Raw genomic sequence first — 60,948 nt, forward strand, 5'->3', positions numbered from 1 at the left:
CCATGTTGGGTGCAACGTTGGATGAAGGAATATTGGAGAAGGGAAATTTTGTCTCATCAAATATGACGTCGCGCGAGATGTAGATGCGACCCGAATCCATGTCAAGACATTTGTATCCCTTATGAAGACCACTATAGCCCAAAAACACACAAGCTTTGGATCAAAAGGACAGTTTGTGTTGATTATAGGGTCGTAGATGTGGCCAGCATGCGCAACCAAAAATTCGTAGCATAGAATAATTTGGTGGGGTTTTGAAGAGGCGTTCTAGTGGACACAGGTTGTCAAGGACTCGGGTGGGTAAACGATTGATGAGATATGTGGCAGTGAGAAAGGCTTCATCCCAAAATTTTATTGGAATCGATGCATGAGCAAGGAGAGCAAGCCCAGTTTCCACAATGTGACGATGCTTTCGTTCGGCCGACCCATTTTGTTGATGTGTATGCGGACAAGAAACATGATGGGCTATACCAAGATTTTTAAAAAATTGGTTATGAAGCTTTTGATATTCTCCCCCCCAGTCAGATTGAACACGTTTGATTTTAGTGTCAAGGAGACGCTCAACATGGGCTTGAAACTGTAGAAAAATGCGTTGAGCCTCAGTTCTATCATGCATCAAATATATCCAGGTAAACTTAGTAAAGTCATCAATGAAACTTATATAATATTTGTAGCCACCAACAGATACTGGAGCAGGGCCCCAGACATCAGAAAAAATGAGTTCTAAGGGAGCAGTAGAACGATGAACAGCATGTGTATAAGGAAGTTGATGACTTTTGCCTAATTGACACGCATTACAAACTGAGGAATTGGACTCCTTGACATGGGGAAGTTTATTCAAATGTAAAATGGATCGCACGACGGGGGTGGAAGGGTGGCCAAACCGAGCATGCCACTGTTCAGACGACACCTTGGCAGTAAGGAGGGCTTGCTTGAAGAACTCAACATCGGAGGGCTTGATGGGGTAGAGACCGGATTCAGATCTTCCTTCCAGAAGAACTTGCTTCGTTGCCTTGTCCTTTATAAGAAAATGATAAGGATGGAATTCAAAGAATATATTATTATCACGAGCAAGTTTATGAACAGAAAGAAGATGTTTGGATATATCAGGAACATGAAGCACATTATTTAGGGCAATAGGACGTGTAGCAGTATTAAACGAACAAGAACCAATATGCATAATATTCAAACCTGTCCCGTTGCCAATTTGCACCGATTCGCCACCGTGGTACTGTTCCCGAAGGGCTAGGCGGTCAAGATCACTTGTTATGTGATCTGTAGCCCCCGTATCAACGTACCAATTGGGGTCGATCTTGTAAGAAGAGGTAGTAGCCATCGCAGCGGACGGTTGATCTTCCTGGAACGATTCATCCATCCTGTACCAGCACTTGATGGCCGTGTGACCAGTGCGCCCACAGATCTGACAGGTGGGGCGAGAGGAGCCTGGCGAGGAGGCGGGTCTATGCCCGCGACCCTGAAAGGGCGCCCCACCGCGGCCTCGGGAACCGCCGCGCCCAGGAAAACCGCCACGCCCACGTCCGCGCTGCGGATGGCCGCGACCAGCAAAATTGGCCTGGGCGCCAATGTTGATCTTCGTCTCCGCCTGAGACTGCAATTGGCGAGCCTCGTACGCCAAGAGATAGGAATAGACGTCGTCAAGCGACAGCGCCTCCGTTTTGGTGGTCATCGAAGTGACGAATGAATCATAATCCGAGGGGAGGCCGGCGAGAAGATAGGCGATGATCTCGTCATCGCGGAGAGGCGCGTCGGCTGCAGCCAATTCAGACGCGAGCGACTTGATTTTGCGAAAGTAGTCGGCGGCGGAGAGATCATTTTTCTTGGCGACGGCAAGATTAATGCGGACTTGGACGGCACGGGCGCGGGTGGCAGAAGAGAACATCCTCTTGAGGATGTCCCATGCTTCTTTGGATGTGGTGGCGGTAACAACATCTTGGAGCATGTCTTCCGACATGGAGGAGAGGAGGCCACTAAGCAATTGCTGGTCTTGGTCATACCAGACGCCATAGGCGGGATTGGGGACGAGGTCGGCACCCTCGGCAGTGGAGGCGGGAACTTGCTGTGCCGGCGCGGTGATCGTCCCGTCAATGAAACCGATCAGTTTAGTGCTCCGAAGATACGACAGAAGCTGGGCGTGCCATAAAGTGTAATTGGTTTTGTTAAGCCGAATGGTAACGGCATGATGGATGGGGATAGGAGCGAAAGTTGTGGTGGAGGAGAGACTTGTAGAGGAGGAGGAAGAGGAGGAGGAGGAAGAAGAAGTTGTTGTCGACATGATTAGACGACTGGCTCTGTTACCATGTTGAAGGAAATGGCGCTGCTTGACCTCTCTGGGTCAGCGTGCCTCATTCATATAGATGTTTGGGAATCAACCAATCAAAGGAAAGATTACATGCGTGGCTCATGACTCACGGCAATAGGAGACGCAGCTCCAATCAAGGGATTAGCTCTTGCTAAATATACATGATGCGCATATAGCCCTTGCTAAATATAGATGATACACTTCTATGTTTAACATGGACGAGTCGGCAGGCACTGCATGGATAGAGATATCCGCAGAAGAATTTCACCTTCACATGCCTATTAGTGAACTGTCATGACACGCTTTCATTCAGAAAGGGAAGAGGAATACATAGTGATCACCCACTTACGCTTGCGACGGCGACGGCCGGCAGGAGGAGAGCCAGCATTTGATCATGCATGATGAGACCGGCGGCAGATACGTGATTTCATTATGGTGTTATTAAGATGCATGAACCAATCAGTTTAACCAAAAGTCTACTTTAATAGAAAATATTAAAAAGATAAGTAATTCACTTACACTTCAACATAATCCAATCATCCCCGCACATGGCCAAATACGGCTGGAGCCTAATCGGGTGGGTTATTGGTGCTAAATGCCGGCCATCAAACATTGAGCAGTATAATATTTGGGTCAGGCACCATCTTCCTGGTGGTGAAAAATTTCACATGATGGGATTAGCTGCAGTTATCTGGGCAATATGGAGATTGAGAAATAGGGTGATCTTTGATAAAAAGTTTGTGCGCTCTCCAACTGAGTTTATCTGCCTTGCTTGTTCCTTTATGCGCTATTGGGCAGGTCTCCAAACTGATCAGTGCCAGGATATGCTGCTGAAGGGCGTGCACATCCTTCAGGAGATGGCCCTCCAGCTCCATTCCAAGAAACACAAGGACGATGCTGAGATGATCGCAAAGATTCAAGATGAAACTAGTGAATCCGATGCTACCATCGCCAAACTCGCCTAGGAGAGGCATCAAGGCTGTGCTGCTTTTTGCAAACCGGCCTTCTGAACCGTTTCTGCGTTTATGTCGTGCTGTTGGCTTTTGCTTTCCTTTGCTCCTAGCGTCGTGATTGATGCTGGTCGTTCGCGTTGAATCCTCTTTGTACATATCTGAGCAGCTGTGTGGACATTTGTTTGGGGCGGCCCTCGGTGCTGCGTTGGTAGCTTTTGCAACTGTGTATTTCTTTTAGCTTACAGTCTTTGTTTTGTTTCATCGGTGAATGTTGGGAACGGGTAGGCTACGCTAGCACAAAATAAATTTTCTCTACCGCGTTCAACCAGGAAGCCATGCGAGTAGGGGATCATGAATCGTTACCACTTGACGAGCAGTGCAGCGGAAGAAGAGTTGGAGCAGACCAATCCAACGTCGTGCGCGTCAAGCAGTCGATCGTCAGCCTCGTCCCGAGCACGTCCCGAGCACCTTCCGAGTACTCGCGAGTACGTCCCGAGTACTCCCGAGCACAAACCGAGTACCTCCGAGCAGGACCCGAGTACCCCCGAGCACGTCCCGAGCACCCCCGAGGATGTCCCGAGCACCCCCGAGCACGTCCCGAGCACCCCCGAGCAGATCAGCACCGCAATAGTAGCAGCGCCTCTACGGTATCCACACGTACAAGGATGGAATCGCTATGCGTCGGTGTGCTAGCACCACGCGCCCGGCTAGGGTTTCGAAGGGAGTTCGGGAATAGGAGGCGGCCAGGGTTTTGGTGGCAAGATCTGTTTTTCGGAAAAACTCTCATACGCCTTGGCCCCTGCCTATTCTTATATAGAGCACGCCAATGGGCCTTTAATCAACATTAAAGCCCATTATGACTCTAAACCCTAATGGACCTTTAATCAGCATTAAAGCCCATTAACAGATCCAATCCGCAAACTCGATCGCCTCTAGGGCATATCACCAACAATCTCCCACTTGCACTAGAGTCAGTACAAGTTTTATATTTCATCCCCTTAAGTGTGTGACCCGTTAGGTTCATGTGTAAACGGCCGCTATCCGAAAACCCTTTCCGAATTGCAAGTCAATAGCGGTACCTAGCAGGACATATTGACTCCCGAATGCACACAAAGATCATATCGGCTGAACCTTGATATACTCATGCACCAATCCCTTTACCACATGATACCAGTCAAGCTCAAGGCGAGATTCGTGCCACCCTTGTGATAGCTCGACCATTCACTCGATCAAGTAGTGGATTCACCATGATTAACTCTTTAATCATATTGGCATGGCCATGCACTTTCCAATCCAACTACCTCGAGGGGCCCAGAGATATCTCTACCGTTATTTAGGAGGGGTAAATTCCATCTTGATCACTCACATCCCACGACATGTTTCATAACATACCCGAAAACAACCTTTATAACTACCCAGTTACGGAATAGCGTTTGGAAGCCCCTAAGTGTGTTACTACACATTCTGGAATCAATGATGATCTCAGGTCAAAGGATTCTGTAGGTACACCATTTGAGATAACAACTGATGGCACATTTAAAAATAACAATCCCAGCAGTATCTCAGGGTGGGTCTATCCAACATCATGTTCTCTAACATGTGTCTACATTACTGATTTGATATCTCCATATCTATGATCCGTGAAACATGATCATCATTCAGTCAAATGTGCTAATCTATAAATCATTATTATCCCACACAATGATATGAGATTATGGACTATTTATAATAACATCATAAAAATAAAGAGTTTCACAAACAAGTCACATACTTGCTGATCAATGTAAATGATAATTATTCATGGAACCAGATAACAATTATCTAAAAGTACATTAGCATAGACAGAACACATTCTCTCACATGCACTAGAGCCTATCCCGCAAGTATCTAATACCCATAGAGCTCAAGTGTGCCTCATGCTTGGGCTGTGGGAGAGGCTTCGTCAACGGATCAGCAATATTCGAATCCGTGTGCACCTTACATATCTTTACATCACCTCTATCAATAATCTCTCGAATGAGGTGATAGCGCCGAAGTATGTGCTTGGACTTCTGGTGTGACCTAGGCTCCTTGGCTTGTGCAATGACACCACTATTGTCACAATAAAGGTCCATTGGACTGGACGCACTAGGGACCACACCCAACTCAGAAACAAATTTTCTGATCCAAACAGCCTCTTTTGCAGCTTCCGAAGCTGCGATATACTCAGCCTCCGTCGTGGAATCGGCAACCGTTTCTTGCTTGGAACTCTTCCAACTCACCGCACCTCCATTGAGGCAAAACACAAAACCAGACTGCGATCTCGAATCGTCCTTGTCGGTTTGGAAGCTAGCATCAGTGTAACCATTTACAACGAGCTCCTCCTCACCTCCATAGACTAGAAATATATCCTTAGTTCTTCTCATGTACTTGAGGATACTCTTTACTATAGCCCAGTGACATTCACCTGGGTTCGATTGATATCTGCTCGTAACACTTAGAGCATAGGAGAAATCTGGGTGTATACAAAACATAGCATACATGATGGACCCGATAGCAGAAGCATACGGGATCGCACTCATCCTCTCGAGCTCATCAGATGTCAAAGGACATTGATTCTTGCTGAGAGTGATGCCATGTGACATTGGCAAGAAGCCTTTCTTGGAATCCTGCATATTGAACCGATTCAATACCTTGTCAATGTACGTGCTCTGGCTTAATCCGATTAGCCTTCTCGACCTATCTCTATAGATCTTTATGCCCAATATATATGCTGCATCTCCTAAATCTTTCATTGAAAAACTCTTTTGCAATGAAGATTTGACAGCATCGAGCATTGGAATATTATTTCCGATCAATAATATGTCATCCACATATAAGAACAGAAACACAAGTGCGCTCCCACTAGTCCTTTTGTAAACACAAGGCTTTTCTTCATTCTTGATGAAACCAAACCCTTTGATCACTTCATCAAAACGAAGATTCCAACTCCGAGAAGCTTGCTTTAGTCCATAGATGGACTTTTGCAGCTTGCAAATCTTCCCAGCATTTTTCTGATCGACAAAACCTTCAGGTTGTGTCATGTACACATTCTCACTTAGGTTTCCATTAAGGAAAGCCGTTTTGACATCCATTTGCCATATCTCATAGTCGAAATATGCAGCAATTGCTAGGAGAATCCGAATAGACTTCAGCATTGCGACGGGCGAAAACGTTTCATCATAATCAACACCTTGAATCTGCCTGAAACCTTTCGCCACCAATCGCGCTTTATAGATGTGAACATTTCCATCAACGTCTATCTTTTTCTTAAAAACCCATTTACACTCGATAGTTTTCACACCATCAGGTGGATCGACCAAGTTCCAAACTTGGTTTTCTCGCATGGATTCTAACTCGGATCTCATGGCTCCAAGCCATTTTTCAGAGTCTGGTCCCACCATTGCTTCCGAGTAAGTCTTAGGTTCATCATTGTCTAACAATGATAAGTCGCGCTGCTCCGTGGTTAGGAACATAAACCGCTCGGGTGCACGACTGAACCTTTCCGACCGACGTGGGGCTGGTGTCTCGACAACCGGTTCTGCAACGTCTTGCATACCGAGTTGTAGTTCAATAGGAGCTGAAACACTTTCACGTGGTTCCCGAATTTCTTCGAGTTGCACCGTGCTCCCACTAACTCTCTTCGCGAGAAATTCTTTCTCAAGAAAGACACCATTCTGGGCGACAAACACTTTGCCTTCTTCCCGGTTATAGAAATAATATCCTTTGGTTTCCATAGGATACCCCACAAAGAAGCATTTATCAGATTTGGGAGTGAGCTTATCGGACGACAAACGTTTTACATAAGCCTCACAACCCCATATCTTAAGGAAAGACAATCCGGGACGCTTCCCGGTCCATATCTCATATGGTGTCCTCTCTACAGCCTTAGATAGAACCCTGTTTAACGTGAAAACAACAGTTTCTAGAGCGTATCCCCAGAAGGACAACGGAAGATCAGATTGGCTCATCATCGACCGGACCATGTCTAACAAAGTTCGGTTCCTCCGCTCGGACACCCCATTCCATTGAGGCGTTCCCGGTGGAGTCAACTGTGGAACGATTCCACATTGCCTTAGATGATCACCAAATTCATGGCTCAAATATTCACCTCCACGATCTGATCGCAGAAATTTGATTGTCTTGCCTATATGATTTTGTACTTCATTCTGGAACTCCTTGAACTTTTCAAAGGATTCAGACTTGTGCCTCATTAGGTAGATGTAACCATATCTACTAAAGTCATCGGTGAAAGTAATGAAATACTGGAAACCACCTCTAGCTGTAGAACTCATCGGTCCACATACATCTGTATGTACTAGGGCCAATAATTCATTTGTCCTCTCACTTCGACCAGTGAAAGGCGTCTTAGTCATCTTGCCAAGTAAATAAGACTCGTATGTATCAAATGATTCGAAATCAAATGAATGTAGAAGACCATCTTTATGGAGCTTCTGCATACGCTTCTCATTTATATGACCTAATCGACAATGCCAAACAAAAGTGGGATTCAAATCATCAAGCCGAGGCTTCTTTGTATCAATGTTATAAATAGTTATATCCTCAAGATTCAATATATATAATCCATTTACTAATGGACAATTACCATAGAGCATACCATTCAAAAATATCGAACAACACTTGTTCTTTATTATGAATTCATAACCATCTTCTTCCAAACATGAAGAAGAGATAATGTTTTTGCCTAAGGCAGGAATATAATAACAATTATTTAATTCCAAAACTAATCCTGAGGGTAGCGATAAGGAGTAAACGCCAACGGCCAACACAGCAACTTTTGCACCATTGCCGACGCGAGCATCCAATTCGCCTCTTGCACACTTCCTAGTCCTTTTCAGTCCCTGCAACGATTTGCAAGTATGAATCATTGATCCGGTATCAAATACCCATGAATCATCAGGACGAGTAGCAAGATTAATTTCAATAACATTTATACCTGAAGAGGAAGTCTTACTTCCCTTCTTCCTTTTGAGTTCTTCCAAGTACAATTTGCAGTTCCTCCGCCAATGACCAGTCTTATAGCAGTGGTGGCAAGTGTCAGAAGCGGTAGGGTTAGCCTTGTGCTTTCCAACAGGTTTAGGCTTAGAACTCGAGATCTCATCCGAAGTTTTAGCCTTGCCCTTGCACTTTCTCTTCTTGCTATCCTTTTGAACCATCATCACATGACTAGAGCTCTTCTTAACGCTTTCTTCAGCAGTTTTTAGCATCCCATGCAATTCAGCCATGCTTTTCTCCATGCTGTTCATATGAAAGTTCAAAATGAACGGCTCGAAGCTCGCAGGGAGCGACTGGAGAATTACATCCGTAGCCAACTCAGGGCTAAGGGGAAAACCAAGTTTTTCCAGGCTCTCAATGTAACCAATCATTTTGATCACATGAGGACTGACTGGACTGCCTTCTGTTAACCTGCACGCAAACAAGGACTTTGAGGTGTTGTAACTCTCGGCCCGAGCTTGGTTCTCAAACATGCCTCGAAGTCCCACAATCATATCATGGGTATCCCTATTCTCATATTGCTTCTGAAGCTCAGAGGACATACAGGCAAGCATGAGGCAGCTAACATCCAGTGAATCGTTAGTGTGCTTCTCATAAGCCCTCCGATCCGCGGCAGGTGCATTATCAGCTGGTTCATCAGGATAGGGGACCTCTAGAACATATTCCTTTTTCTCTTGTTTGAGAACAATTCTCAGATTTCTATACCAATCAATAAAGTTTGTTCCAGAAAGCTTCTCTTTCTCAAAAATCGATCGCAAATTAAAACTGGAAGTGTTACTAGCGGCCGGTGCCATAATCTACAACAGAAAATGCAGGTTCAGCACTATGCCTATGTGAATCTTCTATTAAACAATTTAACAAAAGATAATCCACTATATGTGTTTTCCCTCTAACAACATATAGAGGATCAAGATCCATATTCAACTAAGTTCTAGTGAGCTTTGGCATCACTGCTAGAAACTTAGTGACATAGGTAAGCAACGCCTTGCTAATCACATCCCTATGTGACTCTTGTTTGTTGGGTGGCATCGAATGCCCCGGCGCCCAACACCATGCCCTAAAGCCCAAAACCGTTTTGATAGCTTTATCAAGTAAACCAATACTATGCGTGTGAATTTCCGACATCCACTCTAACTGGTTAAGATAAATGATGGCACCATGCTTTGGCAGACCTACCACACAATGATCAAAACCTTTGTAGGTGCAGCTATTGGAAGGGCATCAATTACTCTTGATTTTTGTTAGGGAAACTACTCTATCATGAAAATCATATTCACCACATATAAAACATGAAAGAATAGTATGACAGGAACACAAAAATATCACAGGCAATCATATTAACTGTGACATAGTATGGCCCCTTCACATGGTGATCTTCATCGCCACGGTTCCTGTCCTCCGGGTCATCATGCTTCAAATCTCCATGATCTTGTTCTAGTATATTACACCTAATAGCACTAGATAAATTACATGAGAAGAAGCATCACAAGTCGGCACACAGGCCGTTATACAATAACGTGACAGCCGTGGGCTGCAATTAACCATGACACGCAGGCCATGAAAATTACACACATGCATCACATATCACAAGGCCATACCAGTCACAACATTCTCTGCAAAAATGAGTTAAGCGTATAATCGAATTCTAATGTCATGATGGGATCATGTTATTACAACAATCTATGCGTGTATGCGACGGTGAAAATCTCATCGGATCGATCGTATCGAGCCAATTCCGAGTCATTCATAATGCCTCAATTTCCATTAGATCAATCCCATTGATCATCGCGTGAGGTTTTTCCAGAAACGATGACAGCACACACAACCTCGATCTGCTGTTCTCCCGACCATGTTGCGATGCACGCAGTTAGCCCCGATGGTGATTCCAGCCGGTAGGGGCAAGTCGCACGCAAGACTAGGTGGGAGATCGAGCTAATCTTTTTGGCTATGTGGTTCCATCGACTGGCATCTCATTCGATTTCTAATTCATCAAACCAACCGTGCATTGATCAATTCATCATATGAACTGATCAGAAAAACAATAGATCTAATCTATTTCTATCACATATCTTCTATATGTGACTGATCCAGATCGAAAACTACGCAGGATGGCTCTGATACCACTGTTTGGAACGGGTAGGCTACGCTAGCACAAAATAAATTTTCTCTACCGCGTTCAACCAGGAAGCCATGCGAGTAGGGGATCATGAATCGTTACCACTTGACAAGCAGTGCAGCGGAAGAAGAGTTGGAGCAGACCAATCCAACGTCGTGCGCGTCAAGCAGTCGATCGTCAGCCTCGTCCCGAGCACGCCCCGAGCACCTTCCGAGTACTCGCGAGTACGTCCCGAGTACTCCCGAGCACAAACCGAGTACCTCCGAGCAGGACCCGAGTACCCCCGAGCACGTCCCGAGCACCCCCGAGCACGTCCCGAGCAGATCAACACCGCAATAGTAGCAGCGCCTCTACGGTATCCACACGTACAAGGATGGAATCGCCGTGCGCCGGTGTGCTAGCACCACGCGCCCGGCTAGGGTTTTGAAGGGAGTTCGGGAATAGGAGGCGGCCAGGGTTTTGGTGGCAAGATCTGTTTTTCGGAAAAACTCTCATACGCCTTGGTCCCTGCCTATTCTTATATAGAGCACGCTAATAGGCCTTTAATCAACATTAAAGCCCATTATGACTCTAAACCCTAATGGACCTTTAATCAGCATTAAAGCCCATTAGCAGATCCAATCCGCAAACTCGATCGCCTCTAGGGCATATCACCAATAGTAAAAACTATGTGTAATTTCGTTATTACCTGGTAATGAAATTCGGGAAGACCCCGTTCTGGAAAATCCCCGCACATCCCCACGATCTTCCAGCAAAAGTTTCCACAATTTCGTATTGTCCGAGTTGGGCACAGCGTTTAATCTGAGTATCTGATACGGCAATTGTCTGTTCATCATGTGCTGGCTGCTTACCAATGGCAAATTTTTATGTTTCAGTTGCATGACGCCATAGGCCACTGAGGTGAGTGATCTATCAGGCTTCTTTTTGACTCTAGGAAGTAGGCCATTCTTAGTAAAACGATGGATCTCCTGGTGGCCATGCATGCATGTTTTGGATTTCATCCATGTAGTGCGCTATAACACTAACATCATGTTGCATATACGATTCAGAAATAATAACAATTCAATGAATCATGCTGCGTTGGTGCATTATAAATAGCTGACCCCGCTAGCTGCACTCGCCACAGCAAGTACTCACTCACTCGTCTTCTCTTCTTCCTCCTCTTGTCACTCGAGGTGAAGGAATAGTTAACATTGGTGAGGATGAGCGCGGCCAAGAACCTTGTCAGGCTCCTGATCATCGTGCAGGTGGCCGCCGTCCTGACGGGGCTCGGCGTGGCCGCGCTCAGCATGGACTACTACGGCATGAGCTGCCCGTTCGCGGAGATGATCGTCTTCAACGTCGTCGGCGAGGCGCTCATGAAGGATCCCACCCTCGCCGCCAGCCTCCTCAGGCTGCACTTCCATGACTGCTTCGTTCAGGTGAGTTAATACTCTTTCTATTTGACACGATCATGGTGGCTGGCGATGTACACGTGACGTTGTCACGATGAACTGTACGTGACGTGCGTGCGTGCACATGTGCAGGGTTGCGACGCGTCGGTTCTTCTGGACTCGACGTCGGAGAACACGGCGGAGAAGGACGCGCTAGCGAACAAGAGCTTGCGCGGCTACGAGGTGATCGACAGCATCAAGCAGATCCTGGAGGCGCAGTGCCCCGGCACGGTCTCCTGCGCCGACATCCTCGCGCTCGCCGCCCGGGACGCCGTGTTCATGGCGGGCGGCCCCTACTACGGCGTGCCCCAGGGGCGGCGGGACGGGACCCAGTCCAAGGCGGCCGACACCATCGCCCTCCCGGCGCCGACCCTGAACGCGTCGACGCTGATCCAGATGTTCGGCTCGCACGGCTTCAACGTCCAGGACATGGTGGCGCTGTCGGGGGGCCACACGCTGGGCGTGGCGCACTGCGCGTCGTTCAAGAACCGGCTGCAGGGCGAGGTGGCGACGCTGGACGCGTCGCTGGCGTCGTCGCTGGGCGCCACCTGCGCCAACGGTGACTCGGCGACGGCGACGTTCGACCGGACGAGCAACGCGTTCGACGGCGTGTACTTCCGGGAGCTGCAGTCGCGGCGGGGCCTTCTGAGCTCGGACCAGACGCTGTTCGAGTCGCCGGAGACGAGGGCGCTGGTGAACAGGTTCGCGATGAACCAGGCATACTTCTTCTACGCGTTCCAGCAGGGGATGCTCAAGATGGGTCAGCTCGACCTCAAGGAGGGCACGCAGGGCGAGATCAGGATGACATGCAGGGTCGTCAACTCATACTAGCTTCATAGCTAGCTTAGCTGCCAGTCCTGGGCTTGGCTTTAATAATGTGGCCTGTAAAAGTAAAACAAGCATGGCACTAATAAGTGCGCGCGTGTCCCGGCCGAGCCAACCTCCCTTCCGCATGTCGCCGAGTAAGTCGGCCTCCCCCCCCCCCCCCCCCCCGCCGCGGCGACCGCTTCAACGTGCGCCCAATCGAGTCCGTCTTGGTGACTTTTAATCTCGTTGTGCATATACTTGTAACTTACAACTAATCGCTTCTAAAAGATAAAAACTCGTTCTATGTATGTAGTTACAACATATAGTTGTAAATATTCTACGCTTATAGTGTAATTTCTCTATGCAAGAAGTTACAATTAATTGCAAATTGCTACATATAATTGCAACCAATATGTTTATAGTTGCAACTAAAAGTTGTAATCATTCTATACTAAGTATTGTAACTCATCTATGCACGTAGTTGTAACTAGTTGCTCAAAGATGGGAACGCGCTCTATGCATGTAGTTGCAATCAACCTATGCTCGTACTCGTAACTAATCTATGTAAGAAGGTGCAATTAGTTGCAAATCGCTGCTCGTTCTCCGGTGGAACCGCGGGGTTGGTGGGTGTGAGTGCGCTTGAGTCATGGGTGGCGCACGCTCGGTTCGTGGGGCTGATGCGCGTGTCGGTACCTGGTTGGATGCTCGGTCGGGTGCATACGCTAGACTCGTGTACAACGTACTTGCATAATATACATACATTAAGTATATATATATATATTATATATCTATTATGTGTCTAGGTGCACTGTAGTTCACTGTTGCGCCACCTCGTAGTTATGATAAAAAAAAACAGTATAGTTGCGACTCACAAGATAGATCAGTTACTACAAATATATATGGTTGTAATTGGGTACATTATCTAGTCTTAATTATGCACTTTTTATCATGTGATCGCAACTGAATCACCTATGCGCATGCACCCAGTTACGATCTAAAAAACAGTATAGCTGTTATCGTAACTGACTTTTTTATCATGTGATCGTAACTCAACTATCTGTGCTGCCGTAACTGGCTATTTTCTTAATCGTAACTGTGATCGCAACTGGACCTCTACGTATACCCTAGTTATGATCTAAAAAGCAGTATAGTTTCTATCGTAACTGACTTTTTGTTATGTGATCGTAACTTAACTATTTATGCTGTCGTAACTGACTATTTTCTTAGTCATAACTGGGGGTAGTGTAGCAGTAAACTACAATACTTCTCGTAATTATACATTTTTTATCATGTGATCGTAACCCACCTATATGTGCCGTCGTAACTAACTAGTTTCTTAGTCGTAACTGGGGTGGTGCGAAGCTAGCTGCAACAACTGAGGGTGACACAACGTAGTTCACTATTACGCCTAGACGCAGAATAAACTCACCGTGTATCTATCTATCTATATATACACACACAAACTATAGTGTATTTCGTAGCATTTCATGGGACGTCTTTGCATGGATGCATGCATGCAGGCAGGCAGGCACGTCGTCGTCCATGGTACTGCATGTAGTCGACAAAGCTAGCATGGTCTGTTGCTAGCTGCACCGAGAGCCGAAGCTAGCGCCAAAATGACCCATTTCATTATACATCATATAACACAAGTAATTTCAAAGTAACATATGACAAATATGAGTTTGTATCCGCTTATGCATGCACCAACAAAGCCCAACCTAGCGTTGTCACTGGCTGCACCTAACACAGGAGGGGAGGATAGATAGATAGATAGATAGAAGCAAGGGGTAAATTCAGGCCTGGTTAGTTGGTTGGTTAACGGCTAATCGATCCTAATCCTAATCCTGACGATTATCAGCCGATCGAGTCTTGTTTATAAACCAAGCAACCACCCAGGCCTCCCCCTCCACCGCCAGGGCAGAGCAGACCTCTTCTCCTTTGGCATCATCATCAATGGCGCCGAACCTGGTGGTGTCGTTCGGCGAGATGCTCATCGACTTCGTGCCGGACGTGGCCGGCCTCTCGCTGGCCGAGTCCGGCGGCTTCGTCAAGGCCCCTGGCGGCGCGCCCGCCAACGTCGGCAAGGTATAGTACTCACTGACTTCTCCATCAATCCCCGCGTACACTACTACCTTTGCACTAGAAATGCAAAGGTCGTTTTGCTCTCAGCTCGTGCTGGCCTTTGGGATCACGTGTGGGTGCGTGCGTGCGTACACGCACTCTGCCACTCGTGTCTGATCTGCTGTCTTAAGTCATTCAGTGCCCTGCTGACTCGGATCTGACAGCGGCTCGTCGGTGGCAGTTGGGGTCGTCATGGCCGGCCCAACAGCCGGATCCAAATCCTCCGCTGAAGTCGGAGCGAAAAGTATTTTGTGAGAAACGATAAGATACTCTGTATAGGAAGATTATACCGATTTTCCTGTTTGTAGGATAATGTATCGTTAAATCTTATCTATTTATTTACGATTGAACAGCGCACAACGGAGTGAAGTCACGGTGATTTTATTTCACATGAAGTCAGAAGATCATAATTCGGCCTAACATGCCAACATTCTCTCTCTAAAATATAAAATAAAACTTGAGAGGATGTAAAATACTTTTTTTTGCCTTTCATTAGTTCATTCTTTAAGCCATGCAACTTGATGCTCGTTGTTCAATTGTTGTATGCGATTGATTTTGATAACCTGAACTGGTTGTGATTCTCGTAAATTAAGAAGCTCTTTCTTAATAACTAAGAATCTTGTGCTCAATCGTACCGCTGTTGGTGCAGTTCGGCGACGACGAGACGAGTTCGGGCACATGCTCGTCGACATCCTGAAGCAGAACGGCGTCAGCTCGGAGGGCTGCCTGTACGACCAGCACGCGCGCACGGCGCTGGCCTTCGTCCGCTCAAGCGCGACGGCGAGCGCGAGTTCATGTTCTACCGCAACCCCAGCGCGGACATGCTGCGGCTCACCGAGGCGGAGCTCAACCTAGGCCTCATCCGCCGCGCCAAGATCTTCCACTACGGCTCCATCTCGCTCATCGCCGAGCCCTGCCGCTCCGCGCACCTCGCCGCCATGCGCGCCGCCAAGGCCGGGGGCATCCTCTGCTCCTACGACCCCAACGTGCGCCTCCCGCTCTGGCCGTCCGAGGACGCTGCCAGGTCCGGGAGATCCTCAGCATCTGGAAGGAGGCCGATTTCGGATTTCATCATCGTCAGCGATGATGAGGTCGCCTTCCTTACATAGGGTGATGCTGACGATGAGAAGAACGTGCTTTCGCTCTGGTTCGACGGGCTCAAGCTCCTCATCGTCACCGACGGCGACAAGGGATGCAGATACTTCACCAAGGTTCAATATTTATTTTTTTCCCTCTTCTTTTTTTAGCTGCTTAATTGCCATCTGATCGATCGATCTTGTTAATTCACGTGTTGTCTCGATCGTCTTGTTTGTGCGCATGCAGGACTTCAAGGGCAGCATGCCCGGCTACAAGGTGAACACCATTGACACCACCGGCGCCGGTGACGCCTTCGTCGGCTCCCTCCTCGTCAATGTGGCCAAGGACGACTCCATCTTCCACGTAAGAATCCTTATAAAAAAGCATGCATGCATGCATGTTGCTAATGATGACATAATTGGCATGCATTGTCGTCTCCATGCATGATTAGAACGAGGAGAAGCTGCGCGAGGCGCTCAAGTTCTCCAACGCCTGCGGCGCCATCTGCACCACCCAGAAGGGCGCCATCCCGGCGCTGCCCACCGTTGCCGCCGCGCAGGAGGTCGTCAGCAAGGGCAACTAGAAACGCCGCCGCCGGAGCCTCCACGCCGCCTTCGCCGCCCCTCGTCGATCGTCGCGTTCCAATTCACTAGGAGATTGTTTAGCTGCTTTCTTTTAGGTGGTGTTAATTTTCCTCGTGTGGTGTCGTGTGAGAGCTTTAATAAAAAGTTTTTTTACTGCGGAATCCCTTCTTAGAGTCTACATTAAAAATCTTAAATGAGAGTACATGTCTAGAGGTCGAATCCCGATAAGATCGTGCCGCTTTAATAAAAAGTTAGCATGCGTAGTGGCTTTTTAGCTTAAATTGACATGGTGGTGCCAGTGTGATTGAGACGGCTGCTGTAACGTGCTTCGTCGAAATTTGTCTCGAGTTTCAAAAGATCTTTTCGGATGGAAAATTTTGTGTTTATATATGTATTTGCTTACGGCTGTATGCATCTCAGATGCAAAAAGCCGGAATGTTATCCATTATCTAAAAAAAAAAATGCATTTGCTTTATTGCCTCGCATGAGCCGAACGTGCAACATCTTCTTAGCTCACACTCGTTTGTTGTCTGGCGACCCCTTTGAAAGGGAATAAAAAACTTTGGTGATTTTATTCAATATACTAGTTTCAAAACTAAGCTTGTTGTGAGCTTTCCGCTATAGTTTCGCTAAATCTAGCAAAACATAGAGAGGATCTAAATTTAGGAGAAGGGCGCGAGTTGGAGTACAGTCAATTTGGTCTTAGAAAGAAAGTTTCAGGATACACGACTTAGGGATTTGCAGATTTCAAGTCAACTTAACCCTTTGCCAGTTCAAAATGTTTCTTTCAAAATCGACAATGTGTTCGAAAGGGAATTTGCATGTGTACGTATTTGACCGTTTATCATGCTTGAATTAATAAATAAATAGCCTAATGGTTAACACAAATTTGAACATACTAGCAAAATTTCCTACTCCAACCATTATGTATACATAATATTACCTTTTTTTTTTTTTTGAGACGCTGAGATGTTTCCGCGGCACTGCCAATGATAAAGAACCGTAATCTGTTACGACCACTGATTTCGATTTACATGGGCAGGCATTTCTGCTCCGACGCAACGTCACATACATTATTCCCAACAAACTACTAGTTTCTACATGGCATATAATATCCCTCGGTTAACAGAAATACTCGCAGCTCTTCGCCAATGATTCTGAATCCCCGGGTGCTAGTTACCCTCCTTGATTTAGCCGAAGGCGCAACCTCCATTCACTTCCAAATATCGCGGATCCCTAGTTAAGCATAACATAAGCATGGAGCCACCGGAAATCTAGTCAGATCAAGCTGGACGGGATATGGAGATTCACGCACCTGCACACATTGCGAGCAGCTACGAGTTAGGTCCCAGAACGATAACGTAGAAAGAAATCGACAATATACAGTGGTAGATGTTGGAAACATATAGATACAACATGGTTCTGCATGTGCTGCATTCTTGAAAGTTTGCAGCTGAGAGAAGATACACAGCAAGATCTTCTATTATACGTTTCTTTCTGGCCTAAAGCAGGATAACCAAATAAAGTACCGAAACATATTCAGCATCGAGTATGAAAAGTAACTGCTAATCCTAGCCACAAGTGGAAGAAAAGACTGACAAATTTAATCACAAATGTACAACGGTTTCATGAAAGAAAAAAAAGGGGGAAATTGGTTCAATAAGTACATGGCAACAATTGTAGCGTTCGATGAACATCATCTGTAAGGATACCAAAGAACTAACCTGGCTACGAACATCACTTCTTAAGTAACATATTTCTGAACTCCTCATTTGATTTTAACTCTTCTGAACCACCGTCTGATTTCTCATCCCTTTGGGTCCATCCAAGAGGTTTAACCACAGCTCGTGGTGCAGCAAAGGTGTTCTTCCCTGTGATTTTCGTGTCACCTTCGGGTATTTCCTTGTCTGGTCTACTGGATCCTAGTGCTTTTGCACCATCATCGCCACTCTGAGGCAATTTATCTAGAGAAAGGAAAATATTACAAAATTCAGATAGGTCAGAATCTGAAGCTATGTAGATGTTGCCCATAACATCACAGTGACATTAAATATGCAAAAGTGGTGCACGTCACTACTTTCAGTCTTATGCACTTGTATAAAAGATACACCAATCTACTAGAAAAAAAACATAGGTGAAAAAAAACATAGGTGCGGTTTCATCTTGAAATTTTTTGCATGGTTGAATAATATCACCTCCCCTACGTATGGTATATTTTTGAGAATTTTTCAAAACTTCAACATATGTTTTATGGAGTACTCTCCAAGATTCCACCGAATTAGTGATTTCCACACAATATTTTCCCCTATTCTTTTTAGTGGAAAACAGCAAAATATCAGGCGTTCCATCCGGAATTGAGCTGGTGCTGGACTCATGGAGCAATCTGCAGTTCTAAAGTTCTTACTCATTATTGGTATACAAAGCAACTATTGGCTTTTGGTTGATCCGTTGATTCAATTTTGAAATATGAAAACAGTCAAACACTAAAGGTCTTCGGTTGGCCAAAGAACGTACCCTGGCCTTTGGAGAACGGGCCTGCTTCACGGTTCTTCTTACTCTTGCTCGGATCCGAACGAGCGATGCTCACTTTCTTTCCAAGCAACTTCTGCCTGTTTTTCTTAATGGCTGCCTCAACATGCTCGTTGTCTGAAAAGTCCACATAGGCCAGCCCCTGCAAAAATATTCAGGAAAAACAAATCAACAAAAAAGAATCCTCTTAAAATACCAAGACTAAGATTTTCTGCACATAAAAATAATAGCGATAAGCATAATACGGAAAGCAACAGGATGATAGCACTGATGTTACACTTTAATCGCAAATGTGCTAAGCACAAGGGCTAATTTGAAGAAAAACATCCCTTCCTAGCACTCTAATAGTCTGACGCATTTGGGAAATACAATACCAAAATGGTGAAAACATAAAAACTTACTAGAGTCTCTAATTTCCTGGAACACATATATATTATTGGCAAACTCACTTTGCAGTTTGCACCAAGGAACTACTGGAAGATCTAGTGTGTTTCTCAGCGGGCTAGGCGGGTGCTTGGGCAGACTAGATGTCCGGGTGATGGAGGATCATAGTGCTGAGAAAAGGATCGAAGCAGTTTCCGGGCAGAGTGGGAGGGGTAAGATATATTCAAATATGTACTCTGACTCTCTGAGAAGCCATGCTACCTCTTCAACCTCACATTGTAGTTTCAGGCTATGAAACAGAAACTACCAGAACATCTAGGGAACTAATACAGGGGCAAGCATATTTTACTAATGCCTTATTTCAGAGTGTAAAGATGCTTTGTACAGAATTCAATAAATAAGCAATACATATTACATTTATGGGATGCTAGAGGCAAAAATTAAGAATAAGTGTAACTATGAACACATACCCTTGACTTTTTGGTGAATTTGTCCTTCAGCAACCTTATTGCTGTCACACCACCAATGTCAGAAAAGAAATGTCGGAGGTTCTCCTCATTTGCCTGTAGAGAGAAGGTAACAAGTTAGTTTATTGAATTTCAAGAGCTAAGTGCATCCAAGAAATGGAAAATGACATACCTTCAAGTCTATATTTGACACAAATACCGTGCACTTGTCATTGTAGAAGTATGGCTTTGATTCATTTGAACTTGTATTCCCTGTTCGGCTGTCACCGTCCACTTTCATTTCGATCGATGCCTCGACCTTCTCCCTGCTGACCTCTCCAACTTCTACAGCACCATGGTTTCCGCTTTGCGTCTTTGATCCTTGGTCATCTGATGACATAGTGCTTTTAGGTGGATTCTCTTTCCTTTTCTTAGCAGGGGGCTGCTGTTTACTGGTCATTTTATTTGGTTTTCTTTTCTGAGAGGAATCATTTGCATTAGAAGTATCATTGCGGACAGAGTAAACCTCAACTTTAGCCTCCAGTTGAGCTTTGAACACCGAAAGCTCCTTTAACCGAGGAGTGACCTGGTCAAATAGGAGGATAATTGGTTCAGTAACTACAGTAGACATGATAACCCATGCTATCACCAAACTCATACAGTTCAGTTAGAAACACTTTAAACATGTTGAATATGTTAAGTGGTGACCTTTGCAAAAGTAAATGGCAAACGCAAGGGATCCGATGATTGCACAGAGGATTTAATCATGCATGCAAATCTAAATGATGTCAAAAGCTTTAGTGTGTTATCATGCTTTATGCAAAAGGTACCAGGAATCTGCAGAAACTTGCAGTGTTCTCATGATTATGAACGAATAATCGGTATAGCAGATCTTAAGACTTGCTCTTTTCCACAAGAAGTGATTCATGCGTAGATGACCAATTGAAGGAGCATTCACTCACATACACAAGATTACATAATGTTTAAGGAACATGCATGGTGCATCAAGCTAGTTCAAATTTTTGTTCACCAGAAAAAAATCCAGTTTATGGAACAAAAAAAGAATGCTGTCCTTTTTTAAGATTACAACCGCCTTCCCACCACTGTCCCGCATGCTTAAAATGGTCCAAATAACCTGATTAATGTTGAAGTAAGAACTTGGAGCACAGAGCTAAATACCCAAACTGAGAACTCCACATCCTCAAGGCCAGTGTTAAGCAAGCACAACTTTAGTTAAGAAAACTAGAAAGACGTTTTTCCACCACTGTAGCTAATGTGGCTTAGATTCAGTCAAAGAAAATTGATGGGCCAAAGCCAAATGAAAAGGTGAAACAGAAGAACATTCGGCAGCATACCTTTTTTACAGCAAGGTCATAATCATCTAAGGTGCCATGCTCCCTTTCAAATCTTATCCACGCATGACATATGTCCTAGTAAGTTGCAGATGATAACATTGAAAATTAAATCATCAGTATTCATTAGACTTGTCATGTCAAAACACTAATAATTATGGTGTACATAAAGGAACTGAGGCAATTAACTGCTTAAGCTACTATTTCAAAGACTGGCACGTACTCAGCAACAACAGTACGCCAGTAACTGCATACCAGAGGAAATGTCAACAGAAATAAGTTATTCAACTATTCATCAGTAATCATTATGTTGAGCAACCAAGGAAAATTAACAACTTAAGGATGATGCCATCACGTTCATCTTTGTCAAGTGGCTAAAACGTTAACATTTTTTTAAGATCTCAAGAAAGGAAAGTAGACCCAAGTCTGTCAATGTGAAAAAAATAATACAAGTACACCAGACTGACCCCATCTGTATGTTGGATTCTTACCTCAACAAAAATGTGAGAATTCTCATGTCATAACACTTCTAGACAGCAACCATAATTCCTAAATTCAACACTAATACTAGTCCCATGTTCTATAACAGTTTGTTGCTCTTGTTTCAGATTATATTACTGTTGCTATTGTTTCTATCATTCAGGTCTAACTCTGTTTTTCACTTTCTTACATATTTGGCTTGATACACTTTCAGAATCAAGATCAAGAACATCTCATATCATAGCATCCCATTATCCTATAGCGTAATAACTCATGCAGTATACACAAGAGTTCACTGGCAAGTTCTCAGACCAAGATAGCAGGAAGAAAGAGATTCTCCTGGTTTTTCGAGAAGAATTTACCTCTGATCCAGACCCAGCAAATCTTTTGCTATAACAGCGCTTATAAAGTGATCTCGCCTCATGTACATGTCCCATTTCTATCTCCATTGAAATGTAGTGTTGCCAGACTTCAAGAGCAGACCCGCTGGAAGAACAAGAACAGATTTAAGGGTGCCAGGTATGAGAACAATACATGAATTTGCACAAAGAAAAAAACTAAACCTTTTTTTCAAAGTGTTTTCCCAAACTCCACGAGCTGCGGCTAGATCTTTGCCAAGATTACACTCTAATTTGGCCCAATATGCATACAAGAGTAATAACTCCTCTGTTCCCAGTTGAGGTGAGAGAAATTCAGAAGCATCCTGATATTATATCCCATAATTAATTCTAGTAAAAATTTAAAAGATGCATGTAAACGGTGAGCTGATAGAGAGAACATACCATGAATGTCTGCCTAATCAGTTGGAAATCCAATCCATTTGAAATCATCCGTCTTAAACCATCAACTCGAGTAAGATAAACATCGAGATACTGCAATGGTGCAGCCATTCAAATATAAGATAAATAAGAAGCCCCATCTCAAGCAATGTGCACTGGGCAGAATAAATTCTTCAAAATGAATGCTCTGGTTTGTCCAGAAAGTAACTGAAAAAAAACAAGCAGATACCATGCTCACCTCTTTTATGGTTGGAAACGAACATTGTACTGCCCGTTCAAACACCTGAAAACATGTACAAGTACATATATATTGATATACATATATATTGATATCTCCCAGCGTACATAAAAAAGAAACAGATTATAAGACAAATAACAACCTTCCAAACTACTAAAAAAGTAAGGCAAGCAACAAAAGAAATGCAGCGAACACATTAGACATTTCATGATATACAGTTTTGTCAGAATGTGCTCTGTTGGCTGCTTACCAGAATGCTTTAGGATATTTTGCAGTTAGTAGTTAGTCGTATAGTACAATAATTGTATCAGTAACATTATGCCCCCACCAACTTGTAACAGGGTTCTCAGTACATAACAGTAGCAGACATCTACAGCTAGTTAATAAATACCCAAATATTTAATAGTATTTGGCTCCTAGGGCAGCATGTGCTACCATGCAGTGGGGTTAATTGTTAAGAACGTGAAAGGAACTGGGAAATGCTAGTCAAATACAACAGTGACGAAAGCTTGCAGATAGTTCCCTTGGTGTTTTTTTTTTTTTTTTTGAAAACATGTGTGCTATTAGAACCATGGTACCAGACCTCAAACATTGAACTTTGCCATCTACTTTGCATACATATATGATGCTTGAGTATCTAAATTATAAAATCTCAAACTTCATAGAAACAGAGAGAAACAAGGAACTTACATGCCGCAACTCCTCTTCAGAAGCACGAATACGCTCCAAAGACAGCAAATAACGGACCCATAGCTCACCAACCCATGTACAATTTCGTGTGGCTCTGTGATAAACACTTCTGAGAACAGAAGGCACCTGCCAAAGAAAAGCATCTCTTGATATTTAAAAGACAAAATAGTATCATCGTGATTGATCTACATGTATTGCCACAGAAGTTTCTAGAAGGACCTTCAAGGTAGTGTCCAGGTAACTTGTGTATTCCATCCATAGATCACTTGAAACAGGAAGCTCTGAAACAGCTCGTTCATACAGAACTTGAACACGAGCAGGGTCACCGAAAGCCTCCTCAAATTTGATGTATTTCTGTTTAATCCACAAAAAAACGACATTGAGTTTACTAAGAACATGAATTTGGTAAGTAAAAGTAACGAATATGTGTGGATAGCAATGTTAAAATGAAAAACAAGTAAGCCCCACACAAAATATAAACTGATTGACAAAATTGAATGGTAGCAAAGAACCTACGCAACTCACACTTGTCATATACACAAATATACAATATAAGAGGCATATATGATTTTTTTTGTTTCCAAATAAGATTTTCTTGAAAAAAAAATTATTGAGCAGGGCCATGCAAAAAAGACGGCGAACTGAAGAATAAAATATTTTTGCTGCAAGATCATCAAATGGAATTGTATTCCTATAACTTTCAGTGAAATAATCCAGAAGAAGAGAGAGAGAGAGAGAGAGAGAGAGAGAGAGAGAGAGAGAGAATTCGGGTTAAAAAATAAAAAAAGGGAGAAGAATTCAAATAATGAGATTTTTCAACAAAGATATAACTTCTCGCCCAAATTTGAAACAAGAGAGCTGCTCAGAGAGACATGATCTGCATTTTTTTTATAAAAACTGACACAACAATGGGTGCACATCTCAATTTTCAAGCAAATATTAGCAGGATGAATTATAAATAAGATTTAAGTTACGCATTGACAGATCGTAAACTACATTCACCATACCAGAAGCTCCTGCAGTTTGTCAGCTTCAGATGCGCCTACATTGCTTAGTTGATCCTCATATTGCTTCCTTGCATTGTACATATCATTGGCCTTTTTGTAAGAAGATACGACATTTGAGGGAGCACCATCAAAATCGGAACCTGGATCGTTTGCATTGCCTTGCTCGGCTTCCCAGCTCTTATACTCAGCAAGCGTTGATTCCATATCAGCCAAAGGAACAGATAACTGGCGGTGGAAGAGCGTGCGTATACACTGAACTTGCTTTGCTTTTTCCTCATCATTGCCATCAGCTATGGTGATAAGAATGGCCATCTCATATTCTCTATAAGCTGCCCATAGTTTGCTGCCCTCAGTGACATGCAGCCCACCTGCAGTAATAGCGCGCTCAAACAAATCTCTCATTTTGGAGAGGCCAGATGGTGAACATTGAGACACTAATTGATCATGCTCTTCAACATAATCAAGGTAATCCTGCCATAACTTAACGGACTGCAATGTCATGATCACCAAAATAAAACAAGTTAGCACTTCATACGCTCAACAATTTAAACACAACATCAAAATAACAATTAAACATACCAGATATTCTTGCACCCCACGCTCATAGAGCTTTTCAACATCACCAAAAGATTCATCACTGTAACAAAATAGACAGGACAGAAAATCAAAACGAATGAACCTCATTTTTTTCACAAAATTGAAATACAGAGTCTTCACTTTTTGGTGCAGAAAAGCCTAATACTTCAGGAACATGTAAAAGCATAAAACAATCACAGACCTCAAGCTCAATGAGATCTCATCCTTCGCCCACTCCTGCCACATCTTTGGCGGAAGCGGGAAATACTTGTTCATCTCTTCCCTTGCCGCACGAAGCTTCTTGATGTTGCCTGACTTCCTCAAGCATTGGATATACTGCAACAACAAACACAACACATTCATCAACAGCGAACAAATCAGATACGAAGCATCTCAAGTCTCGATCAACAGTCCCACTCCAACTAAGGCAAACGAAGAACAGCAACAAAACATAAGGAAGCATCCCAGTTACCCTGACTTTGGGAATAATCCAGTGATAAAATCCGCACTGAATTTCTGCAATGGAGCTCACTGGCACCAAATCGACATCCTAATGGATAAAATAGCCTAACAAAAAGGTCCGAATGCGTAAGAGCACACGCTAATTCCAACCTTAGTACAGCTACCATCACAATGCTCGAACCAACACTAGTGACTAAACCCACTCAAAACCCTAGCGCGCCATGGCATCGGGAGAGGGGGGGGGGGGGGGGTAGGGAGAGGGCGCGAGGGAGACCTGCACGTTGGTCTCGTAGTCGAGAGGCTGCTCCTGTAGGGCTTGCTCTAGGGCCTGGATGCGGAGCTCGTCGGCGCCGGCCGCTCCGTCGTCGTCCGAGTCCGACGAGTCCGAGTCGGAGCCCGAGGTTGGGGCGGCGGGCATCTCCGCGTCGTCACCGCCTCCACCAGCGGGCGCGGGCGCGGGCGCGGGCGCCGCCGCCGCCTCCTCCATCGGCGTCGCCATGTGTCTGTGTATTCCGTGTGCGCAGGCGGAGGTCGATGCGTTTTCCTTTTAGACCGAGATTACTGTTCACGAATTATTTTACAAATAGCACCTTGCGCTTCGCTGAATTTGTGGAACTTCAAATTTCGTTCACAAAATGGTTCCATTTGATTTCATACTAGCAAAGTGACGGTGCATTAAAATAAAAACATAAATATTAGATATGATAATTATAATTGTAAATTTAAAATATGGATATATGGATGTATTATGGGAGTACTATCGAGCGAATATGTGAAGAGCGATGTTATAATTTGATTTTAGATTAGATAAAAAATAAGGATGAGATTATCTGTTAAATTTTCTCCTGATTTATTTATTTATTTTTATAAATAAATCGGGTCCTATATCCGTAAGACTATAAGATGATGTTGGATAATAAAAGTGAATAAATTATTTAAATTTTAAGATTTTTTATTAAATAGGATAAGAGTAAGAGAATATGTGAAACGAAAAACAACTTATGTTTTATATTGTAGAGATTGACATAACATGTTGAGACGTAAAATCGATTAGTTTATGATTTTTTTTTTTTAAGAGCAAGGCAGTTTATCATTTCATCGGTAGATGGTATATGAGATTGCGAAATAGTAATGAGTATCTTTTTATAGTACATTTTACATGAACATCCAAGCTATTCTTTCTCTATTTGGCAGGACTATAGTTTCTAACTCCACTTAAATTTAAAGTTTGTAGTATAAAATAAAATAGTTGAAACCTATATTTTTAATTTAAAAAGAAAATAAAATGACTCACCTAAACCTCTTTTACCTCTGATTCTAGTTCTACAAATTCTTTAAGTTAAAAATACTCAGCTCTAAAAAAAATTTAAAATTAGATAGAGGTCTACTAAACATACCATAATTCCCATTCTATTTAGAACCTACCGCAGCGCAAAACAACCCAACCCGCGTCCGCCTCGGGTCGCCTCCAATTCTTCTTCCATTCCACCGCTCGCTCCCCAACAAAGGAAGCCTCCAGGCGCGCGCCACGATTTCACAGGAACGAATCGCCGGAGATGTCGCCGGCGGCGGAGGACGGCGCGGCGGCGTCGAAGCGGCACGCGGACTTGCTCAGGCAGGAGGGCAACACCTTCTTCAAGAAGGACCGCATCAGCGCCGCCATCGACGCTTACACCGGGGTAGGTTAACCCGCCGCTCCCCACTGCCGCCGGGACGAGCCCTCCCGCGGCCGGATTTTCCGCCTAATTCGCGTGCTACGCTTGCCGTTTCAAGTCGTTAGGCGCCGAATTCTCTACCCACGCCCCCCTGTTCAATCGATGCGCTGTGGGGTGAGTTGTCAGTGAGGTGTAGTGCCATTCTGCGTAGGCCTGCAGTGAGTTTGGTGCGTCACGTGGATAAATTCTCTGAGTTTTGCTAAATTCTCCGAAAGTGCTTTCAGAGTACTACTAAGTAGTAACCGTGGCTTGGTAATTTGATTTGTGGTGTTGGCGTTGCTGGTCAGGACGGTTAATTCGATAGTGTGTGGCTCTCTTGCCGAGTTATCTCGTATCAAACACGGTTACCTATTGATCTAAGCTTGTTTGTGGGCACTGGGCAGTTGGGTGGTTTGATTACTGATTACACATTTTGCTACCTGCTATCTAGTTCATTTGTTTCCCGTATTGCTATCTGCTATCTAGTTCATTTGTTTCAAAGAGAGGTGCCTGCTGTCTATTTCATTTGTTTGAAAGAGTCTATATATTTCATTTGTTTCGAAGAGAGATTCACTGCAGTGTCATTATATCAATAAGCAAGGAAAATATGCATGGTGAAGAGCATTTTTAACTTTGATTGTGTCGCTAGGGTAGCCAACATCCTAGCTCTGTTTTGTGCAATGTGCTAGATGTTTAGTGCTAGGCAAAGAAAGCAGTTGTGAGGGAGTGCCGCGTGTGGGGTGAGATTGGTGGAGAGAAGACAAATAAATTTATTAACATGTAGAAACATCAGACATATAGAATCTTAGATAAGGAACATCGAATGAGTCGCTGTTAGCCATCCAGCTAAGCCTATAGTTTACCTCTAGTTACTTGGATATCCCCTCTTGTTTCGCCTTTTTAAATGGTGGCAGCTGTAGTAAAAACGCGTAGATAGTTAAATCAATGGTAAACTATATGAAGGCACCAATATTTTGTTTTTTATGTATAAACCCTGTATAGTTTACACATCCCTTGCTAACTTCACTGTCTATTTTGGTTAACAGGCCATAACTCTTTGCCCAAATGTTGCAGTATATTGGACCAACCGAGCACTTTGCTATAAGAAGCGGAAGTCCGTAAAACTGCTAGTCCCTTTTGACTTTGCATTTTATTGATCATTTTGATGCACATTCCAAGTGTTTACATCATACTGTGTTCTTATCGAGTTTGGCAGTGAATGGGCTAAGGTTGAGGAAGATTGTAGAACGGCCATCCAGCTTGACACCCACTCTGTTAAGGTGAGTGGATTTCTTGACCTGTCTTTAATTATTCTGTATGCATATTTTGTTCCAAGCTGACGCTGAGTGTATATCAAATTATTGAGAAATGTTGTGCATGCCAGGGACATGGTTTTCTTGTAAAGAAAATAAATTCCATTTTCCATCACAATTTTTTGTTGACCAGTAATAGATTCGGTATGTTCCATGCCAGTAACACACCTTCTGCACACATCCACATGCTAGTTGAGTTAGATTCATTTGCTATACTGGCTGCTTATCAAAGAGGAGGGAGCCAAAGAACATAAGAAACCAACTTAAAATCACAAAAGAGAAGAGTGTAATAACATGGAGGTACATCGATTTTTCATTTGTACTTCACTTGTTTTAATTTGTTTATAACTACTCCTTGGTGCACTCCAAGCCTTGGGATAACTGAAAAAACCTCTATTTTAGAGCCAAAACGAAATTATTTTCATAGAGTTGGTAAGATTCTAGTTACCAACTGGATCCTTTGTCTTAGCTCAATGTCAAACTGGCTTTTATGCCACATGAACAAGCTGAGGTTGCATGTTGTTGTGTTCAGATGGAAGGTGGCCTTGAGAACAGGATGTGCTATGAAATTGCTCCCATTGGCCATTATTATCTCAATTGTTGAGCTTGATTTTGTTTGCCCCATGCAGTTTGAATTGGATTTTCCATAGGTCTGATTTGACAATAGGTAGAAAATCCTTTGTCGCTTGTTATTGGTTTTATTTTAAAGTGGTTGAGAACATGGGGGCTAAAATTCTGACTTCAGCAAAATGATCTAGAATCGCCCTATGAGTCTGTTCCACAACATTTAGTGATGATGTATGCATTAAGATATGCTTCAAATGTGTACAGGGACTGTTTCAAGATCCTTCAGGGGATTATGTAAGATATGTTTGTAATTAGGTCCTGGGATGCAATGTTCTGGTGTCAAGGGAAGGACCTGAACTCAAGTCAAACACTATAGAATATGTTTGTTATTTGTTTGCTAAATTTGATCCATCTGAACTCACTGTGGGTAACTGGGTATGACCAATTTGAAATTGGACTTGAACTCACTATTCAAATTGAGGTGGCACTGCATTGGGGGTTCTTTTTTTTTGTTCTGGATGTGAATGAGCAAAACATAATTTTGATCCTATCCTACAATGTTAATACTCTTAATCTCTTGTCTGTACTGATGATAACTTACTCTCTATGGTTTCAGGCACATTACATGCTTGGTCTTGCACTAGTCAACAGCCAAAAATTGTCTGAAGGAATAAAAGCACTGGAGAAGGTTCTCTCTCTCTCTCTCTCTCTCTCTCTCTCTCTCTCTCTCTCTCTCTCTCTCTCTCTCATGTGCACACACGCACATTTATGTGCTAGTATTACTTTGCTAGTTTTCTTCCATGATTAGCTTTTAAGCTACTTTTACCAACCATCAATATTAAGCTGACCACTTTCGAAACTTCATTAAGCTGGCCTAACAAAGTACCCACTTGAACTGTGTATAAATAAAATAATGTTCTCATTGTGAGGTGATGGTCCAACTGTGCCTTAAGTTAGCCATTGTTGCTGCTCCATCTTGTCACATACAGTATCTGTTGTACAGACACAAGATTGACAACAAGCATAACACACCGTATTGACAAATTGACATCCAGATACCTTGTCCTTGTTTCCTCTCGATTTGGTAAGATTGAATCTCTGGTCTTAATCACAATTAAGAATAGTTTAATTGTCAATGAGTGATTGAGTACAATACCAACAAAAACTGGAAAATACAATTTCAAACGCCGCTTTTAACGTAGTTTACTCTTCAGATGATGATATTATTTCAGTTAGAAATCAAATTCTGCCTATGCCGTTTTTACTGATGAATAAAACTTTTCAAAACTAGTCCTTGGAGCTTGGAAGAGGTGCACATCCCGCAAGCTACATGGTTGAGGAGATCTGGCAAGAGCTTTCTAAAGCAAAATACATTGAATGGGAAAGTTTATCTCGAGAACGAGCCACTCAATTGGATAAGCTGAAGTACATAAAAAGTTCCCTGCATTGCTCAATTAGTATCACTAGAGTATAATATAGTCCCCTAATATATATGTTTATATTTTTTTCAGGTTGGCATGTAAAGAAGCTATTAGGAATTATAACAACCTTGGTAATCCAGCAGCAGATGTACCTGAAGAACAACTAAATGAGCTCGAGGAAGTTTTCAGGAAAGCTGCAAAGACTGATACTCCAACAGATGTATTACACTCCCTTAGACGGTGTTTACTTTTGTTGTTTTTGACTGGTTTAATCAGGTAAATTATTTTATTTGCAGGTTCCTGATCATCTTTGCTGCAAAATTACTCTTGATATCTTCAGAGATCCTGTGATCACCCCAAGTGGAATTACTTATGAGAGGGCTATACTTCTTGAGCATCTTCATACGGTAACTGACACATGACACAGGCACCAACAATGAGTTGCAATGAAATTGTGTTTAGCGCACCAAACTTACGGACTTCCAAATTCATAGGTGGGGAAGTTTGACCCTGTGACTCGTGAGGCACTTGAACCACACCAACTGGTTCCAAACCTTGCCATCAAGGAAGCTGTACATGCATTTTTGAGTGAACATGGTTGGGCTTACAAGATAAGATGATCGTTTTACATATGGGGTGGGAGGTAAGATTGACAATACAGGTTTTGGTTAGCTTCGCATGAAGTTTGCTGTTTTCCTTAGCTTTACATTGACAATTGGTGGAAAAATTTCAACTTGGAATCGCTGTGTACAGTTCCACCTTCTCCGGTTGATCTGTCTGCACATATGAGATGCTTGTTACCGTAACAGTTGCCAACAATACACAACAGAAGTGAACTCAAATGTCTGAATTTCTGATTGTTGGTTTTTGGAATGGCTTCTCCGCTAAGAGCCAAGAGGGAGAGAGAAAAATGGTACATCGAGCTAATGAGATCTTGAGAGGCATTGCCAGTGGCTTACTTTCTTATGATTGGTGAAGGCTGTGAGTAATTTGCTAAAAGGTTCTTGTTGCAAGTGGCGTTCCTGAGCAATCCCAACAGCAAGCAAATCCATGAGTTAATATTTCTTTATCTGTATCATATCGACCCATAGGTCCGCAAGTGTGTTTAGACCACAGCATCAGGGGCATGCAGCAGTTTCTGTAGCTTACTATAGAAGGGTCAATGAATTCGACAATTGGGATGGGATTAACCTTACCCGATGTGCAGTTTAGAAATTGACAGATACATATGTAGAAATGATCTTGTCTCTTGCCGACTTGATGCAATGCATCGCAATTTGCAAGTGGCTCCGAACCACTCTTGACTGCATGTACCATAGTTTTGGTGCTACTGTTGTAGGGCTAATAGAATTGGCTTGTGATGTAGAACACCTTATTCTATCAGTGCATGGGTTTGTGTTTCTGGGATACCCATTGTTCTATACTGAGCTGATGGACATGATGCGCCCGGATTTGGGAACAATGCACGATTCCAGCGTCGTCAGTTGTGCAACAGATTTTTGGTGAGTAGTGCTAAACGGAAATGGGAATCAAGCAGCTGACTCGTACCTTCCCCTTGAAAGCAAACAGGAGTATAAACCATGTTTGCTCTCTCTGATTTAGCAATTACAAAGGTTCCTTTGTGGCTTCATGCATGCAAAGTCTGTCTCGTTTGTCCATAACGACTGAAAGACCATGCGTACCGAAATAGCAATGCCTCTAGACCACTAGATGCTGAAGAAGTGAGAAAGAACACATCTTCAACGCCGGGTTTCCAGTCACCAGCCGTTGAAAATAGCCTCCATGCATATAAGACCCTGCCAAGTTGAGACCCTCTCTACTTTATTCACTTGCCAAAACCACGTCCCTATAAACGACCATCGCATCATAGTTTTGTTGGATAGTGTGGGAGATATCCGGTCTGGTGAATGTCAAGTACCGAAGAGCACCGGCCAAACTATGATATAGTGTTGGATTGCTCATGGGTTGGCTGGTGTCAGCAGATAGCTTGGAGCGAGGCTCTAATGGAGTGGCACAAGGATTGCACTGCTGCATGTTGGCGCGCTCTAAAATTTTAGAGACGTATTTTTCTTGGGAAAGGAAGATACCTTGACCTGTGTGATGTACTGAAATGCCAATGAAGTAATTTAGAGGGTCGAGATCTATCATGAAAAATTCACGGTTAAGTGAGGTGATGACTGTTTTGAGGAGAAGAGGAGTGGAGGCAATAAGAATGATGTCGTCTACATACAGAAGTAGATAGGCGACATCGGATCCATGATGATAAGTGAAAAGAGATGTATCACTCTTGCATCTTTGAAAGCCAATAGAAAGGATGAAGGAGTGGAAACGGGTGAACCGTGCCTGTGGCGCTTATTTAAGGCCATAAAGCGATTTGTTCAACTGGTAGACATGCCGAGGTTTATCAGTGTCTACAAATTGAGGAGGTTGTTGGTAGTACACTGTCTCGACAAGGGTTCCATGAAGGAAAGTATTTTTAATATCGAGTTGGTGAATTGGCCAATCGTGGGTTAGGGCGAGAGAAAGGATAATGCAGATTGTTGCCGGTTTAACAACAGGACTGAATGTTTCATCATAATCTAGGCCCTGCTGCTGAGAGAAACCATGCAATACCCATCAATGTTGGATTTGTGACGATATATCCATTTGTCGGTGACCACACTGGCATTTGGAGGAGGAACAACAAGATCCCGAGTATTGTTTGAAGTGAGAGCATGAAACTCGTCAAGCATAGCCGCACGCCAATTGGGATCATTGAGAGCACCTTTGCAGGTTTTTGGGATGGGAGAAAGATGAATTTGTGGTCCGGGAGTAGAAGTTTGAAGGTCAAAGATGGGCTTGGGCTAGCGAATACCATCCTTGCCTCGGGTGATCATGTGATGAGTGTCTGTGCCGGACGAGGTGAGTGTGCCGGATGAAGTACATGGTGGCGCACCAGGTTCTGTGCCGGATAGAACTGGCGAATCGGATGAAGATGGTGCGGGTGTGGTGGGTAAGCTGTTAGATGTGAACGGTGCACTGGGTAAAAGAGCAGCTGGAATGAATACAGAGGGAATATGATCACTACCAAGTTCATCCAGAAACTGGAACGTAGAGTGTGTAGGTTGAGCATGTGCCACATATGGAAAACAATATTCATTGAAGATGACATGGTGAGAAATGATTATGTGGTTCGTTGTTAAGTCAAGACAGCGATATCCTTTGTGATTTGATGGGTAGCTGAGGAACATGCACTCAGTCAAGTGAGGGGAAAGTTTGTGCTTGGCTATAGTAGAAAGATTTGGAAAGCACTAGCAGTCAAAAACACGAAGATGTGTATAGTGTGGAGGTGATCGGAAGAGAGTTTCATAAGGGGTATTACGAGTGATGGCTTTTATGGGGAGGCGATTAAGAATATAAGTGGCAGTGTTGAGGGCTTCAATCCAGAATTGAGGGGGGAGGGAGGCTTGAAAAAGAAGAGTACGAACAATGTTGTTTGTAGTCCGTATGATGCGCTCAGCCTTCCCATTCTAAGGTGAAGTGTGTGGACAAGAGAAGAGAAAATGAGTGTCGAGAGCAAGAAATAAGTTCATAGCGGTATCATTGTCAAATTCACGACTGTTGTCACATTGGATGTATTTGATGTTGGTGTTGAAATGAGTGTAAACATAAGGCATGAAAGTGTTTGAGTATTTGAAAGGTGTCTGCTTTCAGTTTGAGCGGGAATGTCCAAAGGTAATGGGTGAAGTTATCTAAGCAAACAAGGTAGTATTTCATACCAGAGAAGCTAGGAAGAGGTGAAGTCAACAGGTCACAATGTGTTATTTTGAATGAAGCATGCGTTCTGGACAAAGAATGGAAAAATGGAAGCCTGACATGCTTCCCGAGTTGACATGCGGTACATGATGCATTGTGAGATTTATTACAGGTAATGGCGCACAACTTTTTTAAGCTAGACAGTGCTGGGTTGCCACAGTGGCCGAGCTGGCGATGCTAGAGAGATGTGCTTGTGGAGGTGGTGAAGGCATGCGCTGGTGTTGCAATTGATGGAAGTAGGGGATAAAGATCACCGGAGCTATTGCAGCGAAGCATCAGTGCCTTGGTGTGGATATCCTTGATAGATAAACCAAGGGGATCAAATTCGATAGAGACGAGATTGTCAGTTGTTAATTTATGAACTAAAACAAGATTGGTAATTAGGTGAGGAGAAATTTGAACATTGTGAAGGTGCAGAGGCCAGGTAGGAGTAAGGAGGGAAATGTGGTCGGAGCCTGTGATGGAAAGACGAGAGCCATCACTGACTACGACGTGTGAAGAGGAAGGGGGGGGGGGGGAGTGGATGATAATGTACCAGGATCACTTGTGAGATGCGACGAAGCGCTAGAATCCATATATCAACCGATGTTTGGATGTTTATGGTCATGGCGTTGAGCGCATTGATTAGTGATGTCAGGTCCCATGTAGGTGTCATTGCGCCAAGCTAACCTCCGTCGTGGTTCAATGGTGCGCCTTGCTGCCCAAAAGGCGCACTAGGAGTGCCGGAGAAGGAGGCGTCCGAACAAAGAATCGTGCCTGGGGCGCTGGGAGTCAGGAATACCTAAGGAGGGGCGCTCTAAAAGATGCCTTGCCCGCCGTTGGAGGAGCCATGATTGCCACAGGGAGCAAGCCACATCTGGAACGAGCCATTCCAAGGATTGACCCAGGGAGCACCATAAGGCTAGGGAGTAGTGCTGTCGGAGTTGGAGCCCTGGTGCCCCTTTCCCTTGTGCTTCGGCTTGTTCTTGCGAGGGTTGGAGGTTGATCCGGTAGAAGGTGAGGATGACAGCTTGCCCGAGGTGTTGGTGACGAGGGGAATGGCCGAGCTGGGCTTGTTGATCTTCAGATCGGCTTCTTCCAGGAGGAGTAGGGAGCACACTTCCAAGAAGGATGGTAGAGATGATCAGATTTTGATGACGGATACCATGTGGCGGTAGTTCTTGTTGAGCCCATGAAGGAGAGTGAGAACAAGAGTCACATCGGTGACGGGTTGGTCGATGCCAGTGAGAGTGTTGGCGTAGGATTTGAGGCGCTGGGAGTACACCAGGACATCCATTTCACCCTGAGTCAGGTTGCAGAACTCGGCCTCGAGTGATAGAGCACAAGAGGGTTTGTTGTCCAGGAACAAACCCTCAATGTTGAGCCAGATCGCATGAGTTGTGGCACTTAGCGAGAGAATGACACCAAGAACTTCCTCATAGATGGATGCATAGATGAGGGAGTGCACTGAGTAACCGGTGGCCATCTAGGTAGCGAGTGTGGGATCATCAGCACTGGGAGCTATAGTGTCGTCGATGTGTCGGAGGGTGTTGAACCTGCCGATGAGGCAGATAAAAAGTTCACACCATTGAGAGTAATGTGGTGGTTGGAGGGACAAGGTGCAAGGAATGTGCGTGCGTACGTTGAGGGTGGAAAGAGTAGAAGTAGAGGGTCCCAAAGCAGCGGCGGCAACAAGCTGCTGGTTGTCGTTAACCATGGCGGCGAGAGATGAGAGCGCCAAGAATCGGGATTAAGCTGATACCATGTGAGAAATGCAATTTTGGGAGAATATTTGCAGTGATTCTCATTGATGATTTTATGTGTATTTATACACCAATTACAGACACAAATTACAGAGTTTGTTACGGATAATTAGCCTATACAACAGATTACAATCATATCTGATCCGTGAGTTCAGGAGTTATTGTCGGACGGATACAACGCCGGAAGAGTCGGGATAGAGATTATCCAATACCAAATACAGAGGCCAACTGGGAGAGTGGGAGGGTCGTCAAACCAAATACAGACCACCGATGGATACGGGAAATGGACCTACGAAGGACTCTGCACAATTTCAGAATCTGGCGCGATCTCTAGACGGAGAAATGAAAAAGACAAATTGCCGGCTAGGGTGGTCGGTAAATGAAATAACGACCCTCTCATGATGCCAGTTGATCCCCGTTTTCTGGCCGCACTGGCGAGCAAAAATTGAGCGAAAAATCACGGACATGAAAGGAAGAGAACCAGATCATCCTGTAAAATTTTGGGCTCTGTATTGATAATCGGAGGGAGATATGAAAAAGAGAAATCGCTCGCAGGGTGGTCAGTAAATGAAATAACGACCGTTTCGCCGGCGGCACAGGGGTGCAAAAAACCAGCGAAAATTCACGGAGAGGAGAAATGGAGCGAGGAATTATCCTTCAGAATTTTGAAGCGTGATGCGATCTCTAGAGCGAGAAATGAAATAGGAACACTGAGCTCAAGAACTTGTGCGTGCAGAACTGCAGACGTAGAAGAAGCAGAAGACAAGATTGCGCTTTGCCAATTAATTTTTGTTCCTCAACACTCCGTCTAGATTGCAAAGCAACTCTGATACCGAATTACAAATTTACAACCACATTTTTGTCTTCTCGCTCACATTGCATGTTCTTCTCTGATCTCCTCCTCCTCATGTCATGGGCTTCTCTAACAGCGCTGAGATGTACCACTCGTTCTTCTCCTTTCCCCGGCCGAGCCTCCGGCCGGTGTTCCACCGCGCCTTCTTGAACCCGATCCGATCAAGCATCGGCGCGTACGTCGCGTTCAGCTGCGTGCCGGTGCAGAGGAAGTGGTCGAGCCAGAACAGTCCCCCGGGCCTCAGCACCCTGTAGATGTCGAACAGTGCGAACTCCAGCATCACGTCGGGCATCGAGCTGCTGCCGAGCTCGTGCGTCGCGTGCACGATGTCGAGTGTGCGATCGAAGAACGGCAGACGGTGTCCGATGCTGATGTGCATTGGCACGAGCCCTCGTGACGCGATGAAGCTGTTGAACGGCGCGCCGGAGTTCATGGACGCGGTCACCACGGTCACCCCGCGCTCCAGCATCCGCGCCGCGAACGTGCCGGAGGACCCGCCGCCGCCGATGTCCAGACCGATGCGCACCGTGCCGTTCGGCCTCGCCGCGAGCACGGCGTCAATGGAGTAGTCGAGGGAGCCTTTGACGTCGCGCGTCCACCGTCCCTTCTCCCGGCGGCGCAGGTCGAAGCAGCCGTCGCAGCCGTGCGCCGTAGTGCCACGGTTTTTCACCAGGCACGAGTAGTTCTTGCACGGGAACGCGTCCCAGACGACGGTGGTGTCAGGCGGCATAGCCCAGAGGCTCTTCGGCAGGGTCATCGGCTGCACGTAACCCGTCGGCGACCGCGGGCGGCATCGGCGCCGCGGCAGCGGCTCGCAGCCGCTGAGCATCAGCCAGTGCTCCAGCGCCTCGTCGGAGGGGCACTCGCCGCTGGGCGTGTAGTCCATGTACCGCTCCAGGTCGTCCTGGAAGCGATTGCACGCGTGTCCCAGAGCAGGGAACACCACCTCGCCGGTGGCGTTCCGGCCGTATCCGGCGACCATAGGCCTGTGTGGCCCGCTGGCCAGCTTCAGCTCGCCGGAGGGCTCGCGTGCCCACCCATCGACGTCGCCGGGCACCTGCCTTTGCCCCGCCGTGCCGTCGCGCGGCGGCATGGCGGCGAGGAGGGTGCGGAGGAGCTCGTTGGCGGTGCCGATGCGGGCGTAGAGGCCGGCGAGCTCGGCGCGGCTGGCGGCGAGCGCAGACTGCGTGGCGTTGAGGTCGGCGATGAGCGCGGCGGAGTCGTCCCAGAGGCGGATGGTGGCGGGCTTGTAGCGGCGGAGGAGGGAGGGGCCGGCGCCAGAGGAGACGAGGATGGAGACGGTATTGGTGAGGAGGAAGAGGAGGAGCGTCACGGCGGTGGTGCTGCAGTAGCGCCTCCTGCTGGTGGCGGGCTTCATCTTCCCGTTCCCGTGGAGGAGATCGCACTCCATGATTCTCACTTGTGAAGCTACTTCACCTGTTCGTAGTTGGTAATACCCACCTCGATCTACCTGTTTGGATTATGCATGCGAGGGCCGGGGAGTTTTGCTTGCTTCGGAGGCGGAAAGGGGGAGGAGGAAGCTTTGAGATGAATCCATAGATGATCGTACGTCTACGCATGCTCTCCAAGCAGCATTTGCATGTGATCGATCGTCGTCTTGCTTCGCTCGTCTTCACTCGCTTGAGCAGTTTGACCTTGCGTCGAGATGCGACATGCGAGGCGCCATGCCCGCAAAGTGCGTGACCTCACCTCGTGCGACTGCAAGAGCTGACCTCGGGTCGGGCGGCAGAGCACGGAGTTGCGCCGCCGTCGTGGGTCTTCAATGCGCCGCCGCACGATCGGCCCAGATGTTATGCCGGCCGCGAACAAATTTTGGGCCGAGCGGTGGAGCGGCCTTCCACAGGAAGTCGCGTGGACCGCCACTGCATTACTTGCTCCGGCCGGCCCATGGATCGCCTCAGCAGCTAGCTTCGTGTTCCTGCAGGTCGATCCATCGGTCTGCACCAGCTGACCGACCAGCTATCAACACAAACACATAGGTAGATTTGGTTGCTCATATGTTTGAGCCTGACCCATATCTATGAGTTAGACTTACCTTAATCAGACTGAGTGTTTACGGTAATAATTTGTTTAGTTATCTGTATTTGTTCAGTGCATGAAATAAAAATGTACAAACAAGTATTACTATGATATTTATTTTATATCATTGTATTATTATAGTCCTTAGTTTATCTTATTAAGCTTTAATATTCTTTAAAATATATTAATAGCATTTAATATGCACTAATCATACACTAATAACATCATTAGCTAGATATCAGATTGCTTCCAGCGAGGCTAACTCTACATAAATGCTCAAAATTCCACGTACCTTTAGAGCCAGGCTAAATACATGCATTTGCATATCTCGAGAGCCATGCTGAAGTGACATGCAAACAAACAAATACTCCATCCGATTGCAAATATAGGTCATTTTAAACTTGTGCATAAGGATTAAGAAAATAGATCAAATGATCTTGTTACCCTTTATTTATTCTGCATTGAAAAAGATAACGTATTTAATTGTGAGAGTGCTAGCATTTATTAAACAAGGTAAGACGGGAACCAAAGAGAAAAAAAATGTATAGGAGTTTAAGAATGACTTATATTTACAGAATAGTTGAGAAAACTAAAACAACGTACATTTGTAACCAGAGGAAGTACCTATTATCTGCATCCTATAAGCTAAAGTAAGTCATATACAAACAAACACACCCTATATACTCCATGATTATTCCATGCATGCATGCTGCAACTAAGCAAAATTAGTGTTTCGACATTGCATGGATATGCACGCGGTGTGAGCTAGCCCAGCTGCACCACGTATATATAGACTAGTTTGATTAGCGCATCTACGCCGCGCCTATTTTTTATTTTTTGTATGGAGCATGATAAAAGAAGACTAAAAAAATTAGGTTCACAAATTTTATATATTTCAATATTTATTTATAAAATTATTAATGTTAAACTCATTTAATTAATTATAGAGAAAACAATAGTACTTTTATGCATGCACATAGTTTTAATATGTAGGTGAAAGTAATACTAATCTAAAAAAATTCGTTTCATATTTTTTTGAGTTTTAGATATTTTTCTTTGTATTTTAGATTTTTTTCAACTGATTTATTAATATAACTAATATTTATTTCGACATTTTCTAGAATTTCTTGAAAAAGAAAATTACATATGTATGTATACGTACATATGTATGTATACGTATATGTATATATACATATGTTTATACATATATATGTATGCATATATACATATATATCTAGGGTCCACTGCTACAGCAACAGTAGCAGAGGCCCTGAGAGCTTGAAAATTCTTCCACCATTAGTATATTGATATTGATTCAGCAAGCATTGAAGCAGCTCACATATCGATATAGATCTTACTGCCCCTCCATTTCGTAATGTTTGTCTGGTCCACAACATTGCTAAACGGAGACAACATTACATTTTTTATTTGTTTAGATTACGAGCTACTTAGTAGTAAAACCATCTCAACCATATTCTCTTCATTTCATCCCTTTCCCGATTCCCCTCACTATTCCTATTCCCTCTATTTTCTCTTATCTTCAACGGCTTTTCTTCGAAGAGATTCGTGAAGTGAAAGGAGAGAGAATCCCGTCCTGAAGGGGATGACCTTGGGAATCCCTTCGTGATGGGAATCGTGAAGAGAACCCGTTAGAACGCTGAAGAGAATAAAAATTCCTTCGTGAAAAGATTTTAGTCCCTGACAGGAATTCTTTGGAGATGATCTAAGCATGTATTGACCATCAACGTTCAATTCTCTTTTGCTGCCTAAGACTTGTCACTGGAGTAATTAACTATTACTAGATCGAAATTAAGGTACTATTCGTAGTAGTGCATCTCAATCGGCTGGCCAGCCAAGTCCAAATGAAGGCCAAGATGAGAGTCGGCCAATATATCGAAGACGACGTCGAGAAACAGAAAGCGAGGAAAAAAAGGGAGAGGACAATCTTGCAAAAAAAAAAAAAAGGAGGACAATGAGAGATGGATCGATCGCTGGGTCCACGGATCAATCAAGGGGGACCAACAAGAACACTCTCCTGATCAAAAGGGCATTCCTCCATGCGGCATGCGGTGCCACATTAAAAGCTTCTCTCTCTCTCTCTCTCCCCCCTGTGTGGTGCCTTCCTCCTCTTCTCCTTTTTCGTATCTGTATACCGATCGATCAATGGATGGATCCCAGGCCTTTGCAGGACCGAGTCACCGAACTCACTAAATTGCACCCATCGATTGATCGGCCGGTGCTCCTGTACCCATCGGCCTCGCATGCATGCTTTCTTTATTTCATGCTGTGCTTTGCATCGCGCAAGCTAGCCACAGCTATTTTTCTTCGTTTTCTTTCCGGCATATGCATGCATGTATAAAAAAAAGACAAATTGAGCAATCCCACGTTTGTCTGCAAGTATATAAATAATTACTGATGTATGTAAGATCAGATGCTTTTAGTAGCACGCTAGAGAATGCATGCAAGCTAGGTGCTTGCATGAGGAAAATGTGGCAAGAAAAAAACAAGTCAGGCAGTGAGTTTGATACATGTAGGCATCAAAGAGAGAGAATCTCTTGTGATGACTGCACAATGTTTTCTATATGTAATTAAATAAGTTATCGATGATTTATATTTATATGATCTTTTACGCTTCTATTTCCTTTAACATTCAGCTATAAGCTAAGATGATGTAATAATAAATTTGGGTTGTATGTATCACATGATGTAAAAGTTCGGGACTTTTCTCCTATTGTCTAAAGAAAATTAAATAGGTGGTTTATTTTGGTACTTCAATTGTTCTAGTACCTTTCCATCTAAATGTTTAATTTCGCACACATGTATGTATTTGGAAACATCCAAAAGAGATGCGACAGCACTACCGCATGTGAGTTTTACCAGTGCATACATGAAATTTGCTGTAACTCCATGATCATGGTTAAATCTGATCTATTTGCTTACTATGTCCGCATAGTGTTTGTTTCTTTTCGAAAGAAATTGGTGACGTCTTAAGAGAGATGAATTAAAATATTTAAAAACCTAATATAATTATCTCCAAAAACTTCACAAGATAAACATATACCAATTTCTATCTAAATATGCTCTAGACTTATCTAGTGTTTTCATTCTACCGTTGAAAAGGTTTGCAACCTATACATAATCCTATCAAACTATTCTATGAAAATAACTGCATAAAGATAAATTGCAAGAATGTAAATACGGAAGCATAAAGACAATAGAGAAAATAAACTCGACATAAGAGATTTTTACCCTGTGATATCGATGGCATGAATGCCACCCCTAGTCCACGTTGGAGCTCCACCAAGGATAAGCTCCCGATCGCCAAAACTCTTCCAATCATGTCTCTTGAGTCACTAAATCACAAAGACAAAGCCTCAACTAGGATGAGCCACCAAACCACAAAGACAAGGTCGCACTACTAGCATCTCTCCCGGTCACTTATCGTTGTCTTCACTTCAGAGCTTGAGCCACCAAGGCAAGGATCTCCACATCCCCGTATACATGTCTTGCCGCCGCTCCACACCAAGTCGGAGGGTCAAAAATCTTGAGTAACTTCGGCTTAAGGTGCCGCCGAGTCACCAAGACTCCATGGCGTCAACATATCACACTACAATAGAACAGGTCATAAATAGCACCTCATCAGTACCGGTTGTGCAAAAACTGCTACTGAAGATGTATCAGTGCTGATTCTTAACCTCACACGCATGAACAGTGATTGTGCTGTTAAGAACCAGCACTAATACCGACTATCATTGCCGGTTTGTAACACGAACCAACACTGAAGCTAAGTCCAAACCTGAATTTTTGATTGAATCTGGTTTTAGCTCACCAGATGAACTATCAGTGTTAGTTCTAATCACAACCAGTACTGATAGATCGTCTGGACCCGAAATTTTAGTCGAATCTAACTTTGGCTCGAGTAAACGTCCGGCTCCGAATATTTTTCTTGACTCTTATCCACATAGCGCCAGAGTCTCTCTCTCTCTCTCTCTCTCTCTCTCTCTCTCTCTCTCTCTCTCTCTCTCTCTCGTTCTTCACCGCCTCCTCTCTCTCCCTCTCTCTCTCGAACTGGATCTCTCTACCATCCTCCTCCTCCTCTCTTTGCCATCCTCCTCCCTCCTCCTCTCTCTCCCTTATCTCTTTCCTTTCCTCCACAGCCACAAGCAGGTTCGAGCTGCCACAATCGCCGCTGATGTCGGGTGGCCATGCCTGCTGTCCCACCTTGAATCACAAGAAACCTTCGCTTCTCATACCCGCTGCACCGGCCTGCACGACGAACGCCATGATCCATCTGTTCGTCCAGGTAACAAGAATTGATTCAAATATGCCTTAATTATTTTATTCCTAAACTGAGCCCTTCATACGTTGGCTATTTTTCAGGGTACATAACTGTCCGAGGCACATCCATTTATCCTATATGTAGATGTACTCTTGATCTCAAACCCTTCAAGTTTTTTTTTGCTAGGTATGGATCTACATTGTCATTTTTCTTTTCATTGATCAACTAATCAATAATATTCCAATAATCCTAGTGTTTTAGTCTTTTTGTTGTCTTTCTGGGTCCAGATTTCTTGTCTCAAATAGGTAAGATCTGCAGATGTGAAGAGTTCAACTTCTGATAATGTGTGAATGGTGGAGACAACAAATGGATTAACTTTTTCCCCTTGTGCAAGATTGCATATGTAGTGTGTGATAGTTTCCATGTAGTGTATGTAGCTTCTGTAAAAAAAAATTAACTTCCTTCAATGTAACATTATGATGAAGTTTGATCAAATGTATATGAGTTATTATAGATCTTCGCTGTGATTCTCTTCTGATCGACTTTGGGCAAATATGATTTAAACTTTTGCAGAGAACTTGTATGAGATTTTTTTTTCAGCAGCCGAGCTGGCTCGTTTATTTTTTTGGCTTTAGAACCTTTTTCAGTGCTAGTTGAAGGTATGAACCGACACTGAAAAGAGTTTTCAGTGTCGGTTGCAGACCCGGCACTGATAGTCACTGATTATCAGTGCTAAATAAAGAGTGCCGGTTAAAAAACCGGCACTGAAGCCATTTTTCAACCGGCACTCTTATGCCTTTTTGCAGTAGTGCCACCCGGTACAAGTTAGGATCACTCCTTGATCCACTCTCTAGGCAGTAATTACCTAGCAACACTCTCTAGGCATATAAGCACTAATTACTCACTAAACATATGCTTAATTATCTTGGATGATCATATTAAACATTTTTGGTGGCTTGGATGTCTTCTCAAGTGTCTCTGTGTTTCTCCGGACTCCAGTAGCATGCCACACCTTGAAATGACTGAGTGGAGAGGTATTTATAGCTTTAAACTCATCAACTGGTCATTAACCCAACGTCTCAGAAAAGCTGTTAACACCGGATTGTCTGGGGACAACAGTAGTATAAACACTGGACAATCCGGTGTGTACATCATCACAAACTAGCCGCTGGACTCCCACTTAAAGTCATCCTGAATATCGGATACTCCAGTGAGATCTTTAACTCCATCACTGGACCTTTCAGTTAGTTCACTTGAGCCAGACCGTGCCACTTCTTCTCTGCAAAAAATGCTTCGGTGTGTTGATCTTTAGAGCACCAGACCTTCCGGTGTGTTATTCTTTATTTTTCAACACTTGTCGTCGCCTCTGCAAGAAATTCTCTGGTGCTACAATCCGGTGTGAACATTCCAAGCACTGGACTCTCCGCTCAACTGTGCTCCATTCTTCAGCACAACACTCTTCTCTGGAAGAATTGCTCTGGTGAGCACACTTGCTAATCACCGGACTTTCCGGTGAGGTCCTTTAGCATTCTCTTCTGTTTTGTCTGAAATGCTCCGATGAGTTCAACACACAGAGCACCGGACCATCCAGTGAGAGCAATTCTCTTAAGACTTCTCCAATTTAATCAATATTTGTCCCAGCATACATGAGATCTACTAAAGTATATATTTGACAAACATATTAGTCTCAATGACTATGTTATCATTAATCATCAAAATCACAATCATAGTCTAATAAGACTATTTTCGCTACACTTCTATTCATAAAATTATGTAGAAAATTACCTAAAGGATAACATTTATCCATGAATTCTACGACGAATCTATTAACTGCTAGGTCATATTGATCAATCTCATGTAAATTAAGATAACTATGCCATCATATTCAATCAGTCAAAATACATACATTGAACTTTGGTACACAATTTTGGTTTGTCAAATGAATAAACTAAAATTCTATGGACTGAATAATTTCCACAACTCTATGTTAAAGAGAATATATAGCAAGCAGATAAATCCAAGGCCACCCATATATTTTGTCGCGTATGTTACGATGACAATATCATAACCGAGTGGCAACTATTCCTGCCGTATGGTATCCGCTTGACTAATTCAGTTCGAAAGGTGCATCATGTGGAAGAAGGAACAATAACTTATCATCCATTAATGCCTTCAATCTAGCTAGTGATTCCATGCAACTTGCTCGATCAACAATGCCAATTTTATGTGTTATTTTCTCATGATGAATTGATCTATTATTTGAATCATGCAATTTTTAAATGCTTGAAAATTAATGATTGGTGGTAATGCATGCTCAACTCTTCCACACTTAGCTCAAGCCGCGCGCTCTCTCTCTCTCTCTCTATGTGTGTGTTAAGGTCTATAATAAATCAACGATGGTGTTTTTGTACCTGAAATTTTGCACACATATAAGTGCTACTCGTTCATGTTAAATCAGCACCTAACTAATTAAATGAAATGCATTTTTGTTTCTTTAAACATGTTCATTAATGTAAAAATGCAACATGTGTGCGTGCGCGCGCCCTTGATATAAGTGTGACAGGACAATTTTGACTTAAATGCATAAGAAAAAGTGTGAGCAAGATTACACCAGATTCATTTGACTTTAGCTTTGATCCAATAGCAATTGCTAGCTGTAAAAGTATTCCGTTTCAAATAGAAAATTCCTTTTTTATCTCATATAATCTATTTTAGTCTCAATTATTTCAATCAACAACTGAAAAAATAGACCTTATATATATGACCTGTTATTTCATTACCGGAGCAGATATGTGGAGGTTTCAAGTCAGATGAAATGATCTGGGTGCTACCTCGAGGTTTCATGTATGTAAAAGAGAAACTAGCTAGCTTCACCAAGAGGAAAAAAAAGTGAAGCTTCTTATATTTGAGAAGATGTTTCAAGATTGGTTCTTTCAGGCAGCCTCGAGAACGGTAGTGAACCCTACAAAATTAAGTTTAAGGAGCATATTTCATGGCATTAATTGATCTCTTTTTCAAACAAATGCAGTCAGTTTTAGAGCGACCAGTCCCTATCAATTGGCAACTATATATCCCTTCACGGAGAGTCTCAGATCTACACGATGTACATGCATAGATCAAGATGACATATGGAGATCTAGCTAGAATAGGGGACTTCTTCCTACTACCACTTTTTTTTTTGCTTCTTTACCTTTCTAGACCTCTGGTCAGACCATAATAGTACGCGTCTCAAATTAAAGGTCGATATAGCCCTGTCATTGTATGTGCCTAAGCTAGCTAATTCGTTTACCCTGCATGATTTTTACTATCTTTTACACTTTTAATCTGAGAAGTATATATTGATGTGACAAATGGGAAAAAAAAAAGAAAAGGCATATGCAGAAAAGATGATCCAACCAGTGGCAGAACTATTCATCATCAGGAGATAATGGTGCTTTGGAACCTACCTCTGTCATGCATGCATGCATGCATGAATGATGATTCCTTATCCCAACAACAACGGAGAATGATCCTTTAGCTATGTAAAACATTAGAATAGCTATATTCGAAGTGTAAGATCACATATAAGTAGGTGCGTGATGTGGTTGGTGTAAATGGTGGAGAATATAGCAATATATCAGCACTGTACATACACCAGTGCATGACTGCATGTTTGCTGATTGCTTAGGCTAGCTAGCTCCACTTGCTAGACAAGTATATGCCATGACCCATTATTAAGTATTCATCTATCTAGACAGAAAGGAATTTAAATTTTGCACATTGTTTGGAGCAAACTCACAAAACATCAGTGCATGCAGCGTCCTGAAAAACTTTTGTCCCTAAATTTACATGCACTTTCAGGTATATTTTTGGTTCTCACAATGTTTCTAGATGAAGGATGCTTTATTCCAATATGAAATGATGCTCACCAAGCCGGAACACATAGCCATGGTTGTCTCAATGTTACTTCATGCATGCAATTCGTTGGTGAAAGGTCTTTGGATTTGTGTGCTTGCGCGCAGAAGCGGACAGACCGACAAACAGACGCGCATTTGAGAGAGAGAGAGAGAGAGAGAGAGAGAGAGTACAAGTGATCACGGGTATCCCTTGACTGCGTGCTCGTACGATGCAGAGTATGGAGATGTTCTAACCTCCTCCAAAACCCACAATGCAAGCACACTACTACTGCAGTACTGCTACACGTACTGGTGCTACGTTGTTAATTAAGCTACGGCGCACTAGCTGTAGCAAACAGCGGCAAATGCCTTAAACTACCGGCAGGCATATGGCAAGAATTCCCCACAAGGACATCCTAGGTTTAAATGCATCCCGACCTGCTGTTTCCTCGACCCGACCCGACCCGGCCATATCATGCATATTCGAACCATAGCTACCTTTGAGTATTTAGGTATTAAGGTTGCATATCTAGTGATATTAAGTTAGGTGTGAAAAACTTGAAAATTTGTTGCAAGCGTTGTTTGGATTTTATTTCAAGTAGTGTTTGGATTCATTTAAAGGGGTGTTTAATTTGGAAATTCTGCACAAACTTAATTACTATTGTTGCTGCTAGCGCTATATTTTCGTTGCTCTTCGCAACAAGTGTGCCCGTGTTGCTTGCAACATTTCTAAACACTGCTTGCAACAAATCCAAAGCAATGGCTGCAACAATTAATCACTTTCAAGTTTTCAAACACTTGGCCCATTTCACCGGATGCGTGCCTTGTATCTAAGCCTAATATATACCGATAATGCCTGATTGGGCAAGTCTTCTTGTGAAAGGTTACTGAATTAGGAGTAGCTATACTCATAAGTCTTGGAGCAGCTCACTGCTACAGAATACATCATCAGTGTTAATTCAAAATCATCATTAGTAATGAGTTTTAAACCGATAATGATTACCCGACACTGATAGTCACTTATGGAATCAACACTGAAAATTACTCTTAGCGCCAGTTCCATCTACGAACCGACACTGATAAATATTCGACAGCCAAAAAAAATTGTACAATCTAAAATGCATCACATGCACATGCGTTCATTCTTCTAATGTTTAAGTCACGATAAACACTTAATACATTAATTCAAACTACATGCATTTCTAAAATTACATCAAATACCATACATGTATAGTTAATATCTAAAATTTTAACTTCAAATATTACATCAAAATGATTTAGTGTATAAATGAGCGCACTAGCTGTTGCTTCACATGGAAGTTCCATTGAACTTTCGTAAATAACGAAATTGTTACTATCACACTGAAACTTAAGGTATGACTGGTACTTTCCTTTCCGGACCTTCCTGCATTGAAGATCAAGTAATATGTACCCAATTGCTGGGCAAGAAGATGTATGATTGAAGTCAAACTACGATCTATCCATATCTGAGTGTTCCAGTAAAAATCCTACAGACAAAGAACAATAATATAGAGGAAAAATTTATTATTATTGAAATAATCCTAGCTACAAACTACAGGTTCATGTCACCAACCATTTCAGCTGCATGTAACCGTGTGAGCCTAGGAGTCATTGCAAGCACATCCTCATTCTGTTCAAGCGCTTTTAATTTGAAATAGCTGTAGTTCGAAAACATGTATCCAAGTTGCAGGTTAACCGATTGTAGAAGCGCATGGACATCAGATCTTTCAGCCATAAGTCTTTGGTTTGTTTCGGAGTTTGATGCTGTTAAAGTGATATATCATTCTATAGGAAAAGCAATGCTAAAAGAGATAGTGACATTTATTTTATTGTTATCAGCCAATGTGGTCGTCACCACAGGTGGTGTGGCACCAAGGTTCGCAATAATGTCTTGTAGCTATTGTAGATGAGGAAGCATCTATATCAATCGGCATGTTAGTTTATGAATTTGTTAACTGCAAACTGCAATATTAACTAACGTTCTTATAATTTATAGCAAAGAGATTTAATCTCTGAGCATACATATGTACCTAGGACAAGTCATAGATACGTCTACATGCCTAGAGAGAAAAAAACACCAATACCATATCAATCAGCACATGTGGATAATCTCGCAATTATATCAAGTTATCAATTATAGAACAAGGAAGTACCAAACTAGTTACTCATTGGAAAGTGATGTTAACATCTAAAACACCGATATAGCGATACACATCTAATATCATGATATAAATATCTAATAACAAGCCAACATATTTGAACTAAAATACATATCTAATTTCAGGACCTAAATTGGCTAACTAAAATTGCTAACTATAATTTGCTAAATACAATTTGCTAACTTGAATTTGAGAACTAACCCAGGTGTTTCATGACCTTTCCGGATAAAAAGGGGATACGCCGTTGAGAATCTGAAGGTCGAGAGTACGAGGGTGGTCACCTAGACCCAGGCAGTAAGATAGGATAGAGCAGTCGCCTCCATGTTGCCTAGAGCTATGTCCTCCACCTCCACTGCTGCTGCTGCTCACCATGGGGACATCGAGGAGGCGACGAGGAGGCGGTGGTGAGACGACGTGTGATGGGGACGAGGAGGTGACGGTTGGCACGCGACGAGGAGGAGGACACGGCGGGCCGACGCACGACGAGGAGGGCGGTTGGAGAGGATGAGCGGCGTCAGGCTGAATGGAGCAAATGAGGAGAGCGGTTAAGTGCTGGATATACATATAACACATGCATCAATGTCGGTTCTAGTTCCTACTAGTACTAATAGTCACTATTAGTGCCGGTTCTTAAACTCCTACGCGTGAGCAATAATTAAGGCGCCAAAAACCGGTACTGATAGGCACTATCAATGTCGGTTCTTGGCGCCTCAATAATAGTTCACGCGCAGGAGTTTAAGAATCATCACTGATATGTCAACAATATCGATTACGCTCGAACTGATACAGATAAGATACTACTTATGATCTGTTCTACAGTAGCAGCTGCTAGCTGGGGACGAACAATCAAGTCAAAGTTGCTAGTTTTCAAGCGGTATATCTCTCGACGTAGACACGATCGAGTTGATCAGTTGAAGGATTAATTGGGCCAGCATGATGATTTGAGACGTCGGCCGGCTGAAGAATGTACTGTTTGTAGAAGGAGTACACAAGGCCAAGACACGTACTAACCTTCAGGCCATCAAATTCCAATAGCGTACGTGCACGCGTGAAACAAGAGAACAACTTGCACGAGTGTGCCTCTTAATTTATTGGTCTCGGATTTTTTTTTTTTTAAAACGGTTTTCACTATTTATCTCTTGAGTGATTTTGCTCATTTAATAATTTAATTATCATATTTGTATGTGTTGGGTTTCTTTGAGATTCAATGACTTTTGCTGAGACCGCAAGAAGCACAAACAAAAAAACACAGGATGACAGATATTTTGAGCATTCGGTTTATATATAGTTTTTCACTTTGAAGATGCATAGACAGGTGACACTTTTAAAGATGAACGATGAACTTTTTAACTGCTTCTTTTTTCGTAGTCGCGAAGGGCAAATATCAATTTCTTGGGCTGAAAAAACTGTCTTCCGGAGAGATTGCACCTTTACTAGATAGGTTTGGCAACATATATCGCATTGGTTAGGTGGAACCATATGTCAGACATTTCATAGTGGGTCACAGTAAAGAAGTTGTGGCAAGAAACACGACACAAAGTTAGCAAAGAAAACCACAAAGAATTCAATGGAGGGATGATCGCTACTACGGATTGGGCTAACACTGTCGGTTGCAAATCGGTCTTCATTGCTGGTTTTGCTTCTGGCAGTGAATACTCAGCAGTGAAAGTCGAGCGCTATCACTATCGATTGTGAACCCAACAGTGAAGCCGTTTCTCGAAAACAAAAAAAAACTGAGCTCAAGTGGCCATGTGGACCTCGCCGAACACACCTCCCTCACCGACCTCCTCCCCACCTAGATCCATCCACATGCAGCTTGCGAAGATACGCTATATCCCCAACTACAGCAAACCTCCGCCTCTGTCCCCCATCCTCCCTTTGCCACCGCAGCTCCTAGCTTCCAGCGCCGAGATAGGTGACCTCCCCGAGGAGCTCCTAGCCCTGGTCTTCGGCCTGCTCGGCTCCTACGATCGTGCAAGCGCTGCTCCTTCGTCTACAGCCGCTGGCTCACCTTCGAGGCTGTCTCCCATCTCTGCCTCGCACTCGACGCGCGGTCGCTGCTCCTCGACGCCGCCGTGCTGCCCTGCCACCTTGTGCCCTTCCCCGTTGTATCCAAGCTTGCGCTCATGTGCGACTACTGCGTCGACAGCGTGGGAGACCCGGCCCTCGCTCTCGTCGCTGACCGCCTCGGCCCAGGCCTGCGATGCCTCAAGCTCCACTCTCTCAGCGCCATCACCGATGACGGAGTCACCGAGAGAGAGAGAGAGAGAGAGAGAGAGAGAGAGAGAGAGAGAGAGAGAGAGAGAGAGAGAGAGATGTGGCGGAGGAGATAAGATAGAGGGGGAGCAAAGAAAAAAATTCTCTAGAGCCAGATGCGAGGGCAAGTCAAAACTAGAATGGATCAAAATTCCAAATTCGAAGGCCTATCAGTGGTGGTGAGTGGCTAGAACCAACACTAATACCAACTATCAGTTCTGATTCTTAGCGGTTTCATCATGATTTAGACGTGAGAGATTAAGAACCGCTAGTGATATATTTTTACCGTCAGTGATATATTTTTTGCGCCAAGATTTAGACTATGGATGTCTCTTGGCGCTTGATGAACCCAGAGAAAGCTACGTGAATCTCACACGCCGTGCGTTTGGAGTTGGGACCCTACATGTTGCATGTATACACAAAGCATGCAACACCGCCCCCTGTCCCACTCCGCCGACGTGCAGTCGATTGACCTAGCTGGCTCGCTACACCCAACAGTAGAAAAATATTTTTGCCGAACTGGACAAGCGAGCCAATCGATCGAAGGCCTTGTCACAGGCTCTAATTAATAGGGCCACCGCCGAGGTTTTGATGGAGGTCCATTTCCCTTCGCCCTGATCCCCTTTTTGATGTCTCAACTGTATACAAGAACCTGCTATACAAACAGTATTGCTCACTCCTTTTTACCAGGGGCACTACTTACAAGATGACACACACATATATATGAAATAAAAGAGTAGATACAACAATTGTGATGTGATCTCTCTCGCTCCAATTCTATCTTGGCGTAGCTAGCTTAGCTAAAAGTAACAGCCATTAGTACCGGCACATATCAACAAGTCCTCATCTTAGTTGGCGCTGTCTAATTAAGTTTTAATTAGGTAACTAATCTTCTTATCTCTCTCCCCTGCACCACCACTTGCACCAATCAACCTCAATCCCCGCGGACCAGCTTCAAGAGAAGACCACACCCGGCACACAACGCGCTAGCTATAGGCCAGCCATCCCAGTCCCTTGTATAGTTGTGTCTCCATCTGTCTCTGTGTGTGGCGTGTGTGTAGTTAGGGCTGGTGGTCTAGTACTAGTCCTTCTCCTCCTCCTCCACCTCTCCCTCCTCTGCTATAAAGGCCGGCGGAGAGGAGGTGATGACTCACCGCCGAGCATGGGGGGAGATCATCACCACCACGACATGGCGCGCAGCGCAGGCGGCGACGACGGGCAGCAAGCGCACGACATGGTGATGCCGGGCTTCCGGTTCCACCCCACGGAGGAGGAGCTCATCGACTTCTACCTCCGCCGGAGGGTCGAGGGAAAGCGCTTCAACATCGAGCTCATCAACTTGGTCGACCTCTACCGCTACGACCCATGGGATCTCCCAGGTAAGCAAGTGAACGGCTGGCTACCAACTGCTAAGTAATTAAGGGATCTAGTTAGCATGCATGGCTTGATCTCTGCATGATTTCATGCATGTGACCCCCTTTTGATTTCATGTGAGCCTTTATCTTTTCCGCTTACTTTTCCATGCATGGGATGCTTGCTTGTATCTACAATATGCTCTACATAAACAACAGCCTTGGCTTCAATTGGGGACAAGGAGTGGTTCTTCTATGTGCCAAGAGACCGCAAGTACCGGAACGGCGACCGGCCGAACCGGGTCACGCCGTCGGGCTACTGGAAGGCCACGGGGGCGGACCGGATGGTGCGCGTCGACGGCAACCGGTCAATCGGGCTCAAGAAGACTCTGGTGTTCTATGTGGGGAAGGCGCCCAAGGGCCTCAGGAGCAGCTGGATCATGAATGAGTACCGCCTTCCTCATGGCGAAGCGGATCGGTACCAAAAGGTTGGACAATTTCCATCTACTAATGATGATTTTTAGAGGAATTTTGTGTCTCCGGCCGTTTTAGTTTTCCGTAATTGGATTGGTTTTGGAGTTCTTTGAGATCTTGGAAAAGCATAAAATGTTCCTGTGAGATGCGTCCACTTAAACTTCCCCTCACTTTTGGAGTTGTGTTGATGATGGCTAACTTCTCTTTGTTATCACCGGGCGGCATGTGTATGCAAATTGTAGTGCAAAAATGTTAAAAGTGCACCGTGAGAATTGCATGTGCAAGATCTAATAGCTAATATCTCCATGGTTTCCTAGCAGCTGTATATTTGGTGGTTCAACCAAATTGACAAAAAAAATAATAGATCTGTGTATACACACCCTCTCTCAAATTTGTTCCCCAGTTAATTAATTAGGTAATTCACATCACTTGCAGTTGGGTCATCTCAAAAAAATCCTGGGTACTGAGTATGTACGTTCTGGAAACAGAAGGAACTTGAAAACTTTTCCCAATTTTTGCACAGATCGATGACTCTATTTTTTTCAGCTTTTTCTTTGCAAAGGCTGCATGGTCCCTCCATTTTGGAAATATGCATCATGCATCGACATCCTTCATATGTAAAAAGTATGCAATTAACTTACTTTTTCAGATGTGCATGTCTGGGATAACTAACTACCCAAAAGGGAAAACTCCACGGTTCTAAAACAATAGTAGAACTCTAGAGTTAAGACAACATGAGATCTATAATTAAATAAGAAATTTAATTAATATTTTGGACTGTTATATACTAATTTCTTTAGGATATCATGAAGCAGACCCTTCATTTGATATTTATTTTCCGTTCAACATGACAAAATTATGTTACAACCTAGTCTCTCTCCTTTTTATTTGTGAGAATATAGTAATTTCTTTAGCTGGTTGCAAATTTCCTCTTCTGCTTATAACCGGAGCGTATACTTATGTTTGATCAAATCACCTGCGTAATAAGAATAGTTTTTCAGCCTCTCCTTCTAATTGCAAGGATTAATTATTTTTCATTTGGGATTGCTGATTTTATTCTGGATTAATCTATAATTAGTTCCTTCATTCAATCCATATATCAGGAAATTTCCCTCTGCCGAGTGTATAAACGCCCTGGGATAGAGGACAACTTCCACCTCACCACCACCACAACAAGATCGTCCGGCTCAAAGGCGGCAGCAACGGCGGACAAGAAGCACCGGACGTCGGCGTCGCCCCGCCTGGCGCCAATATTCGACGGCGGCCACTCATCAGCTCTCATGAATAAGCCATACAATGGCACAAACACCGGCATGACATCGTCTGCTGCAGCTCCAGCAGCAGCAATGGAGCTTCAGACGTCAATGTTCTTGTCGACCCCCTCCGTCGTCTCGCTGAGCTCCACCACGTCAACGGAGGAGGACGGTACATCGCTCTACCACTTGAAGGGAGCCAACCCCATGCTACCCTCTTCTACGCACGCCCTGCTTAATGCAAACTCCACTACAATGGCAACCATCCCAATAGATGAGCTGAGTAGGGCTATTGGGTCATACAATAACCAGGCAAACCCTAACCAGCCCCTGCCATCACAAGGCCCATTGCTTCCTTTCCCTAGCATGGAAAAGATTTGGGATTGGAACCCTATGCTAGAATCTCCCAAGGTTTGCACAAACTTCAAGTAACTTCTACATGCACATATGCATGCATGATCTAGGGCTTAAAGCATGCTTGCGTGATCGTATTATATGTATACATATGTATATGTAGACACTTAATTATTTGGGCTAGGACATGGTTAATATGTAACGGAATAGGATGATGTAGTTCTAGTCCCATGCAATTGCTGCTCCATGAATCAGTTCACATAGCCTGTGTAACAATATGTCAATTTCTATTTGATCATGCAGACTTGTAGCATAAATCGATTAGAGATGGAATAAAGAATATTATTTGGCCTTACGTACACATACATGTGTATGTTACAATCATTTTTCCCCATCATTATTTAATTTCTTATCCAAAAGCATGCAAACTTCATCTAACTTTTGATGGATCTATCTTTCCCGCCGCATTAATTTACAGTTTGTTGGTTACATGAAATGATACAGGCGTAGAACATATAAATTGATATATGTAAATGTACGCTGCTACAACAACAAAAGAGTCATTTTGATCTCCTAGGTTCTACTAAGGAACCTGTTTGCGTTATATTGTATAGTTTCATAAACATTGATCAGAAATCAGAATTCTAGTTAGTTCATCACTAGGATCCACCCCTTTCATTCTAGAAAATCATGAGTGGGATCATATTTCTTTCGTTCTCATTGTGGAAGATCTAAAAGACTATCAAACATCATCAACCCAGTATCCATCCTACCAGATGATCTCAATATTAATGTTGCCCAACCTTTATAAATAAACTTGAAACTAATTAAGTATTAACCACGATCGATCAAAATGCATTTAATTTCAGGAAGGTTTGCGGGCGCAAAGAAATGTTATGCTTAATTGTGTCCTGCACAACTAAGTTAGCCACAATGTCATATATGAATTCATGATCGATCCGTTGGCACATACGGAGTAGAACTTACAAAAAGCCACGATGCATATATATAGCTCATGATAAAGTCAATCTGTCGTAGCTAACAACTATGGTCTTGTTTGGAACAACTTTATGCTCATTCAACCATAGCTTTGCTTCTCATAAGATGTTGCAGAACCTTACCGTTTGGTACAGCTTCTGCTAAGCCAAATAAGGGCTTGTGTTCTTTGCCTTCAACTTGTTCAAAGGTTGGTAAAACTTCATTACTGTTGAGGAAGTGTGTAAGCAAAGGGTAATATATACTGATTTTGTGCGGACATTATAATGCATTACAGCCATTATAATATATATATATATATATATATATATATACATACATACATATACATAAATATATATACAACCCTAGGTAGAGAAGATTGATATCTGTGTTCGCATATATTCTATAAATTCTTCCAATTATCTAACAAGGAATTACCTGCAGAGTTGCTCTCACACATATCTGTGTACGCACCTGTAATTGGAAAATCCTACCACCTAATGGTAAAAGACCACATAACAAGAAAAAACACACCCGCAACTGAAAAACCTTACCATCTAACCCCTGATTTTTTCCGGTCTAACAATGGCGACAACAATACCTCGAAAGAAAATGAGTTCGATCAGCAACATGGGGAAAGTTTCGCTTGAAATCTCTATTCGATCGACTTTCTAGTCCTAAATAGAAATGCACTCACCTGTTAAAGGTTTAGGAAAACCTTTTATAGTTTAGCTGTTCCTGTCCGAAAAACTATAAGTGGGTCTTAGCCTGCGGCCACTAATTGTTGTAGTTACCCACTAATAGGTGGAAGGAGGTGCAAGGGAGCTTATCGGTGTTGGTCAATTCGAAGAGAGATAAAGAAGCAACATTGGGCGGATTTTGAAGGAGGGCATCTAACCATTCATTTTGAATCCAACGATTATGGCGTCGACTGTATCAAGACTACAGGCACATTTGGATTAAACCCTGACCAGTCCTGCCATTGTGTTGACTCACCATAATATTGGCGAAGGATCCTTGCGCCCTTGTTTCACCCGCAATTGACAAGAAAAAAAGACGTGATAGGCGTGGGCTCGCCAAAGTTTGGTGCTCATCCAAACACAGAGATGGAGCGAAGTCGACGCTAATATTTTAGCTTGGCGAGCATCGGCACCGATCCAAACATGCCCTACACCCTCTTTTTCTTTGGGTGTTGGGTTGGGTGGAGGGAGTGCGAGACTGTGACTGTCTGTGAGGGAGGCAGTGTTGGTCAGGGGAGTTACCATTGGGAGCACCGCAACCGCCATGCTTTTACACACGCGCTTTGGGCCATACCCATGCATCTGCAAGTGGCGTGCACGCCGGCCTGATTTATTGAGGCAGGCAGGCATGCGCCGCTTGGGTTGGGCCACAACCGTCGTTCAGAGAGAAATTCGTGGCCTAGTGTTGTCACTATCCTGATAAACATAAGCTCTCCTTTTCCTTCAGAGAGAAACTTTCTGTTGGTTGGTACGCATTTAGAAGTACAGTGACAAATAAGGGGTTCAACCTACCTTTCTTAAAGGATGAACAAACAATACTCCATTTGAGAAGGATGAGACGTTTCTCTTCTCTGAGCTGCTCTTTGCGTTCCTAATTGTTTGGACGTTGGACAAAGTCAGAAAGGCCCAGATAAACTCGGACTGGCGAGTGGCTATGCTTGTCGTGGAAGACGATGCATTTGCATCTCAAACTTTGGACGAACAAGCCACCATTTTTACAGAGAAACAACCTGATAATCTTTTGCGTTCAACGGATCATTGGTCTTCGCGGTTAGAAGCTGCGCAAGGAGCAGGACGATCCAGCGTTGGAATCCCATCGATTCGACCAGGTGGCACTTGGTCTCAGTGCATCCCCTGCATTAATACAGAGCTCCACCGGGGAAAGAAGACGATCTCAACGATATCCTATTCCAATCTGAGCTGTTGCCAAAGTGTAGCTCCTGGATGCAGCCAACTCGACAGCAACTGGGAGAAGCGAGCGCGAAAATTATGGACAAGAACGGAAGCAAAATCAGCACTGATCTGGGCAAAACAAGATCCTCTTGATTAATTAATCTCTGATGAACAAGAACAACAACAACAAGAAGTGCACATCGCATCCGCGTTAATTACATTTACATGGCGACGATAAGGAAGCCTAGTGTAATTAAGCAGCACGCTACAGCTACAAGTAGTAGGAGGAGGAGGACGAGGAGGGCCCGACGCCAAGGCCGACGGCGGCGACGCCCCGCGCGTCGGACGGCAGGAGAACGAGCATGAGCAGGACGGCGAAGATGGCGACGGGCACGAGAAGGAAGAGCAGCGGCGGCGGGGGAAGCGGGGGCAGGAGCAGCGGCAGCACCAGCAGCGTCGCCGTCACGCACGCCAGCAGCGCCGCCGCCTCCGCACCCAGGTAGCTCCCCCCGCCGCCGTCTCCCCCACCGTCGCTCCTCACGCTCCCTCTCCTCGACAGCGCCCGCGCCGGCCGCTTCGCCGTGGCCGCCGGAGGGGGGAACCCGGCGTGTCCCCTCTCTGGGGCGAAGGCGCCGGCGGCCATGATGTCGTGGTGCAGCTGGAGCCCGTCCGCTCGCATCTAAGTCGGAGCAATGGCGCGGAGATTCCACTGGACGCGCCTCCTCCGCCGATGGCTCGATCTCCTCGGTTCTTGGTTGGGAGCGGAGGCGAAGCAAGAAGGGTAAAAGAGATGCGGCGGCCGGCGGGTGGGCTGGCTTCTGTTGTGCCGGGGAATGGACGGAGTCACTGGTGTGCTGCTTGGTTTCGAGCTCTTCACTTCATTTTTATAGGAGTGGAGCGGTAAACCAAGGATGATTGATTTCACTCGGAATCGAAAAATATAACTAATCAAATTATAGTTTACTAATCAGAAAACATTAAATCCGAAAAACATTATATAACTAACCCAAAAACATTAAACTCTGATAAAATTATGATTTAATCTTAAATTGGACAACTGTTAGAGTGAAATCACATCACAGGATGCTGATCCTATGATGCGACAAACAGGGTTTTCCACTTGGGATGCATACGTGGACCGTGTCTTTTGAGCATATTGATGGACAGTTGGAGAGTGATGTGGATAAAGGAGGATCCACGGCAGCGGTGCCTCGTCCGCTCCCATCCCATGGGCGCAGCCACGGCCATCCATCCATCGATGCCGCCCGGTTTGCCAGGTGCATGCACCTTCGCCGTCACTCTGAAGCTGTCATCGGTCCAGTTCCCTGCACCGTCGTCCTCACGACGAAAGCATCCTTGTCACTCACTCAGCCACTGACTTGAGCGGAGCAGAGCATCGATCAAGTGCATGGTATCGCACAGGCCATTTCCGTTGCCATCACAGACGACGGCCGGCGGTCGCTGATGAGCGATGGGCGGAGGATAGGATGGAGATGAACCTCGTCGTGCCTGATTCAGGATCTGACCCCGTACGTGCTTCGGCATCTCCTGATGCGGAATCCAGTGACAGCGATCGAGCTACCTGCCAGCAGATTTCTTCGTTGCGTTAATGGCAAGTGGCGTCCTGGCTGCAGCCTGAAAAGCATCAGCGGGCATCGACCATCGAGTAATTGGCAGCAGATCAGACTCCAGATCGAGTCTGCATATCTTCATGAACTGGAGTGGTACTGTTCACTATCAACTTGCCATAAAATGGGATCAGCGATGCATCGTGTACTCTTCCCCGTGAACCGATGCAAATGCAACGGCTTCGTCTCCTATGGTCACGTCAAATTCTATGCCCACAGCCCAACCATGCATGTGTGCTTCGTCAAATTTTGCCGGTGAATGTGCAAATTTAAGTGTAGTTTAACTAGAGTTGAGACTTTGGGTCGAATTTTTTGGACTGGCCCGAGTCCAGCATGGCCCGGTCCAGCTTAAACCCGACCCGACCCGAGCACTGATGGGCCGGGCTGATCCGGCCCGATTTATGAGCCAGGTCGGGCCTTGATATGGGGCTCAATGGGCGGTCTGGCCTGGTAAAAAATGGGTTCGCGCCCTCACGCGTGGTGGAGTGTGGTGGTGCTGGGCCCGTGCCAGCCCAGCCCCATAAGACCTATTGTGCATCCGGGCCGGGTCTGGGCCTAGCTGAAGGTGGATTGGGCCAGCCCGACCCGGCCCGAACAGTTTATCGGGCCATCCTAGCACGGCCCGAAAGACCCGAAGCCCGAAGGGGTCGGGTCAGGCCGGCCCGACCCGGCCCAAGTCCCACCTCTAAGTTTAACTGATGTATATATAGAGAGAGGGAGGAGAGAAAAAAAAGTATGTAATCTCAGGATCACATACCCCGACTTGATCCATAATTAATCCTGTTATAACTAAAATATATATTACTTTTTAATATATATATATATTATTTTTTAGATATATATACAACTATTATATATATATATATATATATATAGAAGTGAAATATATATTTTTTGGAAATGTGTATACTATTTTTTAAAATATATATATTACTTCTTAAACACTATTAGATGGGAATACGTACACGAGGGAGTATAGAAAAAACTTACTATATATATATACATCTTTTGTCTTACTATATCGTACACGATCATGGTGTTGACTGTATCAAGACTACGGGCACATTTGGATTGAACCCAGACCAGTCCTGCCATTGCGTTGGCTCGCCATAATATTGGCAAAGGATCCTTGCGCCCTTGTTTCACCCGCAATTGGCGAGAAAAAAGACATGATAGGCGTTGGCTCGCCAAAGTTTGGTGCTCATCCAAACACAGAGATGGAGCGAAGTCGACGCTAATATTTTAGCTTGGCGAGCATCGGCACCGATCCAAACATGCCCTACACCCTCTTTTTCTTTGGGTGTTGGGTTGGGTGGAGGGAGTGCGAGACTGTGACTGTCTGCGAGGGAGGTAGTGTTGGTCAGGGGAGTTACGATTGGGAGCACCGCAACCAGAGTTTTTTTTTATTTTTATATTTTTTTGAGTAAAAATTTAAATAAATAGATTCCCGGTAGAAGTATTTGCAAAACTAGGCGCCTGCAGCCCTCTCAATGGGCTGCAGCCCTCTGAGAGGGCGGTTAGGTCGCTCTCTGAGGGAGCGGTTAGGGGCATTTTTTCCTCTAAAAATGTATTTTTTTCATTTTTTTCCTCTAAAAA

The 60,948-nt window shown here is 44.1% G+C and overlaps 6 protein-coding genes and 1 pseudogene across 8 annotated transcripts; 4 read left to right on the forward strand and 3 right to left on the reverse strand.

The window, feature by feature from the left end:
- Window positions 1-11,525: 11,525 nt before the first annotated feature.
- LOC133899177 (peroxidase 47-like) lies at window positions 11,526-12,700 on the forward strand. The gene is made up of 2 exons (XM_062340141.1): window positions 11,526-11,841; window positions 11,947-12,700. The coding sequence occupies exons 1-2, from the start codon at window positions 11,623-11,625 to the stop codon at window positions 12,682-12,684; spliced, it is 957 nt and encodes a 318-aa protein (XP_062196125.1). The 5' UTR covers window positions 11,526-11,622; the 3' UTR covers window positions 12,685-12,700.
- A 1,474-nt stretch (window positions 12,701-14,174) lies between these two features.
- LOC133899400 (fructokinase-2-like) lies at window positions 14,175-16,489 on the forward strand (annotated as a pseudogene).
- Window positions 16,490-17,246: 757 nt separating this feature from the next.
- Window positions 17,247-25,899, reverse strand: LOC133898842 (uncharacterized). Of its 2 annotated transcripts, XM_062339618.1 has the most exons (17): window positions 25,660-25,899; window positions 25,126-25,259; window positions 24,927-24,984; window positions 24,348-24,836; window positions 23,560-23,694; window positions 23,341-23,466; window positions 22,651-22,695; window positions 22,416-22,505; window positions 22,197-22,336; window positions 21,996-22,119; window positions 21,157-21,231; window positions 19,995-20,387; window positions 19,826-19,918; window positions 18,957-19,113; window positions 18,167-18,406; window positions 17,745-17,757; window positions 17,247-17,704 (listed from the first exon to the last, which is right to left on the reverse strand). In XM_062339618.1, the coding sequence occupies exons 1-15, from the start codon at window positions 25,882-25,884 to the stop codon at window positions 18,180-18,182; spliced, it is 2,511 nt and encodes an 836-aa protein (XP_062195602.1). In that variant the 5' UTR covers window positions 25,885-25,899; the 3' UTR covers window positions 17,247-17,704; window positions 17,745-17,757; window positions 18,167-18,179. The 2 variants fall into 2 exon arrangements, with proteins under 2 accessions (XP_062195602.1, XP_062195601.1); XM_062339617.1 differs by having other exon boundaries at window positions 17,247-17,757.
- Window positions 25,900-26,825: 926 nt separating this feature from the next.
- On the forward strand, window positions 26,826-31,789 carry LOC133899219 (E3 ubiquitin-protein ligase CHIP-like). Of its 2 annotated transcripts, XM_062340194.1 has the most exons (9): window positions 26,826-27,064; window positions 28,126-28,193; window positions 28,296-28,359; window positions 29,576-29,647; window positions 30,251-30,384; window positions 30,471-30,600; window positions 30,677-30,787; window positions 30,875-31,023; window positions 31,134-31,789. In XM_062340194.1, the coding sequence occupies exons 1-8, from the start codon at window positions 26,942-26,944 to the stop codon at window positions 30,998-31,000; spliced, it is 828 nt and encodes a 275-aa protein (XP_062196178.1). In that variant the 5' UTR covers window positions 26,826-26,941; the 3' UTR covers window positions 31,001-31,023; window positions 31,134-31,789. The 2 variants fall into 2 exon arrangements, with proteins under 2 accessions (XP_062196178.1, XP_062196177.1); XM_062340193.1 differs by having other exon boundaries at window positions 26,827-27,064; window positions 30,875-31,789.
- Window positions 31,790-36,645: 4,856 nt separating this feature from the next.
- On the reverse strand, window positions 36,646-38,435 carry LOC133899408 (probable methyltransferase At1g29790). Its single transcript, XM_062340398.1, has one exon. It carries the CDS (start codon window positions 38,179-38,181, stop codon window positions 36,823-36,825), a length of 1,359 nt encoding a protein of 452 aa, XP_062196382.1. The 5' UTR covers window positions 38,182-38,435; the 3' UTR covers window positions 36,646-36,822.
- Window positions 38,436-52,391: 13,956 nt separating this feature from the next.
- On the forward strand, window positions 52,392-55,192 carry LOC133899218 (NAC domain-containing protein 35-like). The gene is made up of 3 exons (XM_062340192.1): window positions 52,392-52,779; window positions 52,972-53,240; window positions 54,330-55,192. Exons 1-3 carry the CDS (start codon window positions 52,563-52,565, stop codon window positions 54,909-54,911), a joined length of 1,068 nt encoding a protein of 355 aa, XP_062196176.1. The 5' UTR covers window positions 52,392-52,562; the 3' UTR covers window positions 54,912-55,192.
- Window positions 55,193-57,995: 2,803 nt separating this feature from the next.
- LOC133899402 (protein AUXIN-REGULATED GENE INVOLVED IN ORGAN SIZE-like) lies at window positions 57,996-58,403 on the reverse strand. Its single transcript, XM_062340391.1, has one exon. It carries the CDS (start codon window positions 58,401-58,403, stop codon window positions 57,996-57,998), a length of 408 nt encoding a protein of 135 aa, XP_062196375.1.
- Between the last annotated feature and the right edge of the window lie 2,545 nt (window positions 58,404-60,948).

The sequence above is a fragment of the Phragmites australis genome, chromosome 18 (assembly GCF_958298935.1).
Source record: "Phragmites australis chromosome 18, lpPhrAust1.1, whole genome shotgun sequence".
Classification (NCBI taxonomy): domain Eukaryota; kingdom Viridiplantae; phylum Streptophyta; class Magnoliopsida; order Poales; family Poaceae; genus Phragmites; species Phragmites australis.

Excerpts from the sequence above, each read along its gene's own strand:
- LOC133899218 (XM_062340192.1), top strand. The coding sequence starts at position 52,563 with ATGGGGGGAGATCATCACCACCACGACATGGCGCGCAGCGCAGGCGGC. Across the intron at positions 52,780-52,971 it reads CGACCCATGGGATCTCCCAG|CCTTGGCTTCAATTGGGGAC; the intron begins GTAAGCAAGTGA and ends CATAAACAACAG. Across the intron at positions 53,241-54,329 it reads AAGCGGATCGGTACCAAAAG|GAAATTTCCCTCTGCCGAGT; the intron begins GTTGGACAATTT and ends TCCATATATCAG.
- LOC133899177 (XM_062340141.1), top strand. The coding sequence starts at position 11,623 with ATGAGCGCGGCCAAGAACCTTGTCAGGCTCCTGATCATCGTGCAGGTG. Across the intron at positions 11,842-11,946 it reads TCCATGACTGCTTCGTTCAG|GGTTGCGACGCGTCGGTTCT; the intron begins GTGAGTTAATAC and ends GCACATGTGCAG.
- LOC133899402 (XM_062340391.1), bottom strand. The coding sequence starts at position 58,403 with ATGCGAGCGGACGGGCTCCAGCTGCACCACGACATCATGGCCGCCGGC.
- LOC133898842 (XM_062339618.1), bottom strand. The coding sequence starts at position 25,884 with ATGGCGACGCCGATGGAGGAGGCGGCGGCGGCGCCCGCGCCCGCGCCC. Across the intron at positions 22,337-22,415 it reads TGATTAGGCAGACATTCATG|GATGCTTCTGAATTTCTCTC; the intron begins GTATGTTCTCTC and ends ATATAATATCAG. Across the intron at positions 20,388-21,156 it reads ATGACCTTGCTGTAAAAAAG|GTCACTCCTCGGTTAAAGGA; the intron begins GTATGCTGCCGA and ends CTATTTGACCAG.
- LOC133899408 (XM_062340398.1), bottom strand. The coding sequence starts at position 38,181 with ATGGAGTGCGATCTCCTCCACGGGAACGGGAAGATGAAGCCCGCCACC.
- LOC133899219 (XM_062340194.1), top strand. The coding sequence starts at position 26,942 with ATGTCGCCGGCGGCGGAGGACGGCGCGGCGGCGTCGAAGCGGCACGCG. Across the intron at positions 27,065-28,125 it reads CCATCGACGCTTACACCGGG|GCCATAACTCTTTGCCCAAA; the intron begins GTAGGTTAACCC and ends TTTGGTTAACAG. Across the intron at positions 30,601-30,676 it reads AGACTGATACTCCAACAGAT|GTTCCTGATCATCTTTGCTG; the intron begins GTATTACACTCC and ends TTTTATTTGCAG.